General features: G+C 44.1%; 1 protein-coding gene across 1 annotated transcript; it reads right to left on the bottom strand.

The window, feature by feature from the left end:
* Positions 1-8,396: 8,396 nt before the first annotated feature.
* WSCD1 (WSC domain containing 1) lies at positions 8,397-37,525 on the bottom strand. The gene is made up of 8 exons (XM_033171939.1): positions 36,930-37,525; positions 33,760-33,874; positions 30,856-31,043; positions 20,548-20,669; positions 14,289-14,466; positions 10,387-10,551; positions 9,696-9,896; positions 8,397-9,018 (listed from the first exon to the last, which is right to left on the bottom strand). Exons 1-8 carry the CDS (start codon positions 37,354-37,356, stop codon positions 8,666-8,668), a joined length of 1,749 nt encoding a protein of 582 aa, XP_033027830.1. The 5' UTR covers positions 37,357-37,525; the 3' UTR covers positions 8,397-8,665.
* Between the last annotated feature and the right edge of the window lie 34,564 nt (positions 37,526-72,089).

Genomic DNA, 72,089 nt, shown 5'->3' on the forward strand with positions numbered 1-72,089 from the left:
GAGTGCCACCACCAGTCTTCGCCAGGTACGAACTCCTCCATTTCCCCAGGTTATTTTGTGGGTGCAGCCTCGCCGGGGGGGGGGGCTTGCCACCACTCCTCCTCATCTGGCTCAACCCTGACAATGCCTGTGGGAACAGGGGCTGGGACCTTTTAGGGCCCTCCTATATTTTGGGGGGGAGGCCCCCAATGTCCCAAAAGCATAGAGCCAAAGCACGGAGACTAGTGTGGCATGGCTCCGGTGGCTGGCTCCTTCTCCTCCTGCTGCAGAGGGGAAGGAGGGCCAAAGCAGTCTCCTGCTGGTGGCAGTGGCAAGAGGAGGAGGAGCTGCCAGCCATTGAGTCACATGGCCGCCACATTTGGCTCCACCCCGAGGCTCTTCCCAACGCCCAAATGTCATGTGTATTACGTTGTGACATCATGTGCGGGATGTCCTGACATCATGCGTTTGATGCCCTTGCAAGCTGGCGCCTCTTTGGGGGAATGCTACAAGCAGGACCTGAGTACAACAGCACTCACCCCTCCTGTGGTTTCCAGCAATGGGTATTGAGAAGCTTGCTGCCTCTCTGACTGTGGAGGTAGAACATGGCCATCTGGGTTAGTAGCCTTATCCTCCATGAATTTATGTAATGCTCTGTTGAGGTGGGTTGGTGGCCATCACTGCCTCTTATGAAAGCGAATGTCATAGTTTAACTATGCACTGTTCAAAGAAGTGCTTTCTTTTGAATCTTCCAACATTCAGCTTCCAGTATTCAGTTCTAGTGTTATAAGAGAAGGCAAAAAACTTCCCTCCACTTGCTTTCTCCACACCACATATAGAAAATGGGGTGGCACGTCCCACCTCCTGGGTTGTTTCCTTCTGCATGCACCATGTGGCCTGTCCTATGCCTTCTAAACTAGCCTGCTGTTGTCACATGCAACGATGCTGCCCAGTCTTCACTGTTGAAGAAATATTCAGCAACCAGACCAGTTGAATTCTCTACATGGAATGGGGAGTGCTGCCAACTTGCCCTTTGAGTTAGGTAACAAAATGGCCTTTCTTCAGCTGTGATGGAAATTCATGAATATTTGTTGGATATAACATATTATTTCATATTCCCAATGTAGCCCCCAAAGCAGCTCACAGCATAAATTGAAACAAATATAACTAACGACACACAATAAATATGAATCTTTAAAAAAATGGCGCTGAAATAGCATGGAAAACGCTTAAAAGGACATACAAAAAGCCTTACCACGTCAATCAGTTAGTGATCAAATACCTGTTGGAACAAAATTATTTGCCTGCTGGTGAGAGGAAAGCAAGAAGGGGACCACTCTGACCATCCATGGAAGGGAGTTTCACAGTCTGGGAGCAGCCACCAGGAAGGTCTTCTGTCATGACCTCACCCAATGTCCCTGTGAAGGTCCAAGAGAATGGCTCCTCAGAAGATTTCAAAGCCCAGTCCAGCTCATGTAAGGAGATAGAGTTGTATAGGCCTTTGTAGGTCATAACCAATGCTTTGAATTGTGCCCTGTAATTTCCCTGTTACATATATATGGTGGATATGCAAGGAGGTGGTCATTTTTCCTCCCCTTCCCATTTTGTCTGTGCTTGTTTTTAAGATGTGATGATTCTACCGTAACTAAGATGAAGTTTGGTGCTAATGTAAATCTGATCCCATTTTGCTAATCAAGCAGATTTCACTATACATCTGTTGGAAAGCAAGAGAATCACATTAGGAATTATTTCATTTCCAGTCATGCTTCTTAATGGGTGCTTAGTTTTGGCCAAGTCCTATTACATCTATCCTAATGAGAGGGAGAGCTAAACTCCTTCACATAAATGATGTCAAGCTATCACTGTAACAATATATACAATGAAAGTGCATTATTAAAATGAAATGTTTTATGCAACACGTAAAGACTCTGTTACAGACCCAAGGTGTTTAGGTTTTGTGGGGCTGGGTTTTTTATACCATACATTCAGCACCTCTGGGTACTGCTATGAGTTTGTGTGGGCCAGATCTTTTTAACCCCTGGACCCAGCAAATGTTAAAATATAAGGCAGGCTAGCTCTCTGATAAGGTAACTGCCTGGAGTGATGGACCATTAAGTGATGGACCATTAAGAGGTGGGCCCCCTCCTCCAACTCTCAAATACAGTCATACCTTGGTTTGAGAATGACTTAGTTGTCAAACAAATCAACTCCCAAATGCTGAAAACCCAGAAGTGTTCCAATTTCAGAACGTTTTTCAGAAGCCAAACATCTGGTGCGGTTTCCACTAGAGTGCAGGAAGTTCTTGCAGCCAATCGGAAGCCCTACCTTGGTTTTTGAACATTTTGGAAGTCGAACAGACTCTGGAATGAATTAAGTTCGAGAACCAATGTACCACTGTAGGTAGAAAGATAAAGCCTGAGTTTGAAGTGTAGAGTTTTCTGAGCTAGAAGCCAAACAGCAAGCAGAGGGTCAGAGAGCAATGTTTGATATCTGTTTGAATTCAAGGCTGGGCTATGGGAGAAGCAAGACCCCATCCACCGTAGGCTCAGGTTGTATATATGTGTAAATAAACCATATATCATAAAGATACCACACAAACACGGACACTGGCTAAGTGCCTGGAACCTCTGTAATCTCACACTACTCAAAGATTGGAACATGAATAACATGGATCATAAATAAAATGGATTTACGTGGCTTGACATGTCAACTGCCAGGTTAGCAAAGAGTGAGATGGTGAGTTGATACAAGTTACTGTACAGGCTACCCACACTCACATTGACTGGGCCAGTAGCTTAAACCCTTCCAATGGTAGTGCCAGGAAGAGATGGAGGGTGGAGAGTTTACTGTATGTGGAGTGTGTGGGTGCTAGGGAAGCAGAAGGGCTACAATGGAAACCTTGATGTACTAGGGAGAAGCTTGAATGGAAATGGCATTGTGAGGCTACAAAGACAGTGAGATTGGGGAAATAGAAAAGGTAGACATTGTGGTGAGAGATAAGACAGTAGCCGCCTGTCCTGAGGAAAGCAGAATAGAAGGAAATGGTTCTCTGAGTTTCCCTATGAACTGCAAGGGCAAGGTAGCAGGTGTTTGGTGGGGCTTTGATGACTGGTCTGTTCCATGCCACAGAGGCATCCAACAAGCTTGCATTCTGTTAGCCAATATGCTTCCTTAAAAAAAAAAAATGCTTGCTTGTGGCTTCCCACAAGAGCCATGACTAACCCAAAACAAAATAACAAGCATGGCTGAGAGACAGGGAGATGTGACAAGGAGAAGAGACCTAGGGAAGAGTAGAGGAAATGCGCTGAGTTTTTCAGCTTTCAAAAACGAGGGGTTCTAAAATGTTGTAAAATGACTTGGGAATTCAAAATACTTCACCCCCTGAAATGACATGCCCTGATGTAGCATCCTCCTGGGGTATCCAAAAAAGCTGGATTTTTTAAATTATTATTATTAATTTTATTTTTTGAGTCTGAGGGATGCCCATTTATAGGAAAGAGAGTTCACAATGTGTGGTGTGCCATAAGCAAAGGGTGATTATATTTAGGAGTTTATTGGACAGAGAGGAGATTAAAAAGTAATTAACTCAAGTACGGGATCAAGACTATGCAGAACAATGTAGGTTTCCCACTGCAGGGTTTACAGGCTAGCCATGACAGGTCTTGGGCCAATCAGAGGCAACAACCAATTCACAAAGGTGTCCCTCTTAGGGAAAGGCAATGGTCCTTTCACAGGAAATGCAAATTAAGATTCCATCTAATTACTTTGCTTGCTGAAAGGAAACCTTCAGGATATATTAATGACCAAAAATGGAGATGCGCCTTCATTAGATATGGAGAAGTTTCTGGGAACAAATTAGGTTTCTTCATATATTGTCAACAAAGCTATTGCTCAAACTAGCCTAGAGACATCAGCCAGCTTAAGCCAGCGTTTGCTGTCTCTGTTCCTTTGCAATGGCATCACACTCCTTGCACAGAGAAAAGCCAAATCGCCAGCTGATCTGAGCTTCCCAGCAATAAATACAGTGGTACCTCTGGTTACGTACTTAATTCGTTCCGGAGGTCCATTCTTAACCTGAAACTGTTCTTAACCTGAAGTACCACTTTAGCTAATGGGACCTGCCACTGCGCCACCAGAGCACAATTTCTGTTCTTATCCTGAAGCGTTATTTCTGTGTTAGCGGAGTCTGTAACCTGAAGCGCTTGTGACCCGAGGTACCACTGTAGGCTTTTGGTCTAATCCAACAGGGCTCTTCTCACATTCTTAGTCTTAGTCATATGTCTCAGAGTTTATCAGGTGTATAACTGGTTCCATCCATCATATTTGAATAGCATTTGGTATAATCCAATCCTTCCTTCCTTCCTTCCTTCAAAATATTTGCAGCCTATATCCTAAAAGTTCACAGCACATTCCTTCTTTCTCAGAGCATTATTCCTCTCCTAGAAATCACCTGTTTCTCACCTTCCTTGTCTCGTTGGTTCTTTGCAACAAATTGCAAAAGCTATCTTAATTGGTGCTGCCAATAAAGGCAGAGCCATAAGATGTTTTCCAGAAACTTCATCTGAGTCTCTGTTGTGTCTGAAATGCAGCTCAGCTTCCTCCACCTATCTCTAATTTTACACAAATGTATGAATTTGTTGATTTTCGTTTAATCACTTGACACGTATTATCAGTAATCAACTAAACTCTGCATCAGAAATAAATATGGGCGGACATAAGATTGAAATGTATGGATTTACAAACACCTATTCGGGACTGCAAGGAGAAATGCACAACCTAGCAGTCAGTTTCTTAATGGAATCGATGTGTACATACCTGTTCATATTTTGGATTAATTAATGATACTTTTCTCAGCATTCTTCAGTAAAGAGACTAATTCTCTGCTGACCTTTTCAAAACAATGCTTATAGTTCCACGACACCACCAGTCAGTATGATGACTAAAGCACACATTTAGGATCTAAGGTTGCTTTCAAAGTCAGAACCTGGATGTCAAACACGACATAAATGACAGGCGAAGCTGTTCCTTTCTGCTGTTCTCTTTGGGTTGCAGGAAATGGTTTCAGATGTTATGTGCTATTGATATTTCTTTTCGAAATCCAGAACTTAATTTAGTACTGATAGGAATGAAAAAGAACCATAAAACAGGCACAGTGGAACCCATTTAAATGAATGGGAAGGGAAGGAAATGTCTAAGGAAACAAACGCTCTCCACAGCAGAGTGTTAAGGCAGCGGGGACTTAACTGTCTCTAAAATGTAAGTGATATTATCATTTATTCCGATCTTTATAGAACAAAGAATTCTGAAGAATAGACCTGCACAATATTCCAGCTAGAGTGGAAAGAATAAAGCAGTTGTAATCCTATCAAATCATTCACTGGTTTGATTGTATGGACTGAATGGTTTTATTGTGGTGTCATTGTGATGAAGACCTGTGAGTCTACTGTGTTACTGTTACATAATGGGTGAAAAGGAGAAGGAGGTTTTATTGTACAAGTTTGCAAGGATTCTAGCATTATAAACACAATGGAGCTGAAATCCAGATGTCTCCCTCGTTATCAAAGCATAGAGACCTTCTGTACTTGTTGACTCCCCAGTAAAGGTGTCAGAGAAAGAAAACGAAAACAGGAGCAGAAATTGCCAGTGTTTATTCATTCATATCTGAAACTGAAATCAGTTCAGTGAATGTGATTGGTTTCAGTCTGCAAATGATAGCTAATTGATTATGTCCCCCCTCCCACACACACATATCACATTGCAACGAACAGTGTGGAATAATGTAATGGCAATATCATTACACAACTTATGTAATTTTGCCACAGTGTTACAAATAATGTAGCTTTGGGGACAGGCAGACTGCAGCAGCATGGAAACAGTGCTGCGTGTGATTGATATAGAAAACAGTGCCTTCTTACATCCCTGCTCTCCAGGCATCTTTGAAGGATTGTGCTAATACAAAGTTCTGCTGGCCAAAGAACCTCATACCTTTCAATGGGAGGAAGGCATGCTATCATGAGCCAACAACTGTAACCAATTGTATGATGAAGTAAGCTTTCATAAGCCATTTTCTAACTGGGGTATGTTCTGATTAGGATGTTAGGAGAATACGGTGAGTGTTGGTTTCTCCAGGATTATGAGGACTTTGATACTGCAGCCATTTGCTCAAGTTCTGAAGACCTTGTTCATTATCTCACTGGGCATAGGCAGCTATGTGGATATTCTCTCTATGGCCACATTCACACCTTACTACTTCTTGTTACACTTTTGCCTTCTGCCTCTCTCAGAAGATCGCTGCTAGGACCATACATTTAAAGCACTCACACCACTTGGACAGTCATGGCTTTCCCCAAAACATAAGGGGAACTGTAGCGCTGGGAGATGTTAGGGGACCCAATATTCCCTTCACAGAGCTGAAGTTTCCAGAGTTCCCTGGAAAGAGGGGTTACTTGTCAAACCGCTCTGGGAATTGTAGGTCTGAGAGGGAAATAAGGGACTCCCAAAAACTCCCTGACTCTTCAAATCTTTGCGGTGATGGTGGAATTGAGTATGGAAGTGCCTCAAAAAAAAGCCCTGTTTGGATGTAGTATTCTCATTGACCATGGGATGCTGACTGATTGTTGTGGGAGAAGATGGAAATGGGTTACAAAGGGGGAATAGATAGGCTATCCTGGCCAGGACCCTGCGCAGGAGCATTCCGCATTGCGATTTTCTTTGCAGGAGGTAGGTCCCACTTATAACATTCTGCTATGCAACATCTCCTGGCAGTCTTGCTGTGATATGCCTACTAGCAATGGTGGTCAATTAATGGGAAACTTCAGAACTGAAAATCACTTCAGACTAATTTGGATGATTTGTCATCCAGAATAAGTCATGCCCACCCAAGTGTGTTTGTGTATACATATATGCGTGTGTACAAAGTGAAAATGGTCTGTTTATTTGGACAGAGGTCAAGCCAAGCTTCTAGCCCTCCTGGGGGGCTTCCTGGAGGCATCTGGTCGGCCCTCCTGGGCAACAGGATTTCCAACTTGATGGACCCTTGAAAGTCTACTGACATGAGAGATGTGTCCCTGGGTAACAAACCTGCCAAATTACAGACAAATAGGCTCAGATGAATTTTCTGTAATGCTCTTATTAATCTGATGTGGGTGAGACAAAAAGGCATCCATATTCCTCCATGTGGTTTTTGCTTGTATTTATTTATCCCTCCTCCAAACCACTGTGGTTGAAAGTCATGTCAGTCTTCCACTCACCCCCCATGTTACCCTTATGTATTTTTTTTTCACTTGTGATGGAAAACTCCATGCTGGCATTTCCCTCTTGGTTAGCAAGTAAGACAATATTGTATGCACTTTAAGCAGTGTCACAAGGCACACTGTGTGGTCCCTGATCTGTCCTGTCATAGGAGCTCCATTTCACTCTTTTGATGCCCCACCACTGGATGAACAGTGGCATAACAATATTGTTGTTGTTGGAATCATAGTGTGGGAAAGAAGCTCAAAGATAATGCAGGGAATCCATTGCACTGGTTACCTAGATGGGCAGCCACCCAATCTCTGCTTTGAAACCTTTGGCTGAATGAGAGTCCACCCTGTTCTGATTGCATAGTTGCCTCTTGTTTCATGCCAGAGCTCATCAAAGGCATGCTGGTAAGAGATTGCCAGGGCTGGTGCAAGCTGGAGTTATAGTCAAGATTTCCACAAATCTGACGAAACTGAATTAAAGAGACACCCCGCCCAAGTTAAAAAAAAATTAATGCAACATCACTATTGCCAAATTCTAGAATTCCACGCCTTTCCCCTCTAAAATCCCTAAACCCAACAAGATGCATAATTTGAAATTCAAATGAATCCTCGTTTAAAGAATATGGGTTGCATCCAATGACTGAGTCTTATTCCAAGTAGACCCACTGATTATTATTTTTTAATGACTAACTTAGGCCCATTAACACCAATGGGTTTCCTCTGAGTAGAATTTTGTTGGAGATAGATATCCATTCAGCCATCTCCAGTAGGAAAGCAAGAGGAATAATTGCTCCCAATTTGATTTCATTAGAAATCTTGAGGAGGTAATGTCCCCACTTGAGATTGCCTAGATTACAACCCTCTAGACGTGTCCTTTTCATGGAGGACAAAGACCCAGTTTTTAAAATTCATAAATAAAGGAAGAAGGCAGAGGAAACAACTCTCTCCCCCCCCCCAAAAAAAAACTACTTAGCTAAAAATATTTATCAGGGTGAGTTTAAAACAAAGAAAGTAAGGGGGTAACTTGCACATTTGAATTTCCAAAACTGTTATAAAAGTTATAGTTACTCTTGAGAAATACTGATAGTAGGCAGTTGGGGGGATACAAAGGAAATGTCTGCCTCCCCCACACCACCACCCCCACACATTTCCCATAATTAGCAGTGCACACAAGTGTTAAAATTTGTAGCCATTTATAGAGAAAAGGACACACAGAGGCAGAGACGCTAATGTCTTTTGCCTTGGTTTATAACCCAATTTCCATCCTTCATTGCTTGCCTTTTGTAGCACTTAGTACCCCTGAAGAGCGTCCAAGTCTCAAGAATTTGCATTCATCAGCAGACCCTGTGCAAATCTTCCCTTTTTACTGCTATAAAATTCTGGCCTTTAAAAAAATTTCATTATTAGGATCTTTTTTTTTAATGGAGCTAGCTGGTCATATGACATCATCTGGGCAAATACTCTTTTGGAAGCCCGATAAAGTTTCTCTCTCTCAGGGCTTTGTCCACCATCATAATGTATTTATTGATCATGTTTTTCATCTCCTCTGTGAATGGGTCAAATCCCTTCTGCTTGGCTCCTGACCGCTTGAAGTTCCCATCTCGGTTGTTCTCAACACAGAGCAACCGGTCCTCCGTCACTGTGATGTTCAGGAATCTGACCATTTCTTTCAGATTAGGGAGCAGGGCCTGCTTCAAGTCTTCGTAGTGGATGACGAGGAGACGTTTGCCATATTTGAGCCAGTCCAACACGTGGGAAGCCCACCAGGAAGCATAGCTGTTTACAAAATCTGGCCACTCTGTAAAGTGAAAGACAAAATAAAGGATATTGACTTATCTGTCTTCAAACCAGTTTTAAGATGAATATGGTAAAGACAAAACTTATGGTTAAAAATATGCAGGAACAAGAACAAAAAGAATTCCAGGAGAAGATTGGTCTGCAAATAGTTAAAGAGGCAAAATATTTAGGCGTAGAATTAACAATGAAAAATATTAATTTGTTTGAAAATAGCTATGAAAAAGTGTGGAAAGAAATTAGGAAAGATATTGAAACCTGGAGCAGGTGAAGAGTGTCATTATGGGGAAGAATCTCCATAATTAAGAAGAATGTTCTACCAAAAATGTTATATTTGTTTCAAATGATACCAATAATAAATAAAGAAATCTGCTTTGAAGAATGGAGGAAAGAGACAATGAGGTTTATATGGCAAGGCAAGAAGCCTCGTATAAATATAAACTGTCAAGAGATAAAAATGAGAGGGGGGACTAGCATTGCCAAATTTAAAATTATATTATGAGGCGGCATGCTTAGTATGGGTGAAAGATTGGATTACACTGAAAAAAACTAACATCCTAGATCTCAAAAGTTTTAACAACAGATATTAATGGCATGCCTATCTCGCTTACAAGAAGGTAATGTTTCCTTAAATCCCTCTTTGACATGAAGTTAGAAAGCAATGGCTTAGAGTTCACTTACCTTTGCTTTTCCAGTTGCGATCTGTGGCATACCCGAGATGGCCTGCACACTTCCGGTTGAATTCTGCCACCAGCGACTTGTATGGATTCCGTATCAATAAGATGGCCGAGTCAAACATTTCAATTTCTTTTTGGCCACTCTCGTGAGTTTTGACACAAATAGTTCTCCTGCTTCTCCAGTGATCCTTTTCCCCTTTAAAACCTGTGTGTATGTATATAAAGTGTGTGTTTGTGTGGATAGATAGATAGATGATAGATATAGATAGATATGATCTAAACACAATAATATATATCTCAAACACTTTAAGCAGGCCAACCACGACAATTTTGTCATGGCCCTACCAGTAATTCCCTCTTTGGTACACTTCCACCATTTCCTTGTTTGGGACCATTCTCTCCCCAACTTGCCCATGAGCCCCTGTCTGTCTTTTTGTATCCTTGGTACACTCCCCCTTTCCCTCCCCCCTTCTCCCTCACCTTTTGGTAACCTCTACTTCCTAACCACCCCTATCATGAATCCTACTAATACATTGTTCTAATCTAATGTGGCACACACCCCTTTCCTCCCCGTATTCAGTGAGCCCACTTTTTGACAAAAACACTCAGGGCCCAAAGCTGGCAGTGTGTTCTTAAAAACAAACAGACAGAAAGACAGACAGACAGGACAGGACAGACACAGCTCAATAGCCTACCTTTATTATATAGGGTTCCATCAAAATAGTAGCTCCCTGTGTAGAATCCTGTAGCGTGTTCTATCAAATGACGAGCCCAGGTGTTGCCAGCTCCAGGGAAGCTCGACAATGCCACAAATGCTTTGGATTTGGTGGGGAGAAACATCCGGTCTGTGCAGCGGGTGTCTACAACCAGACACAGATGGCATTTCATTGTTAGCAAAGTAATCCCCCCCCCAACAAATACACACACAAAATGAGAGAATTGTTGAGATTTACAACAATTATTTTTCACATGGTTGTACTTTGATAAATTCAAGATTAAAATTCTAAAAAAGCAAGCTATATACTCTAAGATCAACTGTTGTGGCCACTGATATCTCATACCTGACCCTTCTTTTGTTTGATTCTTGCAGATGTAGATGCCAATTTAAGTATGTGTATCAGCAACAATAATCCACCCTGAAGAAACCACAATTTTTCCCCTCTGTGGGTGGGAAAGCAATTAATCGCCCCATAAGTTGAGCATAATAGCAATAACCAAGCACACACACATACTTTACTTCCCTAAACACATACACACCAGGAGGCTGGATAACATTTCAGTTTTTCCATTCCACTGTTACATCCTTGCAATTTTAGAGTAAAGATGGCAAAAATAAAAATGAACACCTGTAAGTTAGAGACACCTTCCAAGGAACATGGACCCCTTTCTTTAGCTATGTTGATGGCCCAAATCAAGACCTTGCTATATCAACAACTCAATATTCTCAGTGGAGGGGTTACGCCAAGTAATATGTTTGAATGTTGAAAGTATGTGTATGTCTAGAGACAGTGGATATAACAAACATCTGTACGGCTGGATAAGTGTTTTATTGTTGCATTTGCATTTGTTTAAAAAACCAATAAAAATTGTGATGTGTGTGTGTTTGTGTTTGTGTGTGTGTGTGTGTGTGTAATACAGCACTCATGGGAAAAGGGAAATGATGAGTCACTAAGGAAAACACACCCACACACCCACACACACACGGCCAGGAAGGTAGGCATCTCACTCCCTCCATGCTTTGATAGCTGCATTCAACGCCTGGTATTTTACAGCAAAACACAAATAAAAACCAAAACAAAATAAAAAATAAAAAAATCTTTCCAGTAGCACCTTAGAGACCAACTAAGTTTGTTCTTGGTATGAACTTTTGTGTGCATGCACACTTCCAAGAACAAACTTAGTTGGTCTCTAAGGTGCTACTGGAAGGATTTTTTATTTATTTATTTATTTTTGTTTTGACTATGACAGACCAACACGGCTACCTACATGTAAATAAAAACCTGTTAGCTAAGCTTGATAAACAACAACAGATACCCTAAGCAAATGTAGTTTCACAGAAGCAGGAATAGAAGTTGCACTGAAGGAGAGGGGGGAGAACAGCAGCTATTTAGGACCAAAGGGATTCTTATCACCCAGCATCCAAAGAACTCATTTTTGAATTACAGCTCTGGCTTCACTCATTGGCTTAAAACAATGAAAGGTCGGAGTAGCAGGTTGGTTTCACCTCCGAAAAGTTGCATAGGAGGGTGCCTGCATATTTGGCTTCATATGTTTTCTTCTAGGAAGACTAGAAACTTACTCGTTTGAGAAAGAAAGAAAGAAAGAAAGAAAGAAAGAAAGAAAGAAAGAAAGAAAGAAAGAAAGATTTCAGAGTACCTTTTGTACTCATCTTTTGACAACCCTGGTCAGACTGGCTTGTCACTTTTGTTAGTTTTACCTTACACTACAGTAGATGGCTATTGGATTAACATATTTGCCCTGCAAGCCTTTTATTAAACAACCACAACAATATATGTGGCTTGGCTCTTTTGAATTAAGTATTTGCTCTGTGAGGTTTTTTGTGTTTTGTGTTTTTTTAACAAAGGACCAACTCTCTGCTTGGGGTGCATTGTGGTTAAGACTGCACAGCTTGATCTATTGAGGCTGGTGGTCTTGCTTTTGGAACAGGGGGTTGGATGGCATAATAATTTCATCCCCTCCAGCCCTAGAATTCCAGCTAAGCTTTTCTATCACCATAAAACAAAGGATTTTCTGCCTACCAGCAAGATAGATTTGGACACGCTTAATGTTTGTCTCTTAATTATCTACTTAAGACTTGTCTGTGCTAGCGGTTTCTCCAGGAAGAGATCCAAATCAGACATGTTTGAATATATACTCCCTGACTCTTATTTCTCAATGCTAGACTTGCCTATCTGTATTGCATTTTTTCTCTCCCTTAAGGACAGATCAATATTGCAAGTGCAGTGGATATATTCTGCATTACCACAAGATGAGAGAGAGAGAGAGAGAGAGAGAGATGGATTTCCCTGTGCCATATCATCCCAGTCAAAATCAATGTCAGTTCATTGTGAATAGTTAAGGGAAGTGTAGAACAGCTTTAATACATTTCAGTAGTTGTATTGACTCTCTTTTGGTCTCCCTTGAAATTCTCCCAATATTTCTCCTCAAGATGAGCTCCTGAGGTTCATCTACCCATATGTCTCCCGATTTCTTGTTATGGTTTATAAGTACAACCCTCCTCAAAGGATGATCCATGGATTTTGAGGGCCTGGCTCCCAAACCAGCCTCCAGAACCTCTGGAACAGCAACAGCCAGCACTTTCTGGCTTGGAGAGGTTGCCTCCAGCTCTGAGGACTCCAACCCAGAAGATCTAGGAGAACCACAGTCTCCCTCATGCTGTTGTTGAAGCAGACAATGAACCCAGGTTGTATGCAATGCTAGTCCTCCTCAGGGTAGAACCATTGAAATGAATGCACACGACTGACTTAGATCCATGACATTAATGGATCTAAGCTAGATACGAGGCTTCTCCTCTATTGAAGGTAGACTGCCTAAGGTCCAGTCTGGGCTGATAGTTGTTTAATGCACACTTTACACCAGTTTGCGCATTTTTTAAAGAATTTTTTTATTGGTTTTGTATATATAGAAAAACAGATACAAACAAAAAGACCACTACTCAAAAACAAAGGGACGTTGGAGATTTCAGTGTGCAGGAGAAAATGTAATAATACAGATGAGCCAGTGTGTGTGTGTGTGTGTGTGTGTGTGTGTGGTGTTATTCACAAGTTCCATACAGAAAGGGAGGTAGTAAGTAAGTGCTGCTGCAAGTGGTTTTCATTAATACAGGATATAAGATCCTACCATATTGCCTGGGATTTGTCTGTCTTTGATACGCTATTGATGACTGTGACCTTCCCTGTAAATGTCAGTCCAGCATGAGGCCAGCTGAACGTTTGATAATAATTTTGAATTTGGTCTCTGCATTTTTGTATACATTACTTAGTTGGAGAATGGCATTGAAAAATCTGGAGAAGAGCAAATTTCAAAAGATGAGTGCATTTCAGAGAGTTCGTGTGCCGTTTCAGAAAGTGAGAATTGGGTAAGTTTACCTTTAAATGCAAACTGAATTGAATTTCTTCACCTTCCTTAAAAGCTAAGTGGAATCTACACACATATAAAAAAAAATGCTGTGAAAATGATTTTTAAAAAGGTTTTGAAAAATATATTGAATTTTGCATAGCTCACTGTCGCCATCTAGTGTCCTACTTACATATTGCACTTTGCAACACATTTAAAACGTTTTATTTGCAGCTGCGTAGCTGAGTCCGTAGACTCAGGGCACTGTCAGACACACTATCCTAGGCAATGGTGGGCGGTTGCAAGGCTGCTCACCCTTATCCATTGCCCTGGAACAGCTTGCAGTATTCACTGCAGATTTCTCCTGTTATGCATTAATAAAATTATGGCACTACTTAACCCAATAGCAAATGTCTTGCCTCAGTGATTGGGGTGTAAGATGCACAGCACCTCTTTGCACATAGTTATTGATATATATATATATATATATATATATATATATATTCAACCTCTCTCTTACCTTGGACAGGAGTTTGATAGACAAAGAGATAGTCCCCCCTCTTTGGGTCTTCAGCCGTGCTGCTGCAGTTTTGCAACCTGCTACAGAATGAGCTGTCCAAGCTGTTGTGTAATGGGAAATGAATTGTTGGGAAGCCACAACGGCAATGGGGTCCTCTGATGGCTGCCAAAGGGAATTCCTAGAAAATAAAATAAAAGGCTGGAATAAAAACAGGCTAGCAAACATTAGGAAGCATCACCTGGAACTGAAATGAATGTGAAGGGAAATCCTAAAGTTCTATTTTCCTCTTCTGAATTGTCCTGTCTCAGATAAATATTCTCCTTTTCCAAACCATTTCTTGTTCACATTTCCTATGGTGGATGCTGTCAGGATTTAGAGGGTTAATCAGGCTAACTTCTTAGGCAATGAATTGTGTGAGTTCGACTGGATTGATTGATGTAAACAATGCACAGTAAGAAAACAGTGAGTTGTGTTCAAGTAGGTTCTACTCCAAATAGATCCACTGAAGGCAAGGAATCTAAGTTATTCAGGTCTATTAACCTCAATAGGTCTGCTCTGAGTAGGACTAGCATTGGATGCAACTCAGTTGTTCTAAAACAGGGGTCAACAACCTTTTTCAACCATGGGCTGGTCCACTGTCCATCAGACCTTGTGGGGGGCCAAACTATATTTTGAAAAAAAAATGAACAAATTCCTATGCCCCACAAATAACCCAGAGATGCATTTTAAATAAAAGCATACATTCTACTCATGTAAAAACACCAGGCAGGCCCCACAAATAACCCAGAGATGCATTTTAAATAAAAGGACACATTCTATTCATGTAAAAACACACTGATTCCCAGACCGTCCGCAGGTTGGATTAAGAAGGCGATTGGGCCGGATCTGGCCCCCCGGGCATTAGTTTACCTACCCATGCTATACATTGTAGGGTTTGGGGTTTTTGCTTTCTTTGCCAGTTTTGTATCACCCTGGCCACACCAGCATCCACAGCAACCCAGGTCTTAGGTTGCCTACCCTTGTTCTAAAACAAGAAGCCATACACCCATGACAGTGTAACGCACTATACCCTGGTATATGCATCTTGGTACATATCATTTCCTGAACGCATTGCAAAATTCAGAGAAGTCTGGGTTCCCAAAAACATGTGCATTTAAATTTGTTTTTCAATTGTTTCAGGAAGAATGAATTGGCTATATTCTTCTTTGAATGTGTACTGAATCAAATTTCTCCTCCGTTCTCTTTCTTAACTGAACCATTTCTGTCAAATTCCTATACCAACCTTCCCCCAGATATAGTTTGGGTGGGCATGGGTTGGCACAGGTCATCCCAGGAGTGGGGGCCCAGAACAGATTTAGGGAGGAGGCCTTCAGCAGCCCTTTTAAATAGCCTCAGATTCCACCCCTCCTCATAGCATCATCACAGCATGCAGGCTAATGCTGCAGCTGCCCGGCCTCCATTCTCTGCGTGGTCACAAAGCACTGCATCCTAGCCACTTTGTGCCACATGACAGAGTAGGCAACACAGTCAATGAAATGAAATAAACAGTGCTTTTCGACATGAATCCCAGCTCCATCTGATTCTGCAAAGGTGACAAAATGCCTTTTCCCAAATTCTGGTCATGCTCAAAGGCCACACCACGATCAGGCCCATGTGCCTGTTGAAGCCTAGGTAAAGGAATTCCCACCAGCAAAAGAGATGCAAACTCTGTACGTGGAAAAATGAGGCCCAATTAAACCATGTTACATAACTAACCATGTTCACGGGCATGCACACACCCCTCCATTAAATCTGCTCATCTTTACAGTGGGGGTGGGATAATTGTGGTAGGTCTTTCCCCAAGCAATGCATAAAAAGTGTCTGATCAAAGCAGCAGGACACCTAGATGTGTCCTATGCAAAATTTCCCTGTGTTGTTCTCATGCAGCGAACACAGGCTCTGTTGGACAAATGTAATGATCCACTCCTAATGAGGTAATTTATGGAGAGTCCCTAAGGCTCTCTTCCAGTGTTCTGGCGGCATGACGAGGCATTAAATAGTTGTCAACATAATTGGGTTCAAACCATCCCATTCTGACTTCCCCTTCAGGTTAAACATGGCAGAGAGAGAGAAAAACACAGTAGCTCTTTTAAAACTATTTTTATGAATTCTACAAGGAGATTCAGCTTGTTCGGATTTAAAACTCCATATATATATATATATATATATATATATATATATATATATATATATATAGGAACAGGTGGTGATCAAAATTGTAGACTGCAGTTACCAGGGAGGAAGACCCATTGCTGACAGTGGGGCTTCCTTCTGAGTAAATTTGTAGGGGATAGGCTGTGAGTCATTCTTTAAAAAATGGAACTTGTTACAGGTGTGTGGTGTAGAGAGGGAGACTTTGTGCCATGTCCCCATATAGGGTACGAACTGGTAGGGGACTATGAACCTTGGAGTCATGGTGGATAGCTTGATGAAGATGCTGACTCAGTGTGTGGCAGCTCTGGGGGGGGGGAGATGAATTCTGTTTCAGGGTTCATTAGAACAGGGATTGAAAAGAAAACTGCCAGTATCACAATGCTGCTATACAAATCTATGTTGACACAGCTCTTGAAATATTGTGCATGATTCTGGTCACCTCACCTCAAAAATAATGTTGCAGAGCTGTGAAAGCTTCAGAAAAGGGCAGCCAAAATGATCGAGGGGTGTGGGAGCTCCTGTCTGAAGAAAGGTTCACCATCTGGAGCTTTTTTTAGTTTAGAAAAGAAAAGGCAAATAAGAACGGACAGGATATAGGTTGGGACAGATAAACCTCAGGGTCCCTTCCAACTCTATGATTCTATGGTTCTGTGAGGAAGTGGATAGAGAGATGGGTTTTTTCCCTCCTCCCTTTCACATAACACTAGAAGTTGGGCTCCTCCAAAGAAGCAGAGTGTTGGAAGATTCAGGACAGACAAAAGGAAGCCTTCTTCATGCAACACAAGAGTCAAACTGGGTGTTTTGTCCAGCAAGACGGAACGGTGACCATTAGCTTGGATATGCCGCCTTGAGTCCTTGTCAGGTGAAAAGGTGGGGTAGAAATGGTGGTGGTGGTGGAAGTAGCTTTTTTTCAGTAGGAACTCACTGGAACTCGGTTCCAGCACCTCTCAGGTGTGTGTGTCATTGCCATTATAAGAGAACAAGGGAGTTGTTCATTTTCCAAGAAAATTAGCATTGAGTATGGAGCTTGTTCCCTGGTTCTCCAGGGGCATTGGCAGTCTAGTTTTCAATGTGTAGGGCAGGAACATGTTCAGGCAGCTATTACCTGTTTTTGTTTGTTTGTTTTTAAGAGGGGGAGCACCTTAAATATTTTTTTTGCACATGTGTATTCTGAAGACAACCATATTTCAATTTGCATATGAATCCAAGAGGTGTAGATCAGGCATGTTCAAGCATTCCAACCTAGGGCTGGTCCACAATGAGGCACTGCTACAGAAAAGGCCCTGATCCCGGAAGGCAATAACACCTAGAGAAGAGCCTCTGAAGATGCAAAAAGACAAGGCAGGTCCATAGGGCATTAGGGCATTTATTAGATACCCAGGTGCTTTATACTTATAGCCCAGGTCACAAATGTAAAAAGCTGCACTGGTCAACAGAAGCACCTTGAATGGTGGAAGCCAAGTGTCATGCCTCCTTCATCCTATTATGCTACTGATGAGGATTTGGTTTAGGGTGAATCACAACACACTTCACTCAGGCAGAAAACCACAGCAATCCCTTCTATCCCCTGGCAGCCTGGGAATGCAGCTCAGACACGAGAGCTTAACCTGCTCCACATGTAAACAGAGAAACAAGTGACTACAGAACCAGATACAGGTCATTTAAGGATTGTAGACAGAGATGCAGGCCCGCCTTTTGAAGATTCAGGTGAGACTTCCTTTGCTGAGACAACATATTTCTGTCCACTTGGAGCTATCCGTGGTCCTGATTGCTGCTCACCAGCACCGCCATGAACTGAACCGAATTCCCTTAACAATAATTGTCCTATCTGGGCTTACTTTGAGTGGATCTGACTTACTTCCACCTGAATTAGGCAGTTAGGCTTTCGTGGCATTTAAATGCAAGGAAAATAAATAAATCCAAATGAGTATACAGATTGAGATTTCAGTCATCAAATTAGAGAATAAAACATCTCAGACACCAATTTAGAGAATGAAACATAACAAAAGCATACTTTCTCTGCCTGGAATGCCATTGACTTTAATTTGTTGGCATTTGCAATAATCAAAAGAAGCATGCTCACTCAACTTACTGTAATGTTTTCTTTCTTTAAGCATATTAAACTGTCACATCTCTGCACATTTTACTCAATGATTTGAGAAATTTTTGATGATAATGCTGCTTTATTTACAATATTATGATTTGAGCAGCCTGGCTTTGCTTTGGAAAATGCAGAGCAATTTTCAGCTCCGGAGAGGATTTCTAGCAGCTCATTTCCACAAAACAAATAACACCAAGTATATTCTTCTGATTTGTAAGTAAAGGCATTGAAGGAGAATGTTGGAGAAATTATGATCAAATGGGAACATTTGTGGGGAACTAGGATAACATCTGAAGCATACCATGCTGGCTATCTTTGCTCTATTTTATTGTCTGTCAGAATACAGCCCTCTGTTCAATGGAGTCCTCTAGTTGAAGGGCTCTCCTGGCCACATCTGAATTAAATAGGCGTCCCAAGAAAGGAGAAAATGGGGGCTGGGCTTGAAAAACTAAAACTCTGGATAACCCCACTCATTGGTTTCATCAACATGAGGGATGAAACTGTGCCCTGAGGGATCCTGCATTGTAGCCTCTATGGGGCCAAAGAACACTCCCCAAGCATCCAGCTTTGGAAACAGCAGTCCAAGTAGGACCAGAACAATGGCAAAGTGGTGTCACCCACTCCTAATTCAGACAGCCACTCCATAAGAATACCATAGTTGATGATACTGAAAGCCACTGAGAGGTCAGGGAGAATTAAAAAGGACACTTTCTCCCTTTTCTCTTCCAAAAAAAGTCATCATACAGGGGAACCAAAACATTTTCAGTGCCAGGCCCGGGCCTTGACTTAAATGGATCTAGAAAATCAGTTTCCCCAAAGAGTGCCTGGATCTGGTTCTGCAACCACCTGCTCAAGAAATTTGCCCAAGAAGGGAAGATTAGCAACTGGCTGGTAGTTGCTTAGATTTCCCAAATATTGTGAGGGCTTCTTCAGGAGTGGTTTTAACACTGCCTCCTTCTAGCAGGCAGGGGCCACCATCTCTCGCAGGGAGGTATTAATCACCTCCCTGGCCCAGCCAGCTGTCCCCCCCTGTTAGTTTTTATCAGCCAAGGGGAGCAAGGGTCCAGAGCACAAGTGGTTACTCTGACCAATCTAAAAACCTTGTCCACTTCCTCCAGTCTTACTAACTGAAGCACATCCAACACAACAGGACTAGGCAGCGCTCTGGAAACCTCTCAATATTCATCTGCTGTAACAGTGGAGTCAATGTCCCAGCAGATGCAAGTGGTTTCTTTCCCTCAAAATGCTTTGAAAACTATTGGCTGGCCATGTCAAAGATTGAAAATGGTGTTCCCAAAATGGGTAAACACACAACAGAGTTCCACCTATAGCAGTGTTTTCCATCTTTACCCACGGTGCGCACTCATTTTCTACAATGAGAGAAGCCATCTGCCCAAGCTGGCAAGCAAGCATCATAATAGTATTCAAGGCTTGGGATCCCCCCCCCCACATTCTCCAGTAAGCATCTATATAATACTCCCCCCCCCCCACAGCATGGGACAGGTTGATATAAAAATGAAACAGCTCAGCTTCCATTGCCAAAGAGCAAGGTGGCCTGCGGGAAAGCAATGCTTGGAAAAGATCCATCACTTTCAACCCCTTCTCTGCACTCACGAGGTCTAGGAACTTGTACTGGAAATATGAGCCGAACTACCTCTGGATGCTGAAACTTATGAAAGCTGCCTGAATTCAAAGTTGTTAGGTGACACCGAGGGAAAGCAGCATAGCAATCTGATTTGCTTTGAAATGTGCATCATCAGCTATAGTTCTAAAATGCAATTATACACGCATTTCCCACCCCAGAACCTCAGAGCTCTCTCTCTCTCTCCCTCTCCCTCTCCCTCTCTCTCTCTCTCTCTCTCTCTCTCTCTCTCTCTTCCTAGTATCAGGCTCCAGAGGCACTAGGAAACTGATCAAAATCAGATGAAGGGATGGGGAGAAGAAAAGAAAGGGAACTGTCCTTACTTTCTTGGAGCAAAATTCGGAGCACATCTCCACTGTCAAATTGGCGTGTATCAAAGAGACCGGCAAGGTGTTTGTTAAATTCTCTGGTGCTCTGAAACACCCTCGATAGATAATATTCTGCCCTGCAGGAATAAGAAATAGTTATCTAGTTATCTCTCAAGAAACAACAACCATAGCAGCCTCTTACTATCACAGGGAAGAATATTAGTTCGTATATATATATTCTCATTCACTATTTGGATGCAATAATTGGCATTGAGAAGGAAAGTGAGAAAATTTGCTCTGCTGAAATGAACACACAGCTTCTAGTGGAGTCCTGGCTGTTAAAGTGTGCCTTAGCACAGAAAAGTTGAAATTAAATCCCCCCCAGAGGAGGCCTCTGCTATTGTTTTCATGCCTTGGTTTTCTTTTGAAGATTCCCTCCCACCCCTCCTGACTTTCCCCTGCAAGGCTTTGAAAGCTCTGATAAAAATCTACAAAGCTTTTCATGAGCTGCACCAGGAACAAAATGGAATTTCAATGAGTTGTTGAAACACCTTCAGGGAGCCCCATTCCGGGGCTGTGCGGGTGTGTTTGGTTACTACTCCATCCACAGCACCTTCTCATATTCATTCTTTTCCAAGACAGAGAGATTATATGCAACCTTCAGGAGCTAAAATAGATTTCTGCTGCGCCAGCCAAAGAGACAGGAACATGTGGGCCGAATCATGGATTCATGGGGTTGTAAAGAACTGGAAGTGACTCAGAGGTCATCTGACCAAACCAACCCTTCCTTTTAAATTTAAATGCCACATTCATGTAGTTTGCATGGTTACGTTATGTTAATTTTGCTATTCATGCACGGCAGCCGCAGAACCCTGCATGTGCCAAAATAAACTCAGAGATAACATAAATAATAATGAGGTCCCTCACAGAGCCATGGGTTCTGCGGCATCCCCATAACAGATAATGGGAAGATGGGCAGCCAACTCGTGGGGATTATCTCATCCCGAGACATCGATGAGCAACCTTATACTTCTGTAAGGGATGTAAGAAGGCATAGCTTTGCATTCATAGATCAACAGATCATAGAATTGTAGAGCTGGAAGGGACCACAAGGGTCATCTAGTCCAACCCCTGCATTGCAGGAATCTTTTGCCCAACATGGGGCTCAAACCCATGACCTTGAGATTAAGAGTCTCATACTCTACTGACTGAGGTATCATAGAATTATAGAATCATGGAGTTGGAAGAGACCACAAGGGCCATCCAGTCCAACCCCCTGCCAAGCAGGAAACACCATCAAAGCATTCCTGACAGATGGCTGTCAAGCTTCTGCTTAAAGACCTCCAAAGAAGGAGACTCCACCACACTCCTTGATAGCAAATTCCACTGCTGAACAGCTCTCGCTGATGACCATAATCCCACACTGTGTCTGTCACATGCAGCACTGCTTCCATCCTGCTACAGTTCATATTCTGTCCAAAACTATGTTATTTACCTGGCTGCCCACTGTAGCAAATTTATGTAATTTATGAAATTTACATAAGTAATTATGTAACTTACAAAAATTGCATGGTCAATACATCATTCGACCCCATTCATTTCAATGCAAAGGAAACACAGTGATAATCAATGACACATTGTATGAGGACTGAAAGCAACAACAACAAGCAAGAATACTGATCATATTTGTTAGATGGACTATAGTTAAACTATGGGATTCGCTCCCACAGGAGGCAGTGATGGCCACTGACTTGGGTGGCTTTAAAAGAGGATTAAAGAAACTCATGGATGAGAGAGATATCAATGGCTACTAGCCAAAAATGGATACGTTCTGCCTCCACAGCAATGCTTCTGAATACAAGTTGCTGGAAACCACAGGAGGGGATAGAGTTCGTGTGCTTGAATCCTGCTTGCTGGTTTCCCACAGGCAATTGTTCAGCTACTGTTGATGGCAAGATGGGCCATTGATCTGATCCAGAGGGCAGTGGTGTAGCATGGGTTGCCAGCACCTGGGGCCACGCAGAGAAGGTGGGTGGGAGGGAGGAAAGAAAATGGACGGAGAATGCATGCACATTCAACTGCCTAATGGTGTCTGCATCATCCAGGAAATGGCAGCCGCAGAGATAAAAAAAGAAGAAGAGTCGTTCTGTTGTCTGGAGAGGTCACTTCCTGCTTTGCATGGAGAAACCGTTTTCAATGGACAGAACCACAGAAGCACGCAGCTGTACTAAGGCAGCACCAGGTGTTGAAATTTTGCACCCCCTAAACAATTTTGCGTCTGGGGCAACCTCCCCTGTGCCTCGCATGCTGCACCACTGCCAGAGGGCTCCTCTTATGTTCTTATGGGTAGATTTGTGTTTCTGACATGGTCCCAACCCAGGTCCCAAGATATTTAGGGCTTTATATGCAGTGCTTTCAGGACCACTGGCACCTGCTCCCATCAGGCTGCCCCATTTAACAGACTATCAGTTGCATTCTGGAACACCTTCAAGGGCAGCCCCATATTATAGCAGTCCAAAGGAGAAGTTGCCAGAACATGGACAACTTAGGCTTGGGCAGTTAAAATGGATTATTAAGCAGTGCTGTCACCCTAGCGCAACAAATTAGTTTTTTTAAAAGAAGAAGAAAGAAAGAAAGAAATTGTCTTTTGTGGTTAGGAAAGTAATGGGGCAATGCATTGGGATTAACAAATGAGTAACAGGGAAATATGGAAGCACCGTGCAAGCAAATAGGGATGACTACTGGACACATAACAAATCACATAAAGAAATCAGAATGAATGCTCCATAAAGGCTGGATGCAATTTTATCTCCCATGTCAACTTTGGGCAAATAAACAAGGATGAATGTTCAATAAACAAGCCATATGGAGGGGCCTCTAGTCTCGTCTCACAGATACGATGTCTGAGGCCCTGGCCAACTTTCTGACCACATTCTGAACCATGCCTTGACCTGCCAATTCTCCACCTTTGTCCCTGGACCTCAAGAACAAAGGTGGCTGTGGACCACCCCCAAACTGATATGTGTTGGGTTGCCAGCAAACTTGATTTCTGGGAGTTTTCTTGGGAGAAAAGGTACGACCTTCCTTCCACCTCTCCTCCCTCAGGAGGAGGAATACATCAGATGATGCTCAGCTGTGATCCAGCAAGTGACCAGGTAAAGAAGAGGATGGCAGTGAGGATAGAAATCTCAATCCATCCTGGGCACTTGCTCAGATAATCATTGGCAGCACCTTGGTCAAAATCGCCATCTCTTAACTGAAACAGTTAAAAAGATTTGGTTTCAGAGGAGAAAGTGGGGGAGTTCTAGTCCGCAATTAAAGAAATCTTAGTCAAGCGATTGTATGCATTTAAATTGATTAATTCAATTAAGTTGTTGATTAGATCTGCATAGGAGTGAAACAGTCGTCCAGATGGGGGAGGGAAGGAACATTATTTGCTTGTTCTTAGGTGATGTCTGCATGTGCACAGTAAATGCTGTCCTGGAAAAGGGGTTCCCTGCTGTACAAGAGAGAAAGAATAATAAAATCAAAGAATTGTAGAGCTGGAAGGGACCCGGAGGGTCATCTACTCCAACCCCTGCAATGTAGAAATCTCAATTAAAGCATCCATGACAGATGACAATCCAACCTCTGCTTAAAAGCTTCCAATGAAGGAGAGTCTACCATCTTCCAAGGAAGAAGAAGAAGAAGAAGAAGAAGAAGAAGAAGAAGAAGAAGAAGAAGAAGAAGAAGAATTTGGATTTGATATCCCACTTTATTACTACCCAAAGGAGTCTCAAAGCGGCTAACATTCTCCTTTCCCTTCCTCCCCCACAACAAACACTCTGTGAGGTGAGTGAGGCTGAGAGACTTCAAAGAAGTGTGACTAGCCCAAGGTCACCCAGCAGCTGCATGTGGAGGAGCGGGGACGCGAACCCGGTTCACCAGATTACAAGTCTACCGCTCTTAACCACTACACCACACTGGTCCATTCCACAGTCAAACAGCTCTCACCACCAGAAAGCTCTTCTTGATGTTTAGTCAGAATCTCCTTTATTGTAACCTGAATCAGGTCCTACCGTCCAGAGCAGCAGAAGACAAGCTTGCTCCATCTTCCATGTGACATTCCTTGAGATATATGAAGATGGCTTTCATATCTCCTCCCAGTCTCCTCTTTTCCAGGCTAAACATACCCAACTTCCTCAACCATTTCTCATAAGGCTTGGTTTCCAGACCCTTTATCATATTGATCACCCTCCTCTCAACACATTCTAGCTTCTCAACATCCTTCTTAACTTGTGGCATGCAGAACTGGACACAGCTGTGGCCTTACCAAGGCAGAACAGAGTCGGACTATGACTTCCCTTGATCTGTACACTATACTTCTGTTACAGTCTAGAATTGCATGAGCTTTTTTTGGGGGGGGGGCTGCTGCACGACACCATTGACTCATGTTAAGCTTGTGGCCTACTAAGACCCCTAGATCCCTTTTCACACGTACTACTGGCAGGCCAGCTATGCCCCATTTTAAATTCATGCACCTGCCTAAGGGGGAGGGGGAGGGGCTTATTGAGGGTGGGCATTTAGAGGTGGTATTGTTATCCCCCCCTATGTGAGAAGAAAGGAGAGTTTTGAATTATGGTTTTAACTCTGAGTGAGAATTCCGAGGTATAATATGCCAGCCTCTGAAGTGCGGTGAATTTTGATATGTTGATATGTTGTTATTTATCTTCTATTGTCATCACTTGAGCCTGATGCTTCTGCTGTCTGATGGAATATATGGTTATATTAAGCACCTGCTGAATGAACATTGTACATTGCAGTTGAAATATTGATCGGGTGGTTTAGCTGGCTATGGTATTACAATACGTATCATTGCTGCTCCTTGAGCTGGTGGATTTACTGGGTTTTGCCAGCCAGGTGTTGGGCCTCCTTTTCTTTGCCTCAAGATATGCATAAGGGCAGTGGGATACAGGCATCCCTATAACAGTGATAATCTAGATTCTTGCCAGGGACACAGCCCTCGATCTAGAACTATCCAACGCGGCCAGACTCTCCGCGTGGTTCCCTCGCGTGAAGGCAGTTAGATCTCTGGCCCACTACTTGAGTGACTTGATAAATCCTACGCTAAGAAGGGCCTTCACACTAGCTCGATTCCACGCCATCCCCACAGCTTTCTTACAGGGTGTATTTTCCAATATTCCTCTGGTCCTTCGACTCTGCCCATGCAACAAGGGAAAGATAGAGGACTTCATTCATTTTTTCTTTTACTGCCCACTATATGTCTCAGTTACAGGTGGGTAGCCGTGTTGGTCTGCCATAGTTGAAACAAAATAGAAAATTCTTTCCAGTAGCACCTTAGAGACCAACTGAGTTTGTTCTTGGTATGAGCTTTCGTGTATCTGAAGAAGTGTGTCTGCACATGAAAGCTCATACCAAGAACAAACTCAGGTGCTACAGGAAAGAATTTTCTATATGTCTCAGTAAGACCCAGGTTTTTCCTCTTAATCCTGCCGATCATCGTCCAGGACGACGACCGCATGAAATACTTATTGGTGGATGCCAACCCCCTGATCTCAAGTGGCGTGGCCATCTACATATTACAGGCCCTGAAACTCAGGGCCACCTTCTTGACTAACTTGCCTCAGCCCTAGTCCTATGTATCTTCCTGACATAGACACAGTCGACATGCCCTGTTATTGCTCCTTATTTTATCTGTATTACTCAGCATGATTTTACACTTAATGTTTTAACTGTATATGTAGTATTCTATGTATAATCGCGACAGGTCACTGCCTGGTCTCTCACTATGTGCTATGGCCATATGGCTAATGCAATAAATAAATTGATGATAATAGTGATAATGGAGAGAGAAGTCTGTGATGGTAAAGGTAGGGTGAGCTAGGTAAGAGGAACGGGTGAGATTTCTTATTTCTATTCCATCTTCTCATCTCAACGATTTCTAGGTAATGCTTGTCACCAGCCACCCAACATGGTGGCATTTATTTTTAAATCCATATTGGTCCATAAGAAGATAGCACTCATTCATAGAACAACCCCACCCCCGGAAAAAAATACTTCAAATGGTTTATTTAAATATCTAACCAGATAGCACTGAGTTCAACAATGATGCAAATTCCAGGAATCTTTCCAAGATTTGTGTGAGTCTCTGCAGAGTGCGTAATAGTATTTTTTTAAAAAAAATAATAATTAATAAACAACCTGTGGTTTTTTTTAAGGCAATGAAACACCATCTTTGGTAGTAGGAGTTAAAATTCTAATGTTTCTTTCCCACAGATAGCATCCATGGGGAGTTATAAGTTTGAGAAGAGTCTATATGACTCAGTGGCTGAGATGTGCTGTACAAATCAAAGGCGTTTTTATTCCCAATTGCATCTCACATGCAGTTTAAAGGAATGTAAGAAAAGAGAGTAAGGGAACCTTTCAAAAATGGGTTGAATTCCAAGTTCTCATCCAAGAAGCAGTGTCCGTGCTGGGTGGCAGCTGGGAAATGAGAACTAGTCATAGTCAGGATGAGATCCATTCTAGTGTGGAAGCTTCTCAGGATGTGCCAATCACCAACTCGAGCTGGAAGACTTACTTGGAACGCTTAACCACCCAGACAAAACAATCCCATACGGATTGTGAAGCTAGGGTTGGGGAAGAAGTTAAATTCAGTTCACATTTAAAGGTGAGTTTACCTAATTTGCCCTTTCCAATGTAGCTCAATTGGCAGAGCATGTGGCATTTAAGCCCATGGTTGTGGGTTTAAGCCCCAAGTTGAGCTGCAGTGCTGCATTGCCAAATTTGGAGAAGTGCAGATTACTAAGGACAGGGGTGTGGTGTGTGTGTGTGTGTGTGTGTGTGTTGATTTGAGCAGTGCAAATCAGGTGGTTTCAGATTAAAATGCAAGCAAGATTGATTTTCTCCCCAAACCCTTTGGTATTCCTTTGTCCTGTTTGGTGATGGTATCCATGTAAGGCAAAGAACATGTAAAAAGGTAAAAGTATATTGGGAAATGATTTATAATGAATTGAGAGAAAAGAAAATGTTTAAAACTACTCCCCCCCCCCAAAAAAAAAACCAACAACAACCCAGAGTCGTTTTTTTGGGGGGAATAACTCACACTGAAACTCCTAGGTGTCAGAAAAGGATATTTATGTATGCAGCAACTGCAGTTTGTGTTTTGTTAGCCCCCAAATGGAAAGTGAGCGAGGTCCCGAGTAAAGAGGATTGGCAACTTAAGTTGACAGAATATGCAGAACTTGCAGATTTAACACATAGAATAAGAGAGCAAGAAGAACATACCTTTAAAGAAGATTGGGAAACATTTATTGAATATATGGAAAATAACTGTATACACAGCTGAAAATGCTGGCAGCACTAAGATAAATTGAACAAATAATTTTTGATGGATGTAAAAATAGAAAACAGATTTGAATAGTTATAGCAAAAGATGATGTATGATATGTAAAATGAACCATGGAAGGAGAAGAATGGAAGTCATTGGGTATATTAAAGTTTGTAAAATGTTTATTTGGAAATGTAAAATTGAAAACTTAATGAAATTATTATTTTTTAAAAGAAGAAGAAGATCATGAGAACTAGGGATGGCTTCTGACCCCACTCAATGTGAATCAGCACCCCCCCCACCCCCCCAAAATTGTTCCCTCTACTCCTGTTATGGTCTTTTCATTCAGCTCCGCTGACTTGCTTTGCTTCACTCTTGCTGCTTATAAAGAGTCCCTGTAACCATGGGAACCAAAGAAATGAAGCGCTGGATTACTGACACTCCAGCAAGATTCGATCTACAAACAAAGTCCACCTCTTGCATTTGAGGCAGAGGCAGTAATACGAGAATGAAAGCTCACAAGAAGGCATGCCAGCAATACGGCCAACTCCTGCTTTGATCTTAAGCTGAGACCCAATTCCTTCAGCAGTGGGAAGAGGTGGGAAAATGCAGAGGTTCCCTCAAAAATCAGCATGAACTTATCATGAACCGGTTTTGCAAGGGCAGTGACATTTTGCAAATGAGCGGGCAGTAAGATTGCAGTTCCACATCTCCTGGAATTCCTTTCAAATGCATATGAGCTGGGGCCTCTACATTCGGAAAGAATATCACTTTTGTTACCAAATGCAAAGGACGGGGGCCAGCAGCAGGGAGTGCCTGTTTCTATCTCAGCATCCAACTGTGATTTTGAGGATGCTCATTTCTGCACATCATATCATCGTACTTTAAGTTATGTGCACACAGGGCAAGTCACAGACTATGGACACAGGCCTAGTTCTCAGAAAGAACTGCATAGGTGTGTTGTAAGAATTTTAAGGTATTTTATTTATATATAATAATTGTTATTAATGTACCAAAACAAATAAGGCCACATGTCTGAAAACCAGCACAGGAAGACAGGCCTCACTCCCAACTGACCAAGTATTTCTTTGTCTCAGGAACAAAGGGGGGGGGTTGCCCCTCCAGCTACTTAGCAGACCTCTGAGTGATAATCTCTGGCATCCTGATATCTAAGTGTCAGACAAAAAGGTGTGATTAACTTGGCTGGGATATAGGGAAATGTAAATATCTTTTGTTTCACTTGATGGGTTTTTTGGTGGAGGGCAGGAGGCATGGGGGCAGGGTCCAAGATGCTCAGACCACTGCCACCAGACCCTCCCAATTTGTGATGTAATTCTAATGTATGGAGGGGTGGTCTTGAGCTGGAGGGGGGAATTTCAAAAAGTCTATATAGGAGCTTGCGTACCTTTGTTTGGGGTCTTTGCTTGCAAACACCCTGCTGCAGCAGTAATAAAATACAGGGCAACCGCCTTGCTTTGGGAGATTCTGTATCGTCTCTATTTTATTCATAAGTGCTCTTGAGAAGAGGGGAGCCCTATTAAGGCTCTCCCCCGGGTTCATGGACTCCCTTCTGGGGTTGAACCTAATTTTTATAACAGGTGTCAACTATTGCTTTTTAACCAGAGACCAGAAATGTTTTCTGGTCTGTCTCATGTAGATTGTTGTCCTGGTTCACTATCCTGACGTTGTCCCTGTTTTTGTTTTTCCATGGTGTCATCTTCAAAAGATAGTTTGAAATCTTCATACTATTTCTAGATGTAATAAGAACCAGCTGGATCAGGCCAGTGGTCCATTGTCCAGCATTGTGTTCTCATGATGGCCAACCAGGTGCCTGCTGGAAACCCACAAGCAGGACCTGAGCACAAGAGCACTCTCTGCTCTGCAGGTAGAACATGGCCTTCATGGATGGTAGCCACCGATAGCCTTATTTTCCTCCATGAATTTGTCCAACCCTCTTTTAAAGCCATCCAAACACTGAATCTCTCCGAACTTGGTACATTCTACCACAAAGCAAAGGGGATTCTCTGCAGAGCAACTATCTGGCCCCACCTGAGTCTGCCAGTCTCATATAGGTACACAGTACACAGATAGCAAAACAACCCCGGGGAAGAAAACGGTTATATCTCCCCTTTCATATCACTGCTTGTGTGCTCAGAGAGGGTAGGAAAATGAGCAGCGATGGTAGGAGATTGAAACGCAGGGCCAGGGGTTTCCAGAGATTGGCTGTGGACGTGTAAGTGTGTGGATCCTGAACAGCGCTGAATTCTTCCTTCCTCTAATGCTGGACCTGCCACCAGACTCATGAAAATTGTCAGCTCACTGGTGGAAGAAGGTCCATGGAACATGGAACAAATATACAGTGGTACCTCTGGTTATGAACTTAATTTGTTCCGGAGGTCCACTCTTAACCTGAAACCGTTCTTAATCTGAGGTACCACTTTAGCTAATGGGGCTCCTGTTGCCACCGTGCCACCACCGTACAATTTCTGTTCTCTCCAATCAGTGGAGGCTGATCCATTATGGCAAGTGGGGCACTGCCTTAGCCAGCCTCCACCTGCCTGCCTTTTTACTTGCAGCCAGACCAGCGGGTGGCACTCGCTGTCACCCTCCTCTTCCTCCTCCTGAGCACCAGTGATGCCCCTGTAGGACTTGGCAGGGAGGAGGATGGAGCTAAACTAGAATTACTCATCTCTGCCCATAGCTGTCAACGTTCCCCTTTTTAAAAGCGAAATTCCCTTATTCCGAATAGGATTCCTCGCAAGAAAAGGGAAAGGTTGACACCTATGGCTCTGCCTGCCATTGGCTCTGTCTCCCCCTGCTGTTGGTCTCCCTGCCTTCTGGGGACCAGTCACTACTGCCTGCGATGGAAGGAGAATCCCCATGTCATCCCTGATCCATGCTGTCATTGTAATGGAAGACATGAGGGGAGCAGGCATTCTGTTGCCCAGCCCTGCTAGTAGCAAATACTCACTTAAGAGCCTTACATCACTTACGTCGTTTTGGTCCAGCCCATGGCTGCTCCTCCACACGATAAACAGATAGCCTGTTGATGCCTCCACAGATTGTTCCTTTCTCTCCTTTGCATTCATTGTTGCACTCCTCCTGCTTTGCCAAAGTCGTGGGCAACTTGTTTCCACAATAGCATTCTGCTCCATACTCCAAGCCAGCATAGGTGTAAGCCCTAGATGGGACAAAACGAACCCCCTCACTGTAAAATCCAGCAGTTTTGTAGCAAACTTCAACTCAGCACATCATGACATTTAATTTATATCAGAGCTGTACATGCAGATGCTCTAGATAGCTCAGTTGGTTAGAACTTGTTACAGGTGGGTAGCCGTGTTGGTCTGCCAGATATCTGAAGAAGTGTGCATGCACACAAAAGCTCATACCAAGAACAAACACAGTTGGTCTCTAAGGTGCTACTGAAAAGAATTTTCTATTTTGTTTTTGGTTAGAACTTGGTGCTGATAACACCAAGGTTGCAGGTTTGAACCCTGTGTGGGACAGCTGCATATTCTGGAATTGCATAGAGAAGATTGGACTATGATGATCCTCAGGGTGCTTTCCAGCTCTACAATTCTATGATTTTTTTATGGTTTGGAAGCTTCAACTGACACAGAATGCGGCTGAAAGTGTCTTAATTGGTTCACCCAGCTGGAACTTTGTAGCATTTGTTTCGAAGAGTCTGCATGCTATGGAGGATAGTTCAGTGTTATAGTAAGGTAAAGGTAAAGGGACCCCTGACCATTAGGTCCAGTCATGTCCGACTCTGGGGTTGCGGCGCTCATCTCGCATTACTGGCCGAGGGAGTCAGCGTACAGCTTCCAGGTCATGTGGCCAGCATGACAAAGCCGCTTCTGGCGAACCAGAGCAGCGCACAGAAATGCCGTTTACCTTCCCACTGGACTGGTACCTGTTTATCTACTTGCACTTTGACGTGCTTTCGAATTCTAGGTGGGCAGGAGCTGGGACCGAGCAACGGGAGCTCACCCCGTTGCGGGGATTCGAACCGCCGACCTTCTGATCAGCAACCCCTAGGCTCTGTGGTTTAACCCACAGCGCCACTTGCGTCCCCTCAGTTTTATAGTGATGACCTCTAAACAGGGGCGTCGCAGGGGAGGGGAGGGGGGGCGGGGGGCCCCGGGCAGCACCACTGCTGGGGCGACACACCGGGGGCTTAAAAAAAATTTTTTACTTTTTTTTTAAAAAAATTAGGCCGTGCCGTGCAGAGCAAGGATCATTTGCTCGGCTGGCGATTTGTTATTCCTGCTGCAGGAATAACAAATCGATGGCCGAGCAAGCGATCCTCACATCCCTTTCACTTTCCCCTGAGCCTTCCAGCAGCCGAAGACTGTGGAGGTAATGTGTGCCTGCCTGGTTGGACTTGGACCATGGTGCTGATAACGCCAAGGTTGCAGGTTCCATCCCTGTATGGCATAGTTGCCTATTCCTGCATTGCAGGGGGTTGGACTATATGATCCTCGGGGTCCCTTCCAACTCTGTGATTCTAAGGCCTGACCAGATGCTTAGAAAGCCAATGTCTTAATCTTTTTTTTAGTTTATTGCTGGCTTTATTCTTTGATTGTTCTGATGAGTTGCTTTTACCAATAGATTTATTGACTGACTCTCTTCACCAATTGCTATCAGGTTTGTTTGGTTTTGTGCATGTTTGTGTGTGTGTGCAATAAATAAAACTCCACAGGGGTGCTGCAGGTTCCCACCTAGGGCCAAAAGTGGGGTTCCCCATGGGGCAGGCCCAGGGAACCAAAAAATATGCTTTGAGCCACAGAATTGTAGTGTTGTGTGGGACCCCCAAGGGTCATCCAGCCCAACCCTCTGCAGTGCAGGAGTCCAGTGCCAACATTTGGGGGAAACACCCATATCCCTCTAGAGTAATTCATTGCAGGGGTCACCAAATAGCACTCTTCCCCTACCACCTTCAGGTGCCTTCCCCTGCCAGAGAAGCGAGGCAGGGTTTGAGGAATCTCCCTTGCCTGCCTTCATTCCCCCTGCTCACAATGTAAATAAACCAATGTAGGTAAATAAACCAGAAAATAACATTTTTAACTGTATATTATTGTTCCTTCTTTTAATAATTTCAATGGGGGGGTGACAAAAATTTCTTTGCCCCCGGGTACCAAATTCCCTAGCTACGCCCCTGCCTCTAAAGCCCTACAAGACTTAAAACCCAGTTACCTGAATGAATACCTCTACCAGGATTGTCCTGCTGAGGCTTGAAGACATTCTTGTTGCTCCATAAGAGCAAAATATGAGCTCTGCTCATCAGACCAGTGGGCCATCTAGTGCAGCATTCTGTTCTCAGTCACCAACCACAGAAGTCCATGAGCACAACAATGCTCTCCCCACCTGCTTTTCAGAGGCACATTGACTAGCTCCCATCTCTGAGTGATGCTCATGGCCAAAAACTCAAGAAAGAGTCTTGGTCATGGCGGTACCACCACCACCCCTTCCACCTCCCAGTTGCAGAAAGCCTTTCTCTTTACGACATGGCACTGCTTAGTTTTCGTGCCAGCTAAAAGCTTGCCATTTCCTCCAGGCTACTGACAGAGAGGGGTGTTGATTTTGGAGGCCAGGGGTGTCGATATTAAGAAGGAGATTTCATCCCATTTTAATGTTTTGTCCATCTATTCTTGTGTTTCGATGTTTGATTTTGTGGTACTTCATAACCTGCCCTGGGATCACTTGTCCATGAAAGGTGGGAGGAACAACAATGAAACAAACCAACAGATGAATAAACGAAATGAAATAATATATGTAAGTTCCTTTCTGAAGCAAATGGAATTTGAAGTTCCTTTGGATTCTGGAAAAGAGATGTAAAAGCACGAAGGACACAAATATACAGTATTTATATAGAGAAAGATGTGCATATATTTTACCTCTCAGAGCATGCTTCCTGGCAGTGAGAAATAGTCATTTTTCTCAAGTCATAAAACACAGCACCTTTCAGAGTCCTCTCCCTGGAATCATCACCGAAGCATCCAATGTAAGTGCCTTGAGTAGATGAAAATAGCAGTGTTTGAAATAATATTGTAGATTGGAACATTTGATTGCAAATGCAAGGGTTTCCCCCACCCTCATTGCCAGATATGTATATCCTGCCCCGGCTCCTATTGTCTTAGTTCCCCGAGATGATGGGATGACTCTTTGGTGCTGGAATATAGTCCACCACTCTGTTTTCACAGATGTTGACCAGATGCCCAAATGGGATGCCTACAAGCAGAACCTGAGTATGACCTGGACCTATGAATCCCAGTAACTAGGATTCAAGGGCATATGGCATCTGACAGTGGGGGTAGAACATAGCAGTCATGGCTACTGGCCATTTAATTGGTCTAATCCCTTTTAAAATTGGTCTAATCCCCTTTAAATGCCATCCAAGTTGGTGGCCATCATCACATCTTGTTGTAGCGAAGGCAAAGGCCTGGAAACAATGCCTTATGAGGAACAGCTTAGGGAGCTGGGTATGTTTAGCCTGGAGAAGAGAAGGTTATGGGGAGATATGATAGCCATGTTCAAATATATAAAAGGATGTCATATAGAGGAGGGAGAAAGGTTGTTTTCTGCTGCTCCAGAGAAGCGGACACGGGGCAATGGATTCAAACTACAAAAAAGAAGATTCCACCTAAACATTAGGAAGAACTTCCTGACAGTGAGACCTGTTCGGCAGTGGAATTTGCTACCAAGGAGTGTGGTGGAGTCTCCTTCTTTGGAGGTCTTTAAGCAGAGGCTTGACAGCCATCTGTCAGGAATGCTTTGATGGTGTTTCCTGCTTGGCAGGGGGTTGGACTGGATGGCCCTTGTGGTCTCTTCCAACTCTAGGATTCTATGATTCTATGATTACATAGTGCTTCATGAAGTCTTTTTGTCTGTGCTGAATTGGTTGTCCACTAGTATTATGAGAACTCTTCCGATCCACTTTCTCCACATCGTGCCTAATTTTTATGCACCTTTGTCTCCTCTTCCTCACCTTTGTCTTTAAACCTTTTAAATTGGGGGTGGGGTGGGGGGGGGTTTCCTGGAGCCATGAAGCTAAGAGTAATTGAAGGGTTGGGTTGAGGAGTAGTGACTTTTGTCCTGTTCAGACAACATATTCCTGATGACTGAATGTGTGTTATTTGGGATGGTGTAAACCATTCAATTTTTTTTTTTTGCTCCCTAGCCAAATGTGCTCATTCACATTCTAAGCAGGATCTACTCACTAAGAAATAACACAAAGATAGGCTCTCTCCTTATGGTTGGGGGACCAGATTTGCACAGGTGTCCCTAGTATACAATTCAGCCAATATATTGAATGATGGTGTTCCACAGATTGATTCAGAATAAGCAGATAATTGTATGGTTCCAGGTTTGTGCGCACACATGCGCGAACATGCACGCACGCACACATTATATATACACGAGGAAAAAGCAGAACTCTGGAAATAAGATGTTGAGACAAGGAGCAATTTGCAAATGTGCAATTAGGAAGTTCGTACAGCATGAACAGACGCCCACAATAACCCAGTTACTGTAGAAGGTGCAGGCAAGAGCAAGCTATAGACAGCTTCTCTATGTTTCTTTGGGTTGTGTTTCACAGGACTAATTTTTCCTCTTTGCAGATAAACTGAGCCTCCCCCAGTATCCCCCTCAAGGAGCTACAATTCCCAGAGTTCTCTGGGATGAGGGATTGTAGGCCTGTTATGGAAACAAAGGTCACCTGACAACTTTCAACACCTTTAGCAAGCTACGCTTCCTAGAATGATCTCAGGGGAAGCCATGACTGTTCCATGTGGTACAATACTGCTTTAAACGTATAGTGCTGTTGGGTCCTGAGACTGTGGAGCAAAGGCACCAACTTGCACCGAAGATTGAGGGGGGCCTGGTCATGTATGCGATTTCACGCCCGTCACACAGGCCGGGCATGCTGCATGATGTCATACATGTGTCACATGATGTTTTGGGAGGAGCCAGGAGACAGAGTCATAAGCACAGGGCACAGCGGATCCTTCTCCAATCTCTCTCTCTCTCTCTCTCTCTCTCTCTCTCTCTCTCTCTCTCGGCAGCCTATAGTGACAGGAAGAGGAGGAGCCTGCCACGGGAGCCTTGCTTGGCTTCCCCCGCCCCCTGATGGTAGGAAACATTGTGGGGGCCTGCCCCACAAAAAAAATATTTGGAGGGGGGCAAAAATGCTCAGCCCCACTGGAGTTGACACCTCTGTAGCAATCTCATCTGATATGAAGAGAGGCTTGTCCATTAGGGTGAATGGGGCACTGCCCACCAATCTCAGTCTGCCCTCAGCCAACCCTCACCTGCCTGGCAGTTTTAATAGCAACCAATCACAAGGTGGCTCTGCTTGGCGATTGGCCATGCTGGCTAGGGTTGATGGGAGTTGGAGTTCTAGCAGGGCAAAAGGATCACCACCTATGATTTAGATAATGCATTTCCCAATTTCTGCTTCTCTATTATTCACTGGTGGTTAGTCAGTTACTGCACTCACCAACCTCCGCTTGTCCTAAGCCAATCTCCACCTTCCTACCTTCTTACTTGTAACCATGACAAGGGGTAGCATTGCCTTCCAGCTTCTTCTTCCTCAATCCCAGTGTTGCCTTCATAGAATTCAACAGTGAGGAGGCTGGGGGCAAAACTGGAGTTAGAGGTCTCTGCCTGTCGTTGGCTTTTGCTTCACCTCTTATTAGTGGCATAGCGTAGGTTGCCAGTGGCTGGGGCCATATGGAGGTGGGGTTGGAGGGAAGGAAACAGACAGAGTATACATGCACATTCAACTGCCTAACGTTGTCTGTGTTACCCAGGAGATCGCAGCCACAGAGATAAGAAGAGTCATTCTGTTGTCTGGAGAGGTCACTTGCTGGTTTGCATGGACACACCATTTTCAATAGAGCCCAGCAACAGAAGTGCACAGCTGTACTAAGGCAGCACCAGGTGTGGAAATTTTGCACCCCCTAACAACCACCCTTCTATCTCCTATTTGGGTGCCCTGACTTTTGCCCCACCAGTCCAAATGAGCATCAGCCACCACTGCCATCGTGAACTTTAGAAAGCCACTTACCTTTGCTTTCGGATGCATGTTTCAGCCTCTTCGTTCCCACAGCTTGCATTGGCTCTTGCTCATTTACAAACCGGAGAAACCATCTCCTTCGTAACTGCCTCAGTTCAGAGTTTCTGGACATCAGCCACCGCGGCCCATACTTCTGGTCCGGTGTTGGTCCATGGAATGTATCCATGTTCACTAGAAGTTTAGGAGTCAAATGAGTGTTTTGCACAGGTCTCGTATCTGCGCTCCCAGCACCCACCAAAGCGTCCACAACTGGCAGGGCCTGGTTCCCAGAGGCCCCACGGAAACCTTGCTGGAGGACAAAGCGGGATCGCTGCAGTAGCAGGAGGCTACCAGCCATCAGATAAGCTGCAGTGAGGAAGAAAAGCAGAAACTGGGTCCTCCGAAGAAACTTCTGTGGTCTGAAGAAAGGTTTGGCCATACCCTTGCTGTGAACCTGGGCTCCTCACGCCTTTAGCACACTGCTAGGCTACTCACTCATTCCTCCCATAGGTCCACCTCATTATCTTGGAACCTTTCCTCTCTCAAAAATGTTTTCTTCCACTATCACGGTTGGATGGATATCCATATTCCTCTGTATTCAGGATGCTTTGGTGGATCCTTGAACTATTTCTGCTGACCATCACTAGAAACACGTCACATGTCACAGCCCTTGTTGAAGCGCTTCACATTTCAGAGTCCCCCAGATCTGCAATATTAAAGCAAAATCTGTTCAGTTTGTAGCGCGGTGATTTGTTCTCATGGCGTGCGCCCTTCCTTTGAGCGAAACACTCCCCCATCTGTTGTTTATCATTCTACACTTTAAAGACAATAATCCCACAAGAATGGCTGATTGGGGGTTGCAAAGCAGCGGAACACAGATCTTCAGCTGCACCAACACACTGTTTCTCTTTTGCTTCAAATGAAAAGGGAGGTTCTAATTTGGAAAGTTTTGGGAATATACGAAATGTACACTCCTAGAAACACACCTGGGACTCTTTAATTGCAGTTGCCAGGGATCAAACCAAGGCCCTGAAGCAGATGTAGTCAATGGGGTGCCCTCCAGGTGTTGAACTTCAATTCCTACCAGTCCCAGACAGCATGGCTAATGGCCATGAAGGAGGGGAACAGCTACTTCTCAGGGTTACCATATTGGCTATCCCCGCTGTTAACATGTGAAAGCATGTTCTCTACCATTGGCAAACTAGTCCAATTCCCTGCTCATTGCAGGATGCAACAACACAATGTGCTTAAATCCGTCTAGCAAAGGAGAACCTACTGCCTTCTGAGGCAGCCAGCTCAACTGTCACTCAAGTTTTACCATTGGAGGTTTCTCCTAATATTTAGCCAAAATCTAAAGGTAAAAGTAAAGGTACCCCTGACCGTTAGGTCCAGTCGCGGACGACTCTGGGGTTGCAACGCTCATCTCGCTTTATTGGCCAAGGGAGCCGGCGTACAGCTTCTGGCTCATGTGCCCAGCATGACTAAGCCACTTCTGGTGAACCAGAGCAGTGCACAGAAATGCCATTTACCTTCCCGCTGGAGCGGTACCTATTTATCTACTTGCACATTGACGCGCTTTCGAACTGCTAGGTTGGCAGGAGCTGGGACTGAACAACGGGAGCTCACCCCGTCATGGGTATTTGAACCGCCGACCTTCTGATCGGCAAGCCCTAGGCTCTGTGGTTTAGACCACTGCGCCACCCGCGTCCCGGGTACCCAAAATCTGCTTACCTGCTATTTCTATCCAAAGGTCTGAGGTCCTACATTGGTAAGGCCACAAAGGGTGCATGCTGGTAGTGGTTTGAGGCTGGACCAGGGAAGGCTTGGATCTGAAGGACGCAATGCCTTCCCAGACCTCAAACATGCCTGCAAACCAGGCAGGGAATCATGCCAGCTCCGGAGCTGGCATAGTTCCATCCCATTAATTTCTCTCCCGTTGGGAATAATGGGAAGAAACTGTAAAAGTAAAGAAAAAAAGGAGGAAGGAAGACTCACTTTCACCCTGTTGGTGCAAGCAGATTGGAGGAGGCAGTTTAATCATCATTAATCCCCTCACACAAACAAATGCACATCCTCAGGGCTGCATCCTAAATCTCCCTTCCAAAATAGCTGAGAAGACAGCACTGAAGTGAATTAATGTAAATGGCAGACCGAGCGCTGCATGGTACCTTAGTGGTCATGTGCATGCATGCATTTCTATTAGGGGTGGCAAAGAATTCCAGTAAAAATGCAAAAGGGAGTAGAAATTGAAGCAGTCTGTGTTCTCTGGAACGGAAATCAGTCAAGCGAATATGATTACTATTCACTGGCATCTTTGCTTTTAAGTCTGCAAACAATGCATGATTACTGACTGTTTTTTTACATTGTTTTGACGTTTCCTTTACATCGAATTGTATGCAATTTACATAAGTTGTGTGAGTAAGCTACCTTAAGTTAGGAGACTTAGCTTAAATAGTGGGCCGCAAAATTAATAACGTAGCATTTGGCAGAAACTGAACTCCAGTGAAATGGAAAACGGGACTGGTTGCGATGAATACAGGTAGGAATGGAAATCACGGGCTTCTCACACCCCAAATTTCTATGCACACACATTGGAGACAAGATGAACCCAGGGCCGGCGCGTCCATTTCGGCGAACTAGGCAATTGCCTAGGGTGCCAAAATGGAGGGGGCACTGGCCAGGCTTGGGCGGGGGGGGGGGGCGGGATGGGCTAGCAGCAGCTTCTCCGCTGTGGCGGAGAGGTGCTGCTTGCCCCCTACACCACCCCCCGGCTCCCGCTAAAGCAGGCTTTGGCAGGGGGCGGGGCGGGCGAGCAGCAGCTTCTCCGCTACAGCGGAAAAACTGCTGCTTGCCAGAAGGTGGTTCGCCTAGGGCGCAAGAAGCCCTAGCACCGGTCCTGGATGAACCCACCCATATATTGACATTGTGGAGGCTTGAGAGAAAGCTGAACCCGGAAAAATGACAGTGCTAGCATCTGACGCTAGCAGCGGTTGAATATGTCATTCTCAAATAGCAAGAAAAAATGGGGGGGGGTCAAAATCTGGACAGTAATTTCCCCAAGACAGGAAATCAGGATGGCCTTTAATCAATGAAAAAAGCTGGAGAATATGGAGACATAACAAGGGCCTTTTAGAGCAGGTGTGGGGAATCTGGAGGGCCAAGGGTTCCCCACATCTTTCTTTCTTTTTTAATAGGAGGGATTGTGTAATGTTTCGTCCTTACGCATAAGAGCAGCTCCTCTTGGTCAGTCGATGATGGGAAAGTGGGTGTTAAGAGGAAAACATCACTACTTAAACCAGGGGTGGCTAATCCATTGGCCCCCCCCCCCTGATGTTGGTGATCTTTAATTCCCATCTTTCCTAGGCAGCATGGCCAGTGGTCAGGGATGAGGGGACCTGCAATCCAACATCAGGAGGATCAGGGGTCAGCCCCTAAAGGAAAGTGGAATGCTTGCTAATCTAGGATACTGCTCGAGGTTTGAGCAAATAGCTCTCTGCATATATTCGAGCAGGTGGAAATTTTGAACAGGCATCCACGCAGTGTAATTAGAAACACCCCAACCCCCCCCTCAAGTCTGAGGTTTGTCAGACATCTCTAGTCAGCACTAAGACCTCACTGGGCTCTTTGTTATCGTGAGTCACACAGTGGCAGGATTGTTCTTGAAAGAGAAAAACACTTTTTGTGCTCCTGGTAACCTTTAACCTCTTTTATAACAAACGAAAGCTGTCTCCTGGCCAAGCGTCTGCTCTGGTGTTTCCAAGGAGCGCTGCTTGAGCAAAAGCAGAGCAGAGCAAAGAGAAAACCGGACCGTTCTTGTTTCATTTTCATGATGGTCATTTCCTTGGCTGGACAAGTTGCTTTAGACTGAGTTTTTTCAGTCGCTGCCCAGCCTTGACTACTCCAGCAATTGCTGTCTCTAAGTACTTTGCCTGAAGGCATGGGGCAAGGGGGTCCTTGCTGCTGGAATCATAGAGCTGTAGAGTTGGAAGGGACCCCCAAGGGTCATCTAGTCCAACCCCCTGCAATGCAGAAGTGGAGTTGCCACTTCTCTTGGTGTGGGCTCAAAGACAAAAACCCCCAGTGAAGTAACAGACAGGTCAGCTTCACCAGCTGCTTTTTGGACTACAGTTCCCAGTATCCCTGACCACTGGTCCTGCTAGCTAGGGATAATGGGAGTTGTAGTTCAAAAACAGATGGAGCCCCAAATCTGGAAAACCCTGATATAATGCATCTTATAAAATAGATGTGGGGAACCACTGGTTCTCCAGATGTTGCCAAACTACAACTCCTATCAGCCCAGAAAGTGTGACCGGTGGCCAGTGCTTTTTTCTGATAATACTCACCGTTATGCAGTACCGGCGCGCACACACACACACACACACACACACACACCGCATGGGGAGTCATGGCATGAGCAAAGCCCTGCACTCTGCTGCTATCCATGTGCACCCTGGTTAACTCACTGGCAGTGCTCACGTTGGTGATGGTGGGATGGGTGCGGGAGCCACTGGAGGTGTCAAAATCATGAGTTAGTGCAGCAAGAGCCCCAGGTAATGGATGAGAGGGAGGGAAGTCATCTGGCTTTGGGGAACTGCAAAAATTGGAAGGGACCCAAAATGCCATCTAGTCCAACCCCCTGCAATGCGGCCGGGGAGGTTGGTGTCGTGGCCAATGACAAAACAAGCCCTTACTGTCACAACTGCATGGCGAGTACTGTAAACTTTTTTTTCCAAGAAAAAAGGCACTGCCAATGGCCAGGGATGATGGGAGTTGCAGTTCAGCAACATCTGCAATGTCAAAAGTTCCCTATACCTGCCTTACAACATCTCCGAAAAGGGTGTAGGAACGCTGCCCAGGAGCACTTCTGAATATACTGGAACATTTTGTTGCAGATACCCCTAGCAGAGGATCTATTGCACGGACCCAGAGTATCTCCTAACATGGTAATCCTTGTCATTAAAATAAATGAAAACCTTAAGGCTAATATATTAAAACATTTTCAGCAATTTATTTGGGAGAGGGGTGTAACAACCCTATGGACCCATTTATTTTTGCTTTTCTACTTTGTCAGTTCTCTTTGAGAACAAATGTATTCAAGCTTGGAAATAATTTCAGGGCCTAACCAAAATAGATTTTGGCTTCCAGCCTGCCTTCTGGATATAGACATCCATTTTCCCCCTGCAGCTTTATTAGGGGAGGAAAGTCAGAATTAATATAATAACTTGTACATGCAGATCACTCAGCATGAAGCCAAAGCAAACTGGAGGAAACATGCTCACATACAAATCCGAGCATTTTGTTTGTTTATCTAGATGCTTTGGCTTACCCTTTCTTCAGGAGAATGTGTAGCCGTCACAACATGATAAAGCTATGATTGCTTAGCCGTGGCTCCTGCACTGCCGGGGGTGGGACTAGATGATCTTTGTGGTCCCTCCCACCGTTACATCATCACCATAATTGTGAAGGGCCACCAGGGACAGTCCCACGTCCCTCTGTACATCCCTCCATCTGGATGCAGGATTAGAGCCCCGGCTAGCAGGGCTTCCTGGTGGGTAAATGCTGAGAGGGAAGCTTGCAGCCAGACAAGACCTGCCATTTCTTAAACTCCAAGACCAGAGGGAAGAAACGGTGAAGGAGGGTTGGAAGAAATTTAAAGACTATTTGAAACGGCGTGAAAAGATAGACATTTGAAATTAAAATCAGAGGACATATAAGGCTAGAGTAATGCTAGAAGTTAGATTAAGATAGGATATAAGAAGTAGTAAGAATTATGTTAAGTTTATTTTTATTAGGATTAAGACTGGAGTTAAATGATGATTAATGTTTATAAAGATTAAGATTAGATGAGAAGGAAGATTTTACAATGTTATAAAGTTACTAAAGAAGATTAGAAATGAACGCAGAAGAGAGGATGTGAGGAAGTCCCAATAGGAATAGGATAAGGATAGTTTGATAAGTGTTTGTAAAGTTTTTTTGTATTTTTGTGTTTAATTCTGTTATTTTTTGTAGTTTTTGTAGTTTTGTAGTGTTACGTATTGTTTTGTTGTATTTTGTGCTTGTTGTTTAAAAAATTTAATAAATTCGTATAAAAAAAACACACCTGCCATTTCTCTTTCCTGCAGTGGGGCTTGATAAAGCAGAGGAGAAACTGCGGGGCAGAGACACAGCAGTTGGCAGTGAGGCTTCAGAGTTTCTTATACCTGAGGAGGAAGGGAGGCAAAGCAAAGAGGCAGTGACAGCCTGGCTGGAGTTCTAGCTGAGATGAAGCCCAGGAGGAGGCAGGGAATAGGAAGGCCCAGGGGCGGAGCAAGGGGGTGGGGAGCAGTTCGCCCTGGGTTCCAGGAGAGGGGGGTGACACTTCAGCTGGCCCCGCCCCACCCCGCCCCGCCGGTGGGCCCGGGACGGGCCGCAGGGCGGAGCAGCCTCGCCCCACAGCCTGCTCGCAAACCTGCTCGGCGGCATGCAAGCAGGCTGCGGGGCGAGGCCGCTCCACCCCGCGGCTTGTTTGGGGCCCACCCGGTGGCACTGCTATGGCACGGCACGCCTGCACAGTGCATTGTACGCACTGCGCATGCGCCGCTGCGTATGATGCACGGTGCACGGCGCGTGTGTCAGACGCAGCGACACTGCGCACGCGCGCCGCCGCTGGGTCCCCGGGTTTGCCACCCCGGGTGACCGAGTGGCTCGGTAAGCGCCCAGGAAGACCTCACTCCTCCTGACCCACCTTGGAGCCACTGCCGGCCAGAGTAGACAGTGCTTGACTTGATGAACAACTGCCAATGTTAAAATGATATCAGGTGGAAAGACAGGAAATGACAAGTGTGCAGTGACCCTGAGTCAAATCAAAGTGCCTCAGGGTTTGTGTGTGCGTGTGTTTACATTTCTGAGTTGAAACACTGTAGGAACAAGGCACCCGGAGTCAGAGAGGCAATGCTATACCCCAAAAGTCTCAGATCCCAGGCCTACTGCCTAGGCCCGCCAAAAAAAGAGGCATGAGAAAAACTGCTGCAGACGTCCTTTGTTCTAAAAGTGAAACCAAACTGACTACAGCGGTACCTCGGTTTACAAACTTAATCCGTTCCGGAAGTCTGTTCTTAAACCAAAGCCATTCTTAAACGGAGGCGCACTTTCCCTAGTGAGGCCTCCCGCTGCCGGTGCCTTTCCACCATTTGGCCTCCGTTCCTAGACCAAGATAAAGTTCGCTAACCAGAACACTACTTCCGGTTTTGTGGAGTTCTTATACCGAATAGTTTGCAATCAGGGCTGTTCTTAAACCGAGGTAACACTGTATAAGGGGAACACTCTGGAGTAGCTTATGGGAAATGTGGGGAAGGCAGTTTGCTTTGAAGAACAGGCCTGGCTTTTAAGATTTTACCTGGGCTTCCCAATCACAGTGCTTTGGGTGAGGACTGTTGAGTGAAATATTTTTTTGTTTCATGCAATTGTTGCTCCATTGCAAGTTCTGTCTTTCTGGAACAGGGTGTCTAGAAGGGTTCTGGTGGACTGGGTGACATTCCTTCCTCCTACCCCTCACCCTTTCCAATAATTTCCTGTTTAAATTAACCACCCAATCCCATTTCAAGCAACAAGAAGCAAACAAAAGAATTAAAGACTCTCTACTTGTCTGTGCTTTGGCAGATTTCTGACCCAGGGGCACCTCTCTCATGTCAGCAGTTTTCATACTGACTGCCCACCAAACAATGGGAGAGGCCAAGTGATCTGCCCTGGAAAGGTCAAGTCTATAGCTTTGTGAGGAAAGCATTGCAATTGTCATTCTGGAAGTTGGCAGGCTCCATCCCTGAGAAGCGTCAACCGTGCATGCAAATTGCATTCAGTTCCTACAGAAAATGGAAAAGTTAAGACTTTTTTTAAAATTGTATAAAAATAAAAGCTCAAGGTGCCTCCACACTCACACAAAACCCTAAAGCTATCTCCCAGTAATTGTGGCATGTTCCATCCATTCTGGAGGGGCTCCTGTGCCTGCAAATTTCATCCACTTCTGTCAAGAGGAAAACAAGGTAGATGTTTTTAGATTCCCCCTCATAGTGAACGGAGGGATGCAGATATCATATTTGTTTTTCACTAAGGTGAATTTGGACCTGAATCATGAGTCAAGTCAGAAAGATCACAGATTTGGAACAAATCTGTCTGCTTCACAAAAGCTACGGCTACAGATCTGAACCAAATCTTGAGGCTGGTGTGTACTGCTGCTTAAACAAACAAACAAACAAAAAAAAACCTCTGCCTGAGACTGTGGAGATTTTCTGCTAGTTGGAATAAGATCAAAGGTAGCCAGAAGTTTGAGCAGAATCCACTAATAGATTTCTGGGGGATTTGTAGTAGATCATCAATATTTCCTGGCTCCCAATTGTCTAATAATAGGAATATCTAAAAACACGGGGTTGTATCCAATGTTTTAGGCCTAATTTCATGTGGGTGACAAGGAGGGTACATGTTCACACAAACTGTCATCGCTATTGCTATGCTGCAAAGAGGTATTGTAGGGCACTTGAACATCATGAGGACAGTCTGAGAAAAAGTCATGCTTGTACTTAGGTGTTAGATATGCTAGTACATGTGCATGTGTGTCCATGTGCATCTCTGCAAACAATAATAAGAACCGAAGAAGAGCCCTGCTGGATTAGGCCAAAGGCCCACCTAGTACAGCATCCTGTTCTCACCATAGCCAACCAGAAACCCCAATTGGAAACCCACAAGCAGGACCTATGTGCAACAGCAACGCTCTCCAATGTGATTCCCAGCAACTAGAACATAGAACATAGCCGTCATTCTAGTAACCACTGATAGCCTTCTCTTCCATTAATTAGTCTATTACTCTTTTAATGCCATGAATTATTCTAATGCTCTTTTAATGCCATCAGTGTTGGTGGGCATTGCTATATCTTGTGGGCATTACTAACCCTTTGTTCTCCTGGTGGGAATACTTCACATAATCCTATCAGGGTTTCTCATCAAGTCTGTTTGGGTCTTCAAATCTACAGCGACAAAGAGATGTCTTCCAACATTTCAGATACTCCTAAAGTCCATGTGTGGCTGTATGCATGCATTTATTAAAGTCTAATTATATATTTATCTTGCCTGTTCACAGTGAAGGCAATTAAGGTGGATGATGTCAACATACGTTAAAAAGAGAGGAAAGAGAGTGCAGTGTTATCACATAAGGAGCCGCTGCGGCCTGATCCTGAAGACAAGCTGTGCGCAAGTTGATGCCTTGGTTCGCATTTCTATGGATGCACACTAGTCTACTGCCAAGCTGCATTCACCTCCCGCTTAGAGATGGAACATGAAGATGGCAATGTTTGCATTCCTTTGAGTCCGTTTGTAGGCAGAACATCCACTTTGCACACAGAACGTCTTGGGTCCAATCAATGGCATCTCCAGGAGAGACTCCCTATCCGAAACCTTGGGAAGTCACTGCCAGTCAATGTGGGCAATACTGAGACAGCTCAGTATAAGGAAGCTTACTGTGTATCTCAAATAAGCTATTGTAGCACCGGAAAAGGTGCAGAAAGGGCAACCAAAGCAACTGTCCAAAAATAAATTGTACATTTCTTGCCCCGCCCACTTTTTCCTGCAGCCCCACCCACCAATGGGAAAAGGGAACGTGGCCCTTGGACAAAGAGAGGTTTTCCACCTCTGTCTTATTCCATTCCCCTGACCTAAATTCCTCACCGCTCCAGCGAAAAGTGTTATTAGACCTACATAGGAGAAAAAGACAAGAGTCCTGATTTGGGGGTTCCCCCCCCCTTTTCCAGGTCTAATAACAGAGTGGGAGGAAAGATCCCAGAGTAATATACTTTTCCTCACTGCTCTGATCAAAACTGGAGCCTCCTGTGGTGCCTCTGAAGTTGAAAGGAAAGCCTAGACTAGAGGTCTCATCATAGCATTGGAAGAGATCTTAGAGAACATGTAGTCAAACCCCTTTCCTCAGTGCAAGTTCCATAACGCAGGTTGCATCTAAGACATCCCTGATAGGTTGCCATGCATCCAATGAAGGGAAGCCCACTACCCCTTGAGGCATTCTGTTCCAGTGCTGAGTTGAAAAAGAAAGCTACTTTGAAGAATTTTCTTCATTTGCCCCCAACCATGCCTTGGAGCAAGGCTAAAAGTCCGGGACACTGCAGACAATACAAAATATTGGCCAGGTTGCTGGTACAGTAGCCGCTGCTGCTTGGAGTGGTCACCAAAGGAGTATTTGGGAAGACTTCAGGTACTCAAAAGAACCTGTGCTACTTCTGCCTTTGGTACTGGTGAGCCCCTTCCCCTCACCCCAAACAAACTGTTAGAAAAAATTCTCCTCCACCTGGAGAAATTTGTGATATGGTGTCCTCCAGTTTCTCTGTCCACAGATCAGGAGAATATCAAGAGGCCAGCTGTGTATGGCTTAGGTCTGTTCTGATGGTCTTGTTCTGGGAAACTTTTCTTCTCTTTCAACTTTTAAAAGCATGCTGAAAACTTTCCTGTTTCACTAGGCTTAGGCAGGCAATTAAAAATCTTTCTGCAATGGTCTGTTTTAACTTTTTAAATATGATTTTTACAGTACGGTTTTAGGTATTTTTTTTGTTTTTGTAAACGGTTGTGATATTTTTTTAAAATGAAATAGCAGTCTATACATAAATAGCATTTTGCTGAAATTTGCAATTTCCACTAATTACCGTCTTATTAATTATGTTTGTTTGTTGCTTACTGCATGATATGTCTCAGTGTGACTTACAACTGTAAAAATATATCCATGCAAACGCTCAAAGAAAACACCAGTAAGAATAAAGCAATGGTACTTCTTAAAAGTTACTATCCTGCCATATTATAAGAAGGATAAATCCCACCCAAACCTATCAAGATTCCCTCCACACACGTGATGTTTTTTCTACCAACATACAAAAACAGTACGTGGACTGTGTTAAAAAGAAACACAATTCAAAAGTAATTTAGAGAATATCCTATGCACAATGAAATCAAAATGATTTGTTGTTGTTTTAAGCAGTGTTTTATCCATGAGTAGGGATGGGGAATAATTTCAATTCGGTTTGCATTTTAAAGCCAAATCTATCAAATTTCCACCTTCTGAAACAGCATGAAAACCGAAACATAGCCATCCTTTGAGATTCATACTTTTCTGAATGCTGTGATGCAGTTTTCCAGCTTAACAATGTTTACAAAAATGCATATCTTAGAGGGAGAAGGATACTAGTAGAAATAGCATACATGAATTCATATTAAGGAAAACTGCTTGCAAAAATGTGTACATTAATCAAAACTGTACACACACCCCAAAAGTGTTTGTTAGAAGAAATTCACACTATAATGCTAAAAAAAAATTCATGAGGATTTAAACAAGCAAAAAGATCACAAATTGCTGCAGAAATGTGGGGAACTGACTTTCAGATTGGAAAAATGATAGAAGTGAAACTGACAGATCCATGGAGTTGGAGAGCCAGTGAAGGACACAAAAGCGAATCTGAACACACTGCTGCCAACATTCCGCATTAGCACTGCTCGGATAGACTGCTCCTATGAAAGCTTGCATGGAAAAGTTGACTGCCCAGTGTCACATTGCCAATAGGAACACGGGGAGCTGCCTGCTACCACGTCAGACCATTGATCCACCTAGCTGTGTGTTTGCAACTGACTGACAGTGGCTCTCCAGAGTTTCAGGTAGGGCCTGCTGAATTAGATGAATGGCCTGTCCAGCCCAGCAACTTATTTCCCTCTGTGGTCAGTCACATGCTTCTGGGAAGGCATTGGACAGGGCATAAAGGTAGTGTAGTGGTTAAGAGTGGTAGACTTGTAATCTGATGAACCGGGTTCGTGTCTCTGCTCCTCCACATGCAGCTGCTGGGTGACCTTGGGCCAGTCACACTTCTCTGAAGTCTCTCAGCCCCACTCACCTCACAGAGTGTTTGTTGTGGGGGAGGAAGGGAAAGGAGAATGTTAGCCGCTTTGAGACTCCTTCGGGTAGTGATAAAGTGGGATATCAAATCCAAACTACTACTACTACTACTACTATTCTTCTTCTTCTTCTTCTTCTTCTTCTTCTTCTTCTTCTTCTTCTTCTTCTTCTTCTTCTTCTTCTTCTTTGTTCCTCAGCATCTGGTGCTCTTAAGGTACACTGCCTCTGAATATGGGAGTTCTATTCTTAACTGTCAGGGCTAATCAGAACTGAGCTCTGTTAGGTGGTGTAAACAGTTCGTCTAGTCCACCTTGAGGTCCATAGTGGTCTACCAAATGCTTTCTGGAAGCCCTCCCTTCCTGTTGCCTATTACAGGTGAAACTCGAAAAATTAGAATATCGTGGAAAAGTCCATTTTATGTAAGCATTTTTTTCATTAGCTACGGGAGTTTAATGTATGAGATAGACTCATGACATGCAAAGCGAGATATGTCAAGCCTTTGTTTGTGATGATTATGGCATACAGCTGATGAGAACCCCAAAGTTGAAATTGTTAATTTGGGGTTCTCATCAGCTGTACGCCATAATCATCACAATTATAACAAATAAAGGCTTGACATATCTCGCTTTGCATGTCATGTGTCTATCTCATATATTAGTTCCACCTTTTAAGTTGAATTACTGAAAAAAAAGGAACCTTTCCACGATATTCTAATTTTTCGAGTTTCACCTGTAGTTGCGAAGGCTGTGTGGAATGTCTATATTGTGAAGTGAAATGCCACTGAATGCCATTTGATGGTGGGTATCAGCACTGTTCTGAATTTGGCACTTGTAGCTACCAACTTCCTTCCTGATCTCGGACAGGGTTTCACAAGCTTCTCAGTTCACTGACTCCCTTTATGAGCTTGTGAAGTGGTAATTGACCACAGCCCAAATTCTTAGGAATGTAAATTGAATTAAGTCAAGAAATATCACCAGTCACCACCACCAGGAAGGAAAATAAGGAATGCTGTTGTATTTTGGAATCACCTTATTAAACACAGAAGTTCCTCACGGGCAAAGGAGATACACTCTGTACATGCCTGTGCCTTTTATATCCTATTTATAGTTCCTACATTTTTCACACCATATCTCATCAGCTTCATTTCCACTCTGGGCCCTTTTCCAACCTCTTTCAGCACTTAGGACTTTATTCACACACACCTCTGAACAATCTTGTCAGCCCCCAAGAGGTCAGTACCAACCACTTTGAGAAACCCTGATCTAAGAACATAAATAAGAGCCTTCTGGATCAGGCCAATGGCCCATCTAGTCCAGCATCCTGTTCTCACAGTGACTAACCATACAGGTATGCCTCTTCTGGGAAGCCCAGATGTATGAACACTCTTGTCTCCTGTGGTTTCAAGCAACTAACATTCAGAAGCATACAGCCTCCCACCGTGGAGGCACAGCATAGCCTTTATGGCTAGTAGATATAGAGAACCTGTTTCGCTGTGCTCCAGAACATGTGTTTCTTCCACTCTGCCCTATTCAAAGCAGATCTGGCCATTTCTGGTAACTGTTGAACTAAGTCCTGGCCTGGGGGGGATTGCAACTGCAGCAAGGCCCATAACAGACAAGACAACAAGGTGGCAAAGGGCTATCGGGCCTTAGTCATTCTGAGCAAGATGCTTGAAGCAGCAGTGCAGGAGAAATGGAGGGAACACCGGAGATGAGGGAGAGTGCCTGGGTGCCTAAGGAGGTGGCAGAGGGCAGGAGACAGATCATGGTGCCTTCAGAGGCTGGAATGTTCATATGAGGCTATAGACAGCTGAAGGGAGCAAAAAGAAATAGGGTAACAAGTTCTTTTTCCACCCAGATAGTTAAGCCTTTTAAAAGCTCCATGTTCAAGGACCAGTCAAACCATCTTTCCCAGCAGGGAGAGCAGTACTAATGACAGGGGAGCACTTCGGCTCAGGTATCAAAACGAGCCAAGGGTGTCCATGGTCTGCTCACTAAATCTGAGGTTAAACATCCGTTTGCTAGGCTCTTCTGGGAAAGCCAAAGTTTAATTGCAAAGATCATTTTGAGGATGGAAGCACAATACTCTTTCAAGAGCAATGTTGCTACTCGGGGGAAATAAGGTTGTCATAAATCAAGAGGGGGAAGCGAATCCCTCTGAGTTGGAGAAACTGGAGACTTAAAAACTGCTTGCTTGCTTCTTTAGCGGAATGAACTGAGATGAAATGATATGCCTGTTTTCGTGAACTTTTTTTTCTAGGTCAGTGGCAAAACTGCCAAATTATAGGGTAAAATGAAAACACACTGTTAAAGAGAGAGAGAGAGATAGCCACAGAGGAGAGGAGTTGTGCTATGGCAAATGTATACATACAATGCAAAAGGATTCTGGCTTCTGTCTTTATTTTATTTTTAAAGGAGGTTAAGGGAAGGCTGAGAAAGAGGAAATCTGATAAAACTTGAGATCTTGAAAAATTCAAGGGGAAGAAATCCTATTTGCAACAGTGTCCCTCACTTTGATCTCCCAGAACTGTAGGTCAAGCTGCTTCCTTTGTCATCATTTTTTGCAAACCAATATGGTTCTGGTACGACAGCCAGAAGTAAGTTTTTCTCTAAGGGGCAACGTGTGAGATGACGCTCTGCATAATGGTAGTTTCAGAAAGGCTTCTTCTTTCAGCAAGGAATAATATAATCCCAAATGTATATTTTTCGAGAGGCCCTATGGTTGAGGGTTTGGGAGACACTACAGGGCTGCAATAGCAACCAAGCAAAAATGGAGATAGATGTTATTTATAAAGTGCTGCAAAAATGTATGTGCATGCATTTGGGGTAGGGGGGTTTCAGAGAAACACTGGCCTCTACTTGTGATCTTCGGAACACAGGGGTAACAGTCTCTCTTGCACACATACACATATATGATCTCCCTTTTCAAGTATACCAAATCTAGGCTTCACAGTGCCTCAGCCTCCTAGCACAATCTTCACAACACAATCCTGCTACACACACACACACACACACACACACACACACACCACATGCTTGAGACAGCATGGATCATTTTCATCAACCCCACAGATACCTGCCTCCGTAATGCACGCAATGGCTAATGGCTCGGGAACAACGGTGGAAGAAGAAGAAAAAGAAAGAAAGAAAGTTGTTCAGTTCTGACTTAGGCGGTGATGGATGGATATTTGCAAACACTTTTCAACATGCCAATAAGAAGGGAAGAAACACTCACCTTACATACATAGTTGCGCATGTAATCAGAACTCCAATTCGAGAGAGGCAAAGTCCTCGGCAAATCCAGTGAAATATTACCAGGAAACTGTAATGCAGCTCTATAAAGCAGATCAACCCGTCTCCCTGTGCCCTGCTCCGTTAATCCTCCTTCCTACCACCCAGATTTCAGTATACAGAAGCTGTAATCCTCCTGCATCCTCCTTCTCGCAGCTCTGCTCGTCTCTAAGCTCAGCACTTGAATACCTCCAGCTGTTTATATCAGTAACTAACCGAGCCCTAAGAGAGCAGACCCACTCCGCACATGCTCACTGCGGACCAGGCTTCGCCACTGCACAAGCCGGAGCTCTCCAGGGTCCTAAGTGACTCACCCAGCCACCGTTCAGTACAACAGCACAGGATGCAAAATATCACTTGTGTTGACTTTGGTGCTCAGGGAAATAAGAGCGCTGCCTTGCCTTGCCTACAGGAAAGAGAAGGACACACACACACAGAGTAGGAAACGGCATCCATATCAGCAGCTTGGATCTGTCTGATGGCATATAAAGGTTTCCCCCCCCTCCCCAAACATCCCCGGGAAGCTGTTAACATTTCTACCGCTTATGACCGCAATTTCTCCACAATTGTTATGCCTCTCTTCGTGGGTTTTGGCAAAGCTGCTGAAGATGACAGTTGCATAAGCAGTGCCTTAATGCTATTACTATGCTGAATGTAAATCAAATCATACAAATCTGCATGAATTTTATTTGTTGGTATTATTTATTTATTTTATCGTTGTAATGCAGCTTCGTCTGGTTCAACAGCTACAGCCGTATCTGGATTGGAATGAGTTGGCCACTATATCCCATACTCTGGTAACCTTCAGACTGGGTTGCTGCAATGTGCTCTGCGTGGAGCTGCCCTTGGTCCAGGTCTTGAAGTTTGAGCTGGTGCTAATATGCAGCTGAGGAGGGCAGATGGCTGGCAGAATGTGACAACTCTGCTAAAAACTCTGCAATGGCTGTCCATAGGCTACTGGGTTTCAGGTTCAAGGCTGGAATGACTTCAGGTTCAAGTGAAATGACTTCAGGTTCAAGTGAAATGACTTCAGGTTCAGGTTCAAGGCCTGGAAACGATGCCTTATGAGGAATGGCTTAGGGAGCTGGGTATGTTTAGCCTGGAGAAGAGAAGGTTGAGGGGTGATATGATAGCCATGTTCAAATATATAAAAGGATGTCATATGGAGGAGGGAGAAAGGTTGTTTTCTGCTGCTCCAGAGAAGCGGACACGGGGCAATGGATTCAAACTACAAGAAAGAAGATTCCACCTAAACATTAGGAAGAACTTCCTGACAGTAAGAGCTGTTTGACAGTGGAATTTGCTGCCAAGGAGTGTGGTGGAGTCTCCTTCTTTGGAGGTCTTTAAGCGGAGGCTTCCTGCTTGGCAGGGGGTTGGACTGGATGGCCCTTGTGGTCTCTTCCAACTCTAAGATTCTATGACTTGGGCCCAGGATACCTTAAGGACCACCTGAACTCTTATATCCCAGCTTGATCATTTAGACCATCTGGAGGAGCACTGCTTGGTGTCCCCTGTGTTGTCAAGGCCCCAAAGACCTCAACTAGAAGTCAAGCATTTAGTGTCACTGGTCCCAGACTGTGGAAAACCCTTCCAGCAGATGTTCATCAGGCAACCTCATCTTTGACATCCAGGTTTCTCTTGAAGACTTTTTTTCCCCTGCAGACCTTTGTCACATTTTAACTTTTGATCAACTAGTCATCTTAATGATTATATTCTTTTCAAAATGATTTTTTTTGGGGGGGAGGGGAGTCAGTGTATACCACCATAATATATTAGTGATAGAGCAGTATGGAAATACATTTTTTATAAATAAAAAAAATTAAATATACATTTTTATAAATAAATGCAAAAATACATACAGTACACACACACATATTAGTTTATTATATATATATATATATATATATATATATATATATATATATATATATATATATAGTTTATATTATATAAATATAAACTATCATTTATATTTACCACTTATAAAATACTGTAGTTATGTACATAAAAACTGTTCAAACAATTGCACACATAAAGATGATTTCAAAAACCCAATTATCTAAATAAATATATATCCAATTGTTTTAACTGTTTTTTTATGTATGTTATTGATTCATATATGGTAATATTGTAGATCACCTCAGCATGCCTCATGGGAAATGAGTCATAAATGAAATAAAAGCCGATAATTTAGTCTTAGCTATCTCTGTGTTCTTGCAAACACCTCTTGCAAACACCTGCTTCCACCATTTAGCCTGAGACTGTAAACAACTGCTTAGAAAATTTACCAAGAGACATGGAGAGATTTTGGATGTGAAGGCAAGTCTCTCACTCAACAGAGATGCAGTATAATGATGCAACCGGGATGTTATTTTCTTTCTTTAATTAGTTTCTTTTAATTGACTATATATAATTTTTTATATAAAAAAAACAGTTAAAAAATGTAACAGTCCATTCATGATATCTATATTTTGCCTCCAAGGTTGAAGGCAGTGATGCTTTAGAAAACGGCTTGCTGGAAATTCCATTAGGTGGATCTGCCTTATAACCTGGGGACAGAATGTGATGGACACCCACCCCAGTTTTATACTATTCCTAGCAGAAATATTGCCTCCATATCCTTCATCATAGAACTCAAGGCAGTATTTACAGCAGGGACTGCAAATATGGTGCCTTGGACACCAGTGTACCTGGCAGAACCTCCTAGGGTGCCCGCAAAAAGGTCTCAGGAAATAACGCCTCAAAACCCCACAAGACACAAGCGACTTTGTTCTCCTCGCTCAGTTTCTCTTTGCACTGTCTCGACCTCTCCTACATTAAACATGCCCCGCTTTAAACATGTCCACATTGCACTGGATGCCAGAAGTGGACATCCACCCTCCCACCCATATTTTGGACAGCTTATCTCTGTGAGCAAGTGTGGTGTCTCCCTCACACCCCGTTCACAGGGTGGACTGATGATGGGCACCCTCATACTATTCTGTGGCCCTATATCTTATTCTGCTCGTTTGGATGTGGAAGCCATTTGCATCATGCCACACACAGATACACCACGGCAGTCATTTTGTATTGTCCCACACCCCTACAGCAGCCATTTTAAGTTATGCCACACAGCCACATTTCGTGACTGGCAGCCATGGTGCTTTTTTCAAATCTCCAGATGTGTCCATTTGCCACAAAAGTTTGGTGACCCCTAGTTTACAGGGTCCCAGGCCGTCTCCCATCCAGGTTAAGAATGAAATCCAGCCCTGCTTAGCTTCAACATGGTGGGTGTGCCATGCACCCTTAGACCTTCCCCTATTATATTTAAGGTGCATGTAGAAAGCTACTTCATACTGAGCCACACCAATGGGCTATTATTCTCAATAGCTCAGTACTGGTTACTGTACATGGATTGGTAACAGATCTTCAGGGTTTCAGACATGGGCCATTTGCAGCCCACATGGGTTGTGCTCTCTCTCTCTCTCTCTCTCTCTCTCTCTCTCTCTCTCTCTCTCTCTCTCTCTCTCTCTCCATATTTTAAAACTTCCTGCTCATGTTCTGTCCCTAACAGCATCAAATGTCGGTGTGGTAGTAACTTGAGAGAGGGCTTGCACAGTGGTTGCACACAGATTTTGGCACTCCCTGTGTAGAAAGGCAGGGAAGATAAAATGGAGGTGACTTTTAAAATCCACTAATCCCTGCCAAAACAGCTTCTCGGTTTCAGAGCAGCTGTTCCAACCATGTCTCTCAAGCATCTCTCAGATGAATAAGCAGCTAAGATTTCTCATGATGGATTCTTGTCTATCAGGGTTAGAGACTTCTACCTGTTCACACCTTTTCCTTCTACAGATGGAGTGGGGTAAGTGTTAATAGTCAATCTCCACAGGTGTGCCTTGCCTACCTGTTGAGTACATCAAACCTACCATAGTCACACTAGATCAGTGTATTCTCTTACATTCCCTCAGCATCCCTTTTTTTATTTATTTTGCAGGGATAAAAAAGAGGCCTTACGAATTTTGACATCAATTTATCATCAGCTAAGGAGCATGTTTCAGTGCTATTTTTCTAGAAAAAGAGGTGCTGGAACTCACCATGAATGTCTCCCTCGTTCTCTTGTAATGGCAATGGTGCCCACCTGAAAGGAGTCAAAACAGAGTCCCTGTGAGTTCCGGATGGGGGAAAAAAAGCCCTGGCATTTGTGATACTTGCTTCATGCCCCCCTTTTTTGCAGGTTGGTAGATCTCCAAGACTATTTCATATATAGTATTTATAGGGTAATTGTTTCCCCCTTTATGCTATTTCTCTGATATCCCATTCATCCTTTATCCTTAATCTTAGCAAAGTTTCTTCATTTGAAAAATATTGACTGCTTATCTTTGACATCCCAGGGAACCGATCCTATCTTCCAGAGTGCTCTTTTATGCTTAGGGATTGCAGGGAAAGGAGAGAAATTTGGTTTCATGTCGCAAATTGCAGCAGAAATGAGAACCAAATTTAAGATCGGAAATAGGAGAACCTCAGAGAACTAGAGGTCCTTTCAACCCTACTCCAAGACTTACCTGGAGAAGCCAGAGAGTGAAGCTGGGAATATTCCATTTGCAAAGATCTACCACTGAGGTACACAAAACCTGAACAAAGCTAGGATGGGCAGGTGGGAATGAGGTGGTTGCTTTTCTTAGTGGCTTTGCACTGGGGCTTGTTCTGGAAACCCAAATTCCTAGTGGATAGTACATTGAGGAACATACATGAGATTCATGCACCAATATCATAAGCTCGATGAGAATGGTCTGATAGGACTGTGCCAATTCTGAACTGAGTCAAGGAGAGCTGCTAGCATTCACTTTCAGTGGTCAGTAGTTTGTGAATGATTTCATTCATGGTGCCAACACAATATCGGGAGGGGGGGTGCTTTGCAGGAACAACAAAGCTTTTGAAGAAGTTTAACTGAAAATGAAAAGATGATAAGGACTGTTTCAGCTGTTGGCTTAAAAAAAAACTGACAGATCAGAGGGAGCCAAGAGTAGAAAAAGAGAGAGGGGAAACCCCACCAATATTAGAATATACAGTTGTACCTTGAAAGTTGAACGGAATCTGTTCTGGAAGTCTGTATGACTTCCAAAACATTCAGAAACTGAAACCCCTGCAACCAATCGGAAGCTGCAGAAGACCTGTCGGACGTTCGGCTTCCAAAAAAAATAATCACAAACTGGAACACTCACTTCCGGGTTTGTGGTGTTCAGGACCCAAAATGTTCAGGAACCAAGCTGTTCGAAAACCTAGGTACAACTTTATATAATAAAAGAAGGACAATTTTGTTCAACAACTTAAGTGGGTTGCAAAGATGAAGGTGCTGTTAGGTAGCCTTGGTGGCTTGCAGAGGCACCAAGTCGCTTCCAAGATGGGGGTGGGGTGGGTGTCCAGTGCAAGGCGTGTGTGTGTCATCATGCACATTAAGCTGGGCTTTTATAGTTAACAAATGGCTATAGCTGACTGTCAGGAAACCCCCCTCCCCACGGCAGGTAGCATCCCAAGAACGTTTGCAGTACAGGGAACCACCCCCTTTGTTCACCAGTTCGTCATCCCCCTCCTCAGGAGGAAGCGACCATTCCTCCAGTGGGGAGGGGGAGTTGGAGGCAGGAAGTCAGCGCAGGGGCTGTGAAGGGATGGCAGAGCCTGAGCACCAAGGGGAAAGCGGGGAACAGGGACAGTTTCCCGCGCCCCGAGTTCGCAGACAGGAAGGACGTGGAAGGGGGAGGCGGGGGCTCAGGATCCCGCGCCTCTTTTGCTGGAACAAGAACCAGAAGGGTTCATTCCCGGACTCTGCGGAGGGATGAGATGGATGTTTGAACTTTTGCTCCACTGTAAATATCTGCACAATAAAGAACTTAGTTTTTAGAAGTTCTGCGTTCGGCTGATTTCTCATGAGCAACCACTGAACGTCCTTACACTGACAAAAGGGGGTGGGGGACAATAGCACCATCTCCCTTTAGAGAGGCAGAGCATAGTTAAGATGGTTACAGCATTAAATCAGGATTGGGTTCCCTGCCCTCCTTCCCCCCCCCCAATGCTGTGCTGACTCAGTCATTCATTATTGGGAACTGACAGCAGCAATTAGCAAGCGGCCGACATGGAGAGCAGCGGCGATCACACCAATCCAGACTCCAAATTAGAGCAATGACAGTGTGCTTTGTTCCTTCATGGGTCAGCTCTTGTCGTTAGCATTCCCCACCTCCCTGGCATCAGAAGGAGAAATAGTAAAGACACTGCAATTAGTCTCCCTCGGTCAATTTCAACTCCATTAGCATAATGTTTCAGGGCAGAAGACAGTCAAGCCAATTAAGAGTGACCACCACCACTCCAGTGGGAAGGGGGGGGAGCAGAACCAACAAAACTAAGAGAATTGTTAGTCTGCCTCATCCAAAGAAACCATGTGGCAGTCCATTGCTTCATTGCGACAAAAAGCCGAAAGAGGTGATTGAGTAATTGTGTGCCAAGGCCCCGTGACCCAATCACTTTCTATATAATGAAATAAACATACAAGACAGCAGAATATAGGTTGTGGGTTCAAATAGGCCATGACTTTATTGGATAAAGATGTGAATAGTTTGGCATAGGCATTGAGTGAAGCCATCTAATTAACTCCAACAAACACAGACAACACGGTCAAATTGCAGGATGTATACAAATAACACAAACCGTGAGAGTATTCAATCTCATACACACACACACACACACACACAACCGGAGGGGATATAATCCACAACACGTACAAATGTCTCAAAAGAGGCAATTAAGATTCCAAAAGTGCAATGTTCAATGTGCAAAAAGTTCAATGTGATAAGGTGCTCAAGTCTCTTAGGCGTCCACGTCTGTTTTCCGACGGGTGGCTAGCTTGCATTATCCCCGTTTCACTGTTATCGTTTCTTCAAGGGACGGACTTCTTCTTAAACAATAATAATAATTGCAGTGTACACAGTGAGCATTTGCATTTTTGAAATCAATAAACATATTAATGTCTAAAAATTACTCGCCAAATATTCGTACATAGAAACTTAACAAGGCTGAAATGCTCCCAAACCTCAATGGTTCCTGGTTGGGAGTGTATCTAAGGGTAAATCACAACATGAGGAGCCCTAAGACTTATATCAAATAGGGGTCCCCACTGGAGGAGTTCTAGGGACCTAACCCCCATCAGGGCATCGGACAGAAACAACTCCTCACGGATCCCTTTAACCTGATTGTTTAAGGTAAGCAGACTTCCATGGGAAAACATGTAAGACCGAGCCAACCTGAAGCAAAATATCAGAATGGCAAGATAATAACCCAATTTGGAAGTACATATCTTGCATTTTTTGAAACTTGGGCATTATTTTCTGTGTGTGTAAAGTGTGTTCTGTGTGCTTTGAATAAGTTGCAGAACACACAATATGCTATGTGTAGTGGGTAAATTATTTTGCACCTGATTCTCATCTAAAAAAAAGCATTACCGGTTAAAAGCCCTTACCTACATATTAATATCTATCTGTAGTCTGAAGCAGGGGTGTTCATGGGATTTGGCCAAAGCCTGAATTCTGAGGCAATTTGGTCTGATTCAGTGGATGGCGGCAGACAGACCCGCCTCCTGGAATCTCCTCCAGGAACAGCACAGATAACATTGGTAAAAAGAGGAGTAGAAACACCAAAGGACTGACGACGCTCTTGAGCGAAAATTTATCAACTCCCAAAGGAAAAGGGAGCCTGTTTGTTTTCGAAAGGATTTTTGATTCCCAGGCGGGGCCAGCGACAGGGCACGTTTTCCCAAGCCCAGATGCGAATATACCCTCGCCTCTGAAAAGGAGCTTAAAAGAAGGAGAGATACAAAATGATTCTGAAAGGACAACTGTTCCTTTTACAGTCATTAGTTTGGGAAGCTTCATTGAAAAGCAAGGCATTTTTGAAATGTCACGGCCAGTTACCAAGCAACAACTGCAATATCCCTGCTGCATTCACAAGAACACACTTTGAAATTTTGGAGCTGGCACGAACAGAAGGGAGCTGCAGGAAGAAAGGCATTGTACCATCTTCCAGAAAGAGTTGGAATGGCAAAGAATAACAAATGAAGAGAAACCTGACATGTGTCCTCCTTCCAATAGCTCTCGGCACTTCTCTTCAGTTCTTTACAAACTGCAACTGTTCTTAATTTTGAGATTTGAGAGCTTCTCCAGATACAATTGCCCTTCTTCTCCCACTCCTCTTTATTATAGTTCTTTGCATTTGGCAGGGACTCTTCCAAAACAGAATTGGACAAATAATCTGCTGCTGATTCATTTCACTTTGACACCTTAAATTCATTCTGTCACATTTCTGAATTAATCTGCAATTAAAAAAGAAAGAAAGAAAGCTGCATTTAAATGCACGGCGTATCCGATCAAAACACACATGTTAAAATGATTTTTTAATGCCCCCCCTTTATAAAATCATTAACTTCATTAGAACATTTGGAAAGTGTGGAATATTGAGGATGGTTAAATTCCAAACCACACATCAGTTTGCACACTTGAGAGCCAGTGTGGTGTAGTGGTTAGGGTTGAACCAGGGTTCAAATTCCCACAGAGCCACGAAGCTGACTGGGTTTTCCTCGGGCCAGTCACTGCCTCTCAACCTAAATGACCACACATGGGTGTTGTGGGGTTTAAATGGCAATGGGGAGATGCAATGAGGTTGAGTGGTGGACCTGTAAAAGGGTAAAAGAGTATTGGGAAATAAATTATAATGTATTGGGGGGGAAAGTTTAAAAGTACCTTTCAAAAAAAACAAAAAAAACAAGCAGAGTCCTTTTAGTTGGGGATAATTCAGATGGGAATTCCCAGGTGTCAAATGTATGCCACTATGGTGGCCGGTCTTTTGTTAGAAGAGGAGGAGGAGGAGGAGGAGGAGGAGGAGGAGGAGGAGGAGGAGGTGTTTGGACTTGATATCCTGCTTTATCACTACCCTAAGGAGTCTCAAAGTGGCTAACAATCTCCTTTCCCTTCCTCCCCTACAACAAACACTCTGTGAGGTGAGTGGGGCTGAGAGACTTCAGAGAAGTGTGACTAGCCCAAAGCAGCTGCATGTGGAGGAGCGGGGAAGCGAACCCGGTTCCCCGGATTATGAGTCCACTGCTCTTAACCACTACACAACACTGGCTCAAAAATGGAAAACGAGCGAGGTCCCAACCGAAGAAGAATGGCAACTTAACCTGATGGAATATGTGCAGCTTGTGGATCTAACTTATCGAATAAGAGAGCAAGAAGAACATTCGCTTAAAGAAGATTGGAAACTGTTCGTTGAATAAATGGGGGGAAATTGTGTACACTTGAATACGTTGGCAGCATTGAGATAAATTCAACAGGGTAGATAAGTTTTGATGGAAGTAATAATGGAATACTGAATGGTTTAGTTTATATAAAATATGCAGGGGTTTATGCCATGCCAAATGAACCATGGAAAGGGAAGAAGGAAAGTCATTGTTATTTTAAGGTTGTTTAAATGAATATTCTAAATCAAAAATCAGAAAAAATTAATAAAAACGATATAATAAATAAGTGATAAAGGGGAGAACCGTGCTCACCACCTTGAGCTCTTTGCATTTATATTACACCTTTCTCTAACGGATTAATCAATCAATCAATCAAGGTGTGGAGCAGGTTAGTTCATATTAGAATTCATAAAGATCAAAACCCTATTGTTCAAGGTTCTTGCTCATGAGGAAGTATTTGTGCGTACCACTGTACACATGAAGATCCCCTTCCTCCAGATTTGCACAATGCATGTGCAGGCACGAGGTGTCTTTCTACTCAAGAGTTTGCGACATTGCGGCAGGGCTAGTCAGCATGGCCAGGGTGCCTGTTGTTGTGTCAAAAGTATTCCATTAAGGACAGCAACAAAATCTTTCAGTTCAATATTCTGTGTTTTAATGGCGTTCCATGTTAACTCACTCTCCAAAATGCCAGTGATGTACAGCTGTTGAGGGCTACACCCTTAACAGATATCATCGTCGTCATTTTATTATTTGTACCCCAAACATCAAACAATAAAAACTTCCCTGTACAGTGGTACCTCGATCTACAAATGCCTCAGGTTACAAACGCTTCAGGTTACAAACTCTGCTAACCTGGAAGAGTTACCTCGAGTTGAGAACTTTGCCCCAGGATGAGAATGGAAATTGTGTGCCGGCGGCGCAGTGGCAGCAAGAGGCCCCATTAGCGAAAGCACGCCTCTAGTTAAGAACAGTTTCAGGTTAAGAATGGACCTCCGGAACAAATTAATTTCATAACTAGAGCTACCACTGTACAGGGCTGCCTTCAGACGTCTTCTAAAAGTTGTATAGATATTTATCTCCTTGACATCTGATGGGAGGGTGTTCCACAGGGTGGGCACCACTACTGAGAAAGCCTTCTGCCTAGTTCCCTGTAACCTCACTTTTCGCAGTGAGGGAACGGCCAAAAGGCCCTCAGAGCTGGATCTCAGGAGCAGATGCTCCCTCAGGTGTACCGGGCCGAGGCCATTTAGGGCTTTAAAGTTCAGCACCAACACTTTGTGTTCAGACACTTGTATGTTATGTAGGCAATATTGATATGGTATGGCATCCTATCCTGTGATTCGTTCCAGCTTCACCTTAGAGCTGGATGGAGGTTGGTGGAAGATTGGTGAACCTAAGCCTTATTTTGTCTGTTTGCTGGACTAGAGGCATACCAAGTCAGTGCATTTAAGCATTTTCACTGGAATAGATATAGAAAATGGTTCAACAAAACTACAACCTCGGCCCAGTATACCTGAAGGAGCATCTCCACCCCAATTGTTCAGCCCGGACACTGAGGTCCAGCTCCGAAGGCCTTCTAGAGGTTCCCTCACTACAAGAAGTGAGGTTACAGGGAATCGGGAAGAGGGCCTTCTCGGTGGCGCCCCCCCCCCCTGTGGAACGCCCTCCCATCAGGGGTCAAGGAAATAAACAACTATCTGACTTTTAGAAGACATCTGAAGGCAGCCCTGTTTAGGGAAGTTTTTAATGTTTGAAGTTCTATTCTGTTTTTAATGTTCTGTCGAAAGCCCCCATAAATTACTACTACTACTACTATTATTATATTACTTAGTTTACAGTTTGTTTATTTTTATTAACTTTTCCCAACCATACAACAATAAAAGCAACCTTAGTAACAAGAATTGAAAACACATACACACAACTATATACAGAAACAATTTCAAATCCAAAGTTAGGGATTCTCCGAATCCCATGACTCCCCGCTCCCCTGGTTCCTTAATTCTCCTTTTCAACTGCATATTTTCAATACTCCCCCCCTTAAAAAACACACCATCCTATTTTCCCCATAATAAACTCTAAAATTACAAGTGTTCTTAAAATCCTGCCAATGTATTGTTCAACAAGCCTACTTGTTATAACTATAAACTTGCAGAACCTATGCAATGCAGCCAACACACCTGTCTTAGTATCGGGCTACAGCTGTGACCCCATAACACATGGCCTGTTCTCTTCCAAAGGATTTATATCTCACACTAAATACCCATTTCCTGGTATTGTACAGCATTGTTCTCAGTGTTTGCATGCAGGAAGTTACACGGAACATAGTGGGACCACCTCCCCAGTAAACACGCCTAAAAGTGAGCAGTGGAGGCTTGTCAGCTGTATGCTAAATTTATTCTTCTTTGTTTCACTGAAAAAGTCCATGCTGTGACGGGGATCCAGATGAGGCAGGGCAGGGGGACAGCTTTCCGACATCAAAAAGATACCACTAACACTAGTCAGAACGTCTGTTTACATGGCAACTCAATTAAAAATAGGAACAATCTTTCAACACGCACCACAATCTCTTCAGCTGCAAAGGTAGCATCTGATGCACAGGAGATTAAAAACAGATATTTCACATCTATTAAACATCCATCACTATTGTTTCTTCGGCTAAATTGTGAGAGCAGGCATGCCACCATTCCTTTGCTTTCACATTAATTTTCAGGACATTGAAGGTGAGAAAATATGCTTGCAGCAAGCCCAGCAAAGGGGAGAGGGTAGTTAACAGGAATCTGGCCAGGCCGGGAAATGAATGAGAACAACCTAGATCGTTTTATTTTATTTATAAAAAAACACAATTAACACCTTTTCCTGGAATACCAGAGAACCGTTTGATTTCCGTGCTTCCTTGGTGATGAATTCAGCGGAGGATGCCGTCCTATAATTTTGAAGGAGAAAGTTCATCCATAAACTGCTGTTAGTGCAGAATTCTGCAGCACAGTTGCTGGAAGGAAGTGAGACCCATCGGCCTATTCCCAGGCCCCGAGAGAGCAGACCCCCCCCCCCCCACGTGTCCCTATTTTCCAGGGACAGTCTTGGATTTACAGAAGCTGTCCTGGTTTCTGATTTCATCCCAGAATGTCCCACTTTTCCTTAGAAACATCCCTAATTTCATTAGAGAAATGTTGGAGGGTACAGAAAGACATCCCTATTTTCATCGGAGGCTATGGAATTATGCGACCTGGAACCAGGGAGTTAAGTAATCTTGAGAAGACATCTGAATGCAGCCCTGTATAGGAACTTTTTTTATGCTTTTATATATGTTGGCAGCCGCCTAGAGTGGCTGGGGCAACCCAGCCAGATGGGCAGGGTATAAATAATAAAAATTTATTTATTTATTTATTTATTTATTTATTTATTTATTTATTTATTTATTTATTAATTATTATTATTATTATTATTATTATTATTATTATTATTATTATTATTAGAATAGGACATCCCTATTTTCACTGGCAAAATGTTGGAGGGTATGAGAGAGCAGAGGAATAACCAATACAGGGGACAGGTGTTGTTGGGTGAAATCAGGCCCAGCCTCTACTGACTGCAGTAGAAAATGGCATAGGTGTGTTATGAGACGTCCCGCAGGGGCAAGTTGTGAGACTGACCCCAGGCAGGAACGAAGCCTGCGTGCCAACCTGGCTACTCGAGTCCAGGAGCACACAGATAATATGCGATTGCTCTCCAGCGTGAAGAACAACACACACAAGCCATTAGGCTAAACTACTTTATTGTATCTGCTAGCCAGCTCATATAGTCAGAGCTGTCCATAAAAGCGTCTAGCATCTCTCGAGCCAGAACTGAAAGTAAAGTACAACAGTACAGTACAAAACATCACGTGTGTGGGAAAGCTGGTAGGACTAGTGGCTTTCCCACAGGATAAAAACAGACACAGTCATGTGAACCTCGCTTTTGCAGCTCGGCTTGTAATAATATCACAACAAGGTGCTGTCTTGGGCCAAAGATTAGGAGGTTAGTATTGTGTTGTGCATGTGAAATCATGCATGCATTGTCAGAAGGCACAATGTCTGGAGAAGGCCTTGCCCAGCTCCGCACAGCTTCAATGGCCACAGTGCCTTCTCTCTTGTGCTCAGACGGAGCCTACGTTGATGCTGAACCATGTTCGTCTTGACAGTTTGGCCTCCTCCGTCCTCAATATTGGGAGGGCTGAGCCCCCGCTAAGGAATATTGAGGGGACTGGTGACACATTTGCCTCTTAGAGTCAGCGCACCTGGGAAGCGGGGTTGGGGTGGCAGAAGGCAAGGATAATTTTGGCATTCTGCTTAGCCCCTTCTGGTGGAATGGTGCTTTGTTGGGTTAGGGAAGCTCCTAGCCCTGCTCCATGGGAATGGTCCAGCATCGAACCCTGGCATGGTGCAAGCCAGGCTGCTAGGGGTGGTTGAGGGGGAAATCCAACCAGTAGCCCAATTGTGCTTGGGATTGAAAAGGAATTTATTTCTGGCCCTGTCAACCAGTGACCTTGATGACCCAGAGAGGCTCTAACACTGAGGGCAGGTGGGTGGGAAGCTCATACACGGGGGGGGGGGGAGGAGAGGGGCGGGGGCATGGCTGGCTCACTTCCCAGGGGGGTGGCGTGTGTCCTAGGGGCGTGGTGCGCTGCCCACAGGGGCATGGCATGCATCCTGGGGGCGTGGCACGTCGCCTGTGTGTCCTAGAAAAAGAGAACATATGACAACCCAAACAAAGAAGGGAAACAAGGGAGTATACATATAGTGTACTAGGACCCAGAAAATCTTGTTGCCTGCCCTTAACTTGTCCTCCCTCTATCATGGTGCCTGCTGGCCTCATCGTAGGCTGAAGTGTTCCACACCAGCAGAAAGGAAATATCCCCCCCCAACCCAACCCTTGCAATTTTATGGAGAGCCAAGTGTATATAATTAAATGGCCTACTAGAGGCTTTTCCACCCTCTGAGGATTTCATATGCTGAGTTGGAAAAATGATGTATTTACAGTGCTTTTAGCTCAAGTTGGATCTACGAGCTGTTTGTGAGATGTAAATGAGAGGGGTGTGTGTGTGTCTTTTGGACCTTTCCCAATATTGTGAACATTTTCATAACCAAAAGCCTTTCCACTGCGATTCTGCATTTTCTAGCCCAATTGACCAGCAAAGAGAGGGATGCATTTGGCTTCGTAATATCTATTTTTAAGAAAAGATGTGTTTTTTAAAAGGCCTGCCCAGATTTATGTACCCACCATTGGCTTTTTGAAATACAGCATTAATAGTATCTCTTTATATCTTGCTCTCCATAACGATTAAAGAGCCTGTATCACAAGGCTTTAAATCTACTAAAGGGCAATTTTATAGAGCGCCTTGAAATCGGGGCTGATGCACATTGAGACACAAGGGAGGGAGCCCAAAGAGTAGGCGGAGGATAATAATAATAATAATAATAATAATAATAATAATAATAATAAACTTTATTACGGTCATAGACCAGCAAAAGAGAAAATAAAACGATAGTACATAATATAAATATTTCTTAAATATCGTCTTTTAACAATACTATTTCAGATCCCATGTTAGATTAAAATTAAGCTAAAATTTAATGGGAGATAATTCCATTTAAGTATTATCTGCTATGGCTTGGTGGACGGCTTTATCGCTGTTGTCAGTTGATGTCATGACGCGTCTCAGTCTTGCCGCATGATAGCAAAATTTAGCTACAGTCATAGTTCGCTCTGGGTTGTTGTCCTCAATTAAGTATCTAGTCAGCATTTCAATTGAATGGCTTGGTAGATTTTTTAATAGGGGTTCGATTAACTCCTTCCTCAAATCTCGATACAGAGTGCAGTATAGGAGAACGTGGCTAATAGATTCGATTTCCTTGAGATCACAAGGGCGGAAGACATTTTTTGTTAATGTGACCTGGTATGGAAATGGACATGAGTGGCGCTGTGGTCTAAACCACAGAGCCTAGGGCTTGCTAATAAGAAGGTCAGCGGTTCGAATCCCCACAGCGGGGTGAGCTCCCATCGCTCTGTCCCTGCTCCTGCCAACCTAGCAGTCTGAAAGCACGTCAAAGTGCAAGTAGATAAATAGGTACCGCTCCGGCGGGAAGGTAAGCGGCGTTTCCATGCACTGCTCTGGTTTGCCAGAAGCGGCTTAGTCATGCTTGCCACATGACCTGGAAGCTGTGCGCCGGCTCCCTTGGCCAATAAAGCGAGATGAGCGCCGCAACCCCAGAGTCGTCTACGACTGGACCTAACGGTCAGGGGTCCCTTAACCTATGGAAATGTGAAGAACTTGAATTTAAGATTGGGGGAAATGAGAAATGAAGAGAAGCCTAAGTGGATATTTCGACCCACCCCTATCATCAGACAGGACACTTGGTTCACACATACACCCCAGCACAACTTCCATACATTTGAAAATCTTATTTTCCCTCATCTACTGTTATATGGGCATCAGTATACACCTGAGGTTAAAGTTCACATCAAAGTGTTGTGCCCAGAATCAACCTCAAATTAAACATGTTAAAAATGGTTGTTTGGGGGTCAGTCACATTACTCAGTAGCTCCAGAGACACCAGGATCCTTCACAATAACGGCCTTAGCATCTTCCTTCCATCACAAAGGCTTTGTGGTGGAATGTGAGTTCATTAAAGTGTGACCTGCATGCAGAAGGAGCAGCATTTAGTCTCCGAAAATCTCAGCCTATTTACTGTGGATCGTTATGCTCACGAGAGCAGAATTGTTTAATGTCCCCGATTAAGAAAATGGTTTAGGTGCATTTCATGCGAGAATGGGGTTGGGTATTTTGAATAGCTGGTATCTGTGGTCCTTTTTCCGCCTGGTTCTCATTTGCTGAAACATACACAGAAATTGAACTGCCTGGCAAGAAGACTCTCAGGAATGTTAATCTTTGCATCCGCAGTTCTTTGCAAAGCATTCAGAGATCAAGTGTTAAGTAGACCTCTCTCGGGCCACTTTGACAAATGCTGCTAATGCCTTTGTTTAATACACATTAGAAGTGTGTGGGAGTAGCAGGGGAATGTATATAGCAAGATGGTTTCACCTGGGAGGCCTGGTGGGATTGTTCTGATGGAGAGAAGTTGTATTCGAATCATAGAATTGTAGAGTTGGAAGGGACAACGAGGGTCATCTCAACCCCCTGCAATGCAGGAATGTTCTGGCTAATGTGAGGCTCGAATGCTGAGATTAAGAGTCTCATGTTCTACAGAGATGCAAATACATACCTATCTCTCTCTCTCCCTCTCTCCCCTGTATTTTTCTGTGTATAAAACACACACACACACACACACACACACACACGGTATACTCGTAATCTGGGGAACCGGGTTCGTGTCTCCACTCCTCCACATGCAGCTGCTGGGTGACCTTGGGCTAGTCACACTTCTCTGAAGTCTCTCAGCCCCACTCACCTCACAGAGTGTTTGTTGTGGGGGAGGAAGGGAAAGGAGAATGTTAGCTGCTTTGAGACTCCTTCGGGTAGTGAAAAGTGGGATATCAAATCCAAACTCTTATAAGATGACCCCTATTAAGGAAATGGGGGGAGATTGCCCAGAGTTGTTAAGCTTTTTTGCGGGGATTGCCCAGACTTGTTAAGCTGTTTATGGGGTGGGGTTGGGTGGGGTGGACAATTGCTCACCCACCTGACTGCTGCTGCCAAAGTCACCAATAGTCTGCCCGCTCGCCGCCAGCAGTCGCCAATTGCCATTGTACATCTCCATTGTTTCCATAATTCAACATTAAACTACAAGTGTTATTACAATCCTACTAACGATTTTATCTGTTTACAATAGTTTTTAAGATAAATTATAAATTTTCCCCATTCCTGATTTCTGATTCTTCCACTCACTTTCCAACATAAAAAATATTAAAAACAGACATTGGACTAATCTACACTGGTCAGTTATAATGTTAAAAATGTGTTATAAAAATGTGACACCAGAGGGTGCTGTAAAGCAGTGATCCACCATCAATGAAAAATTGCATTGAGAGCTCTTTTTGTAAAGCGTTTTTACATATCAGTGTCGATCCAGCCATCAATTAACCATTGTGGGAGGATGTATTCTGAATTGCTTGCAGAGGCCTGGCAGAATAGCAGTGCTTTCAGCAGGTGTTTAAAAGTTGGTGCAGAAGGTGCTTGCTGAATCTCTATTAGCAGTGCATCCCATAATACTGGACTGATGAGAGTAAAAGCTCAGTTGCTTGTCCTTGTCAGATGACCCTCACCAGCTTTGGGAACAACAAACAATGCTCCAGTAAAACAAAAAATAAATAATAAATAATAAATTCCTTCCAGTAGCACCTTAGAGACCAACTAAGTTTGTTCTTGGTATGAGCTTTCGTGTGCATGCACACTTCTTCGGATACCTCCAGCAGTTGATCTTGGTGGTCAAGCTAGAATATAAAGTTCCAGGCATTCCCTAAGGTATTCCGAACCTATGTTTTTCAGGGCTTTGTAAATTAATACAAGACAATTGCTCACAAATAATTACATGCAATTGCATACAGTTAACACATGATAATGACACTGTCCGCAGGAGGTACCAGGTTCTTCCATCTGGTTGGTTTCCCACAGGTATCCGGTTGTCCACTGTGATAACAGAAAGCTGCATTAAAGAGGTGCCATCCTCTCTAGCTGATTTAGGGAGCCTGACGTCACACACGTGACATTGCAAGTAGCCAGGGGGCAGAGCCAAATGCCATCTGAACATCAAGGGGGCCTGGCCACTCAAAAAGAAACTTGGGGGGCCATAACTGCACTGGCTACCAATTAGTTTCCGGGACCTCAAAGTTCTGGTTTTGACCTATAAAGCCTTATACGACTCGGGACCACAATACCTCAAAGACTGCCTCTTTCCATATGAACCCACCTGGACCCTGAGATCATCTTCTGAGGCCCTCCTTCGTGTGCCTCCTCCTCGAGAGGTCCAGAGGGTAGTGTCACGGAGACAAGCCTGGATCGGGAGAGGAGCGTGGGAGGAGGATCAGTGAGGGAAAGCAGCAAAACAGACAGGCAGGGGGAGGGGGCGAGGTATCGAGAACCGGGCCCATTAATCTCAACAGATACGTCCGACGATGATGACAGCAATCTCTTAGAGGTATCGCCAGAAGAAAGGGGGAGTGCTGATGTCAGTAATAAACAGGGGGAGGGGAGTAAAAGCGGGAAGAAGAGATTCACGCGTCACTTCCGGAGCACCAAGGGGTTATTGTGCTGGAAAAGGCGCGTAACGGAAGATAGTAGTTAGGATGTTTGTTTTAATGGAGTGCAGACGTGAATTATAGCTCTGTAATTAGTAAGGACAATAAAATGCTTTCAAAAGCGAGAAACGAGCCGGCTGTTATCTCACCGCAACACCAAAGGCAAGGTTGCCGTGACAACACATCCTAACTCTACTGCGTTGCTGTGGGACTGTTGGAAAGGAGACATGGAAGGGGTCGAAGAGAAGCTGAAAGCTGCGAGGGCCAGCTGGGAGATTCAAGCCAAGGAAGCAATTTTGAAAGTTCGGCAGGAAGGAGAAGCCAGAGCTGATGATTTGGAAGAGATAAATAAGCGTTCTGAGCTTCGAGCTGCCAGACTGGAGGAAGATTTACGAGGTCTTCAAATTAGGCTTGATGAGGCTCGCAAGACCGGCGGAGGAGGAGCCACAGCAGTGGTGACTCAGAGGCAACAGCTGGCATCAGTGAGTAAGTTTGATGGGGACCCCAGGGGATATTTGGGGTTCAGGACTGAGGTTGATTATGCCCTGAGGGTGAGAGGGAGAGACTTTGAGACTGATGCTGAGAAGGTAGCCTTTATTATTTCACACATGACGGGGTCAGCGAGAGAATGGGTACGCCCACTTTTGGCAAGTAACAACCCAGCGCTTGGGAATCTCCAGGATTTCTTGGATGCCATGGCGGCTCATTACACAAGTGACATTGATCAAGAGATAACAAAGCAGGAACTCATGAGTCTCAGACAAGGGAAAGGGACAGTGAGAGATTATGTGGCTAAATTTACCCTTCTCTGCCATACCCTGGAATGGGGGATTTTAGCCCCACAAACTGAAGCGCTCTTTCAGAAGGGGCTGAACCCGGAAATTTTGGATGAAATAAGCAGGGGACCGAAACCCAAGGATACGGAGGCTTATATCAAACTGGCTCTGCAAGTGGGGGTTCGGCAGGAACTAAGGGAATGGGAAGGGCGAAATGTACCGGGCAGTAAGACATTCCATGCTTACAGGAGGCCTTCCCAGGGTGTTCAGCCGGTTCAGGGAAACAGGCAGCGTCTGACCCCCGAAGAGCCAATGGAAATCGGTCGTTTGGACACAAGAGAAAGCCTCAAAGAGAAACCTCGCAGGGAGCTGCTAAGCAAGGGGGAGAAAGAGACACGCAAATGCTTTGTGTGTGACAGGACGGGACACCTAGCCCGTAGTTGTTCGCAGAAGCGAGTGTGGCAAGGGATGGCAGCGGCTGCGGGGCAGGAGGCGAGTGGGGAAGCACAGGAGCAGGGAGACGCCAAACGCCTGGTTGGAAAAAAGAGAGGAGCAGACCAACCAGGCGGCACGCAAGTAAACCCCCCACAACGGCAGAGTGCAGTGACTCCAAGGGAGCCCAGGCCGGGAATTGTGCTGATGGTACGGCTGGAATTGCCAAACGGGTACCCCCTAGAGGTAGAAGCTCTACTAGATTCG

Source organism: Lacerta agilis, chromosome 15 (assembly GCF_009819535.1).
Source record: "Lacerta agilis isolate rLacAgi1 chromosome 15, rLacAgi1.pri, whole genome shotgun sequence".
Taxonomy (NCBI): Eukaryota; Metazoa; Chordata; class Lepidosauria; order Squamata; family Lacertidae; genus Lacerta; species Lacerta agilis.

Coding starts and splice junctions, on each gene's coding strand:
- WSCD1 (XM_033171939.1), bottom strand. CDS start 37,356: ATGGCCAAACCTTTCTTCAGACCACAGAAGTTTCTTCGGAGGACCCAG. Junction 10,552..14,288: donor CTATCAAACTCCTGTCCAAG/GTAAGAGAGAGG, acceptor GTCTGGTTGTAG/ACACCCGCTGCACAGACCGG. Junction 9,897..10,386: donor TGGAACCCTATATAATAAAG/GTAGGCTATTGA, acceptor ACATACACACAG/GTTTTAAAGGGGAAAAGGAT.